This window comes from Diabrotica undecimpunctata, chromosome 1, assembly GCF_040954645.1.
Source record: "Diabrotica undecimpunctata isolate CICGRU chromosome 1, icDiaUnde3, whole genome shotgun sequence".
In the NCBI taxonomy this organism is placed as follows: Eukaryota; Metazoa; Arthropoda; class Insecta; order Coleoptera; family Chrysomelidae; genus Diabrotica; species Diabrotica undecimpunctata.
Genome location: NC_092803.1, coordinates 144,361,876 through 144,433,964, shown reverse-complemented (window position 1 = coordinate 144,433,964; position 72,089 = coordinate 144,361,876). Strand labels below are relative to the sequence as shown.

Here is a 72,089-nt window from a genome sequence, read left to right as displayed (position 1 = left end):
ACTTGAGGTGCCTAATTATACCTATTACAACCAGCTAGTTGTAACTAGAGATATAATTATTAAACATAAAAAACATATCTTTTCCAAATGGAAACTCAAAAAAAAGGGTTAGTTAAAAAAATAAACAAATGTTAAGAAACAAAATTTAACATTTATTTTTGTGTCACCACAAACAGTTACAAAACATCGAGAACACAAAAATGCTCAAAAAAGACAATACAAAAATATAATAATAGCTGCAAAATACAAAAATACAAAAAAAACTTAAATGGGTCATCTGTTTACAATTTCCAGGAGTTGGAGATACAACAAAAACTTACAAAATTTACATGTAAGTTAACCTTTCTTTTAAAGAAAACAAAACAAAACAATATCAAAAATAATAAAGCTAGCTGTCATATGTTAACATTAAATTTAAAACAAAACTGAACAAATAAAATGACATCTAAAAGTCAAACCATAAAATTTACTACTTTAAATATTACAATTTTTTTATATGAAAGCAATTATCACGTTTATTTAAAAAATGTCTATTTCACGATAGAAATTAAACACAAAAAAAATGTTACCTGGATTTCACAATAACACAAAAACAAGTTCCTGAGGTTGGAAACTGGAGTTGAATCCTGGACACGAACAAACGAACAAAAGGGACTGGATCTCACACTGTAAATTGGATCGACCATTTGAGGCCGAAGCCGGCACTGAGCACAAAACTTATGACTGCCTCTTAAACAACCGGAACAGGTAGAATGAGACGATTAACTGCTACTAAAATTGATTTCCATTACGTAAGACGAAGATTTCCCTGAAAAGGGACAAAAACAAAAAACTACAAATTCGACGTGAATTTGGACATGCCGCTGGAAATCACCGCTCTTCACCGCGGCTCCAACGAAAGTGACGAAATTATCTTTAAAAATTGCTCGCATAAGTTAGAACAAACAAAGCACTTAGGGTATAAACTAAACACAACGGAAATTAAGACGTAAATTAATTTGAAAATGCAATATCGGGCGGTTTGAACAAATTAATATCGAAGAATTTGCGCCTGTGACATAAACAAACAATAAAACGATTTATTATCGACGGCGGCGATCTAAAAAGAACGAAAAAGATTATTTGGGTTTTAAATTGAAGGATACGAACTAAGAAACATTGAAAAAATTCTTCCTTATTATAATGCATATATAAGGGGATTTCAATTAACACATATACGAGAGGACTTCAAAATAAAATGCTACAATACCTCCACGTAAGAGCGAAAACTGGACAAACAGGAAAAGTTTTCGATTAAGACAAACAACAATCAGGTTGGCACAACAGTAGCATTTTCCAACTATTGCAACAATACATCATGACCTCAGGGGATCAAACAAAACAAAAACAACAAACAAAAATCATAACAAAAGCTACTCATCATAACTGTTCATGGTACATGGTAAAAAAATAACACTCAAAATAAAACTGGATGCTCGATTTGATGAATCGGCACCAGGTACAGTTCGTTGGCTCTCAATCACAACGACACTGTTACAGGTTTAATATCGTCTTTGTTTATTTTCCTTATGTGGTCGATGAAACTAGAAATAGAATAGACAATAAATTGGCTTTAAATTTATTTTATAAAAACTTACTTAGTTATAGTTTCATAAAGGGCTTGATTTTTCTTCTGGTAGTATCTTCATGTTATCTTTCAAATTGTTCTCCTTTAGGTTATTGTTTTCTTATCAAATGTTTTCTTTATCAAAACTGTTACATGTTAGGTTAATGGCAGTGTATGCTTACTTTGAGTGACATGACATTTAGCCTCTTCTGGCAGGTTATTTGACATCAACCTCTAAAGGTCAATTTATTGGTTCATGGAACTAAAAGTTGTACTTTGAATTGTTGGTCGTAATAGGTTGGAGACAGGATATCTTGTCATCAGTTCGTTTAAAAGTTTGATTTGTGGTTTTTTTGAGTTGTTTTTTTTTTGGAGGCAAAAAGTTGACATTTTTGGGTTCACGTATGCCAAGGGTACTGAATATACAGGAAATTTCTGGATTTAAAACTCAATTTCACCTCAACAGGATCAGGAATAAATTCTATTTGTAAAATAGGCGCTTATAGCGGATTAAATTCTTGATTGAGAATTATTTTACATTAAGGTCACCTTACATCAACGGTAAGTCCTATCTAAGACCTATTATTCCATCAATCACAACTTAAACACTTTCTAAGACTCTTCTTTTACTTTCAGACTTTATACTTTTATTTTATATTTTTCTCTCCCCTCAAATCTTCTATTTGGTGTTTACTTTTTATTGGCTTCCATACAAGCTGTTCGTCGTTTGGATCTACAACTTCAAGAAGCTGATTGTAGGGTTATTGGATATAAAGAAGACCAAGCTATAGACCCTAAGAAGGAAAGTGGACAATAAACTTGGTGAGAGTTAACCATTTTACCTTCCCTGCAACCATCTTGTCTACATTTTCATATTTGGGATAATACTAGTCACATATTCAAATAGTTTATCTGTGGTTACATACAACTGATGTATTTATAATAACCTTCTCTTGCACCAGACGTTTAGATAATTGAAGCTATTAATATCTGAAATAAAAGTAACCTTAAATTATAATTAGTAGTTTAAGGTATAATTAGATTAAGTTAGATCACAAGTAAAGTTAGATATTTAGTTACTAATTAGGGGTATAGATTACAAGGTTTATTTAATTTAGTTAAGTTAGTGTTAGAAACTTAGTAGGAATAAATTACCATAAAATACAGACGGTGTGACATAATATTAAGTTAGAAACTTACCGTTGACAAAGTAGTGTGCACCTAAGGTATATATATTTATATATATATATATATATATATATATATATATATATATATATATATATATATATATACGCTGGGGGTATTCAAATTATTGTAATAATCCATATTATTTGCTCTAAGCATTCTTACAATTAACTTCACTATTGAATAAAAATTTAAACTAAAAACATAAATTGTAGTTCTTGACAGGTGACAACCACAGATAGGTGACAACAACACCTCCGCTGGGTTATGGCTAATGGTCTGATACGCGGCATTATTCGATAAAATTGGGCCATAACATTTTACCCACCCCACTCTCCGGGTATATATTGGATTTAAACCAAATCTTAAAGAGCTGGTCCGACTATACCACCTTTAAATTATTAAAATAGAATATTTTTGTAACAGTGGCGCCCTACGTGGTTTAAAGGCTTTTCTATTGTTTTTTTTTTTGTGGTTTACATTTTGTAGTTAGAAAACGGAAGGTTATTATAAATAAATAAAATAATAATACTAGTGCTATATTGTACTTAAACCTACCTACACCTTAATCGATAATAAACATATATACAAAACATCACCACAACAAAATTATGAAATTATAAAATAATGGTCTGATACGCGGCATTATTCGATAAAATTGGGCCATAACATTTTACCCATCCCACTCTCCGGGTATATATTGGATTTAAACCAAATCTTAAAGAGCTGGTCCGACTATACCACCTTTAATTTATAAAAATAGAATATTTTTGTAACAACACAATGGCAGATTTCTATGAAAATGGCTCTAGCCTAACCAAAAAAGTTGAACAGATTAGTGCTGAAGTTTCTGGGAGCGAAAAGAGAGGTGCTTGCAGCTCAGCAAAGGCGGGTGGCCAACAACATAGCTTACGCAAGCTTTGCTATGGTTATCCACTAGATAGATAACCAAAATAGGATCAAACAATAATAACACGGTTGACTATGACAGCCAACCAATGAATTTCCAAACACTGGCTGAAAATTAAACAAGAAAAACAGGATGGCCAATAGTTCCGTAGGAATATCCTCCGGGATCGATACAGCGAAAAATTTCCAAGTCAAGAAACTCCCAAAAGGACAAAAGGCGAAAATAATTCCAAAACGCTAATACACAATCTTAGAAAAGAAGAAGAAAAGGAGCACATGGCATACAAACCATAACCGATACACAAATAGTTCAGTCTCAAACTAATATTTCCAAAAGAACAAAAAAATCGTAACAGTTTTCCAAAGAAAACAAAAAAAGTTACGACAACACTTCAAAAGAAACGAAACGTCATTACAAATCTCCAAGGGGACATAAGAATCACTATAATCTTCCAAAAGAACAAAAAAATCATCATCTAAAAGTTAATCTATTTTCTATATAAAAATAAATTCTTCCAACAAACAGATGGATGTGCTATTTGTTCTAGCATATCCAGTGCCATCACTCAATTAGTTTTAGAGCATCTAGAGTAAATTTTTTTAAATAAAATGGATTTTTTTATACCTTTTTCTATCGCTATATAGATGACTGCTTGATTGCAGCACCAGAAGATAAAATGGATATTTAACTAAATGAATTCAATAACTTTCACCAAAAACTAAATTTCACATTACTTAGAAGTTAAAAAAAAATGCCAAATTAATTTTCTGGACCTGACTTTACATAGAGAAAACAGCACTATAACTACTTCATGGTACACCACAAACACCTGGTCGTCGAGATATCTGAATTTCAACTCTCATCATCCTTTGTCTCAAAAGAAATCTGTAGTTATCGGACTCGCCGATAGAGCTATCAGATTATCCGATCCAATCAATAGACCTGAGGCAATTAAAAAACAAAAACAGCACTAACACTTAATTTATACCCACACCACCTTATCGATAACACTTTCAAATCGCGAAAACAATAATAAAACCAACACGGTAAAGAAAAACTATATGTCCCTCCCCTATATAAAAGGTTTATCAGAACAACTTGCAAATCTTCTGTCTAAACATAACATTACGTTTTCTCATAAAGGGCACAATATTTTGAAAAAAAATTTTACAAGACTAAAAACAAAAACCCTCTAATAAAAAAATTGCATGTTGTGTATGAAATTCCCTGCTCAAATTGTGATGGAGTAAATATTGGACAAACCAGTCAGATACTTAACTCAAGAATACGTTTTCACAAAATATGACAAAAAAACTCAACCGTCATCACAAAACATAAAAACGGAAAGAAACATAAATCTGGTTTTGACAAAACCAAGATCCTAAAAAGTGAAAATAACAGGAAGTAAAGGGAGATTCTAGAGTCTATATATATCAAAAAGAATAATAATGAATAATAATGCAATATTTATATTTATTTTCAATATAAAATTGTCCATTTTTACCTCTTAGTTTTGTATGTTTCACTTGTTAACAAATACTTCCATGTTAGAATATAAAAATTCTGATGGTGAACACAAATGACCAAAAATATAACTAATATTATTAAATAGAAAATTTGTGTCTTTTATATAATGAAATATAATTCATTTATATGAAAAATGATTGTTTCGAAGTTTATTTGTATTCACTAATAATTAGTTACATGATAGAAATGTAATGTCATTACTTTTGTATTTATAAATCTTTTATGAAGTAATCATTAAAAACTCAACTAATATAAACATTAAAAAAACTGAAGGTAACGTAATAAGAAAAATAAGGAAAAAAACTATACATCATATAAAAATACTGAAATAACCCTTCCAGAAAAGTCTAAAATTGAAAATGCAGATTGGGTAATTTATCAAGGCATTATTAAAACTATACCTCACATAGGACCATTGGAAACTGATATTGACCATATCGAAGAAAAAATTTATTACAATGATAATAAAAGCTGCAGAAGAAACTTTAGATAAAACTAGCAAGCCACAATGTAACCAGACGGTTTCATAGTGAAATGACGAATACCAAAAAGTACTAAAATTTAGAAAACATAAATTTCTTCTTTTTATTGTGCCTTCTTCCAATGAAAGTTGCCGATCACTTCTTTAAACGATTCCCTACCTTTTGCAACGTGAAATATCCGTTCAACACTGAGGTTAGTCTAATCTCTGATATTCCTCAGACAAGATTTCTTTTTTCTTCACAAATCTTATCTTCCCTCTACTCTTGCTTGCATGATGACGTGTAGAAGAGAGTATTTATCGTTTCGAAGTATGTGGCCCTTAAATATATTATAGTATAGTTGCCATCAAATGCAACATATCTTTGGTATAGGCTTTGTAGCTAATAATAAGTTTTAACGCTTTATATCATAGAATCAATCATATCAATATATAGACATCAATAATATCCGCTACGCCGATGACACTGTGTTACTAGCAACCAGCCTAAACGATCTGCAGGCCTTACTAGACCGAGTGCGAACTGTGAGCGTAACATACGGACTGAACCTTAATATTAAGAAAACTAAATTCATGGTTGTCAGCCGTACAAATTTAGATCCCGGGGCACTAATGGCAGGTAGCGAAGAGATCCAGAGAGTCGACAGATTCACTTACCTCGGAACTACCCTCAACGTACAATGGGACTACGCTCAAGAGATTAGATCCAGAATTGAAATGGCACGGTCTACATTTATTAAGTTGAGATCCTTGCTGTGCTGCAGTGATCTCAGTTTGGGAACCAAGATGCGAATAGTGAGGTGCTACGTTCTTCCAGTGTTACTGTATGGAGTTGAAGCCTGGACACTGACGCAAGCCACTGAAAAACGAATCGAAGCCTTCGAGATGTGGATATACAGAAGGATACTAAAAATATCTTATGTGGACCATGTCACCAACGTTGAGGTCCTACAGCGCATGACAAAAGAAAAAGAAGTGCTTAATTTAATTAAACAACGCAAGCTTGAGTACCTCGGCCACGTGATGCGGAACGAAGAAAAATATCGAATTCTTCAACTTGTTATGCAGGGTAAAGTATTTGGCAGAAGAGGACCGGGACGCCGTCGTATCTCGTGGTTGAAAAATCTCCGACAATGGTTTGGGATGACCTCAGCGGAGCTGTTTCGCAGAGCAGTCAACAAAACCATGATAGCCTTGATGATCGCCAACATCCGGACCGGATAAGGCACTGAAGAAGAAGAATATCATAGAATATGTGTTTTAAGAATACGTGAAACATTCTTTAGCTACAGCCTGGTACATGCACATCACATGCTCCCACTAACGCAGAAAATAAAGAATTATATAAGAAATATAAGAAATTTGAACAAAATTATAGACAATGTCCCAATAACAACGCTAAATTGATTATTGGGGACATGAACGCTAAGGTAGGATAAGAAGAGATGTACAGACCAACAATAGGACCTCATAGCATACATAGACTACTACGGTCAGTAGTTCATACTTCCAAAATAAGCATATACACAAAGCAACGTGGACATCCCCAGATCAACAGACTTAAAATCAGATAAACCACGCACTGACTGATTTAAGACACGGATCAAATGTACCAGACTGCAGAAGTTATAGAGGCGCTAATATTGACTCCGATCACTATCTCATAGCTAAAAGTCTTAGATCACGTATATCAAATACCAGGAACGAAGACTAAGCCAAAAATATACAAATATAACGTTAATTAATTAGAGTGTACTGATGTCGTAAGAAATTTTCTAATATGCTTAGATGGTAAACTATCAGAACATTCCAGAAGTAATGTAGATCCCACTGAATTTAACACGAATTGAAAGTTTATAAAAACCAATCTGCAAAAGACCGCAGATAGACGAGTATCCAAAGAAAAGAATGGCGCATATCTAAAAAATGATCAACAGAAAGGCTAGGAGCTAGTAGGATATATTGACGAACACGATTATAGAGAAGAGAGAAAAAACAAAAGCGCAAACAGAAAAAACGGCAAAAAATCAATAAAGAGTTTGAAGTAATGGAAAAATTAAATAGAAATTTTACAAACAAAAAATGAAGAGTTCAAGCCACAAGCGAACCAGGTCAAGGCGCATAGTGTATTCCCTCTGAACGACAAACTAGAAGTACTGAAAAGGTGACAGGAACACTTTAGTATGCTACTTAATGAAGAAAGTAGAGCTGAAGGTAAAGTATAGAACTAGAACATGATGAAATGGAGCTACCAACGTTAGATATTATTAATAATCAGCCACTGAATTATTTTTCTTCTATTCTGGATTTGGATGTTACTTTTGATGAGAAGTTTACTTTCTGTAACCACGTAAACACTATTTCAATAAAGAAATAATTCTTGGTTTTTTCTAATAAACCTTACTAGGATTTTCAAGTATTTACCCATTTATTTAACAAGATCCGTGTATTGTTGCTTAGTTCAAACTATTTTGGAATACTGTTTAGTTATTTGGTCACCCTATTTTCAGAAAAATATTTATACCACAGCAGAGTCCAGCATAATTGTTTAAGATATTGTGCTTACCACGTCTACAGTACTATTGAAAATTTTATTATATATATCTTTAACTCAGTAAAAAGGATCTTTTTCTTTGTGATATGTATATTGGTATTGTTGAATTGTGTTCTTGTAATATTTTGTTTGTTTTTTTTAGTAAGTAAGATTTTTAGTCCCATTTTTTAAACTTTTGATATTGATTTTATATTTCAAGATTTACTGTGATATTGTATATTGTAATTAAGTGTAATTCTACCTAAAATTAGTTTATATTTAAAAGAAAGTTTCTAAGTATCAGCAACAAAGGATGGATACCGAAAACGTAGAGAATATTATCGAAAATATTAATAAATACGATATTCCATCTTCTTCAAACCTTTCTTCGGAATCCATAATTGACTATTTTGATGAGGGTTTCAGTTCAAATGGTTCAGATTATGATACTTTCGATTTTTATTATTTATTAACATCATGTTAAGTCCCTAGAATAATCTAAATGGGCTACTGGGACCACTATTCTGGTTTAGATCTTTTACAAAGCTCTTCTTTTAATTAAACAGAAGAAGGATCTAAACATGGTTGCATAGAGAATTCTGGAGAACCTTATCGAGATATTTTTAATTTTTCTAATGAATTATGCAACTGGACTTTTTCCTTAAAAATACCAGGTGATTTATTAAAAATTTATAAAGAAGTTCCTGATCTTTCTCATTTGCCATCAGATGCTAGAACCCTTTTTGCTTCACCCACAAAACTTAAATGTAAAGACGTTTTCCCTGGAAAATATTTCCACTTTAGTTTAAAAAAAAAATTCTCTGATCCATATAATTTAATTTTCAAAGGTTTTTCTATCTTCACAAAAAAAACAATTTCATAGAAATTTGTGTAAATTTTGCTGAAATCCCTCTAAAAAAGTGTTCGAGTAGTAAGTTTTATCCTACTTTGTGTAATTTGTTTATTTATCAAAAAATTTTATAGGTTTAACAGGCATTTACCATGGTTACGAGAAACCAAAAGATGTAAATGAATGTTTGATTTTGTAACAGAAGCTGTTTTTTTTAGATAGTTTAAGCTAAAATAATTAAGCTTGTATGATCAAGATTGTGGGGTAGTTAGATTACTGTTACATGTTGATTTATATTTTAGAATAATGAGCTTTTTAAAATTGGTAAGGAAACCATAAACAAATTTGTTGGGAAAAGCTTAAGAAGCTAATCAGCAATAAAATTCAAGGAAAATATAATTAGCTAGAGAAAAAGCAATCTAAAGCTTTTGGAGGCATACCTATAGTCATAATTTTAAAAGGTTTGTGACTTATAAACATAAAATCAATTTAAGGTGCATTTAAGAATTTACACTATAGCTTAAGTGGCCACATACAGATAAAGCATATCTATTAACTGTGTCTTATATGTAATTTAGATGGCAAAATTTACCAACTCTACAAATGTTCAGGTCTGTTTATGAGGTTGCTTTAAGAACTACAGGTAGAGAAATGAGATTAATATTTGTTGTATTAGATATGGCCGTATATTTTATTTATATACACTGTTGTTTTTGTTTTTTGAAGTGTCAAAGCGTAGTTACTGCTTATTTTGGATATTAGAAATAAATAACAATGGTTGGGTTGGTATTCTTCCAGTTCAGGCAAGATTCATTAAGACTACGGTACTTGAAATTCATGTGTTTAATTTTACGCTTTTAAATGATGATTTATTTACAACAAGTAAACTATAATTAACTAAATCTGAAATTAATTTGTTTCTCTGTATAAATGTACATTAATTTTGTTATCAGATGATGCTTGGAAAAACTCCAAAACCGGCCTTGCCATGGGGAAGGAGATTGAAACTTGATAATGAAATATCTGAAGATATCTAAAGAAAGGACAAACGCTGAAATAAAAATATAAATTATATTTAATTTGCATGCTGCATTAGTAAATATGAATAATTTTGTAATGCTTAAATTGTGTGGTTAGTGGACATAAAAAGACAGACAATTTTTGAGAAACATTTTGATTTATTAAAAATAGGTACCTACAAATTTATCTAATGCTGAAATAAAACAGGCAAATTTCCATATTAAGTATAGATCTTTTTCATACTTACGATTTCAACCTTAAAACTTAAAAATTAACTTGTTTGCTTTTGATTGCCGACCACATAATTGTAAGTAAAATCATTTTGATACTCTAAGTTGCATGAAGTTGAATAATTCTGTTTTTAGTGAGCCGCAGTCATTTTTAACGCTATTGGCAATTTCTTTGACACTATACACAATCCTTCTTGCTCCTGTCTAGACAAGTGGAGTCAAAGACCCTTTATTAGTTACAGCCATATTCACTCTTAAACTTTTAAAATTTGTGATATTCTAGTATGCTAGAGTGTCTTAATACCAATAAACGTTTTGGTCCAGATAGAATATCCCAACTTATTTTTAAGGAATTATGCATTCTCTTTACAAAATATTTTTAAAAAATCTCTGACTCTAATTATCACTCCATTACAATTCTTTCTGATAATCCTAAAATTTTCCAGGCTTTACTGACTGATTTTTTGACAGTTAATCTGAAGAATCAGCTTCATATTGGTTAGCATGGATTTTGGCCTGGTAGTTTAATTTCTACTTATCTACTATTAAAAAACATTTTTCAGGAAGATTCCATTTATACTGACTTATCTAAAGCACATTTGACAGGATAGATCATTGCATAAATTGAAATTTTTTTGAAGGTTCTAGCGAACTTTTTACTTTTTGGATAGTTAGCTGCCAGACCAATCTTTGTGTGTCAAACTGAAAAACTTCTTCAACTGAATACTTTCCTAGCCTATTGTACTCATTTTGAAACTATTCTCTTTACAATTTTTCTTGATGATGCTATCATTGCTACAGATCCTTGAATGACTGAAATCTTAACATATGCAGATGGCAAAAAATTTTTTTTTATATTATTTAAAACTATTCTGATAGTTTTGGGTTACAGAAATCATTGGAGAGTTTTGCGAAATGTTTGATAACCTAATGTAACGATATCTTGAGATATGGTGTTTAATTATAATTTGGATATTTTCATTGAGAGGGTCAATAATGTCACAGATCTAGGGGTGGTTTTTCAAAGAAATCTGTACTTTAATTTGCATATAGATCTATTCTGCAACAAGACTATGAAACAGATTAATTTTATTCAGAGGCATACTTGTACCAGATTTTCGTAGGATTGCATGTCTAAAAACTATAATTTTCTCTTGTCCTCTCTTAACTTGAAAATTCAACTATGATCTGATTTCCCTTTACTTAGGCATGTATCAAAAAGTAAAGAGAATATAAAGAAGATTTATGATCTGCTATTCTTTTAAATTGTGTAGACCATATTCTTATTCTGGTATGATCAATTTCTTGAATCTGGATTCTCTTCTTACCAGAAGAGTTAAATTGGCATTAATCTTTATTTTTAAGCTTATTAATGAAATAATCCATTCCACTGAATTGTTTTAGCTAATTTGTTTTCATATTTCTTTACGTTCACTGTGCCAGAATTCACATTTCCATGTTTCTTATCGTATTACTAATTGTGGTTAAAGATGCAAACAGCGCCGGAACCTGCCATACGATATTATTATTATTACCTCATGAGATAGATTTGTTTAACTTATGTATCAATAGCCTAAGGTAGTATTTGAAATACTGAAACGCAAAATGATACTTTGTCTATATAAAAGTCTACGTACTTATTTATTTTATTTATGTATATTTAATTTTGTCTGTAATTTTTAATATTGTCATTTCTATAATGTTGCATTTTTGTATAATTTTGACAGTGGATTTATTTATTTATGAAAATAAATGTATAATGTCTAATGTAATATTATGTAATAATAACTAAATTCCTTTAAACATTTATTTTTATTTCCCAAAATATATTCTTGATATGAACAGGATGACGCCCCTTTTTGTATTTCGTACGATGGCGCTAGACGTCTAATGTACATTCTTAGCGCTAAAATAGACATCTATGGGACATCATAAAAGTAGGTCTATTGGACATCTGATTAAGGTCCAGATAACGTCCGTGTACGTCCAACGAACGTATGCTCAAATGGAAGTCCATTGGAAGTTTGGCACAGCGTCATTCGGACCAATATAGGACGTAAAAAGGACGTCCGTGGGAGCAAAGCGGTCGTTTTGAGGGAAGTCCTTAAAGTCCGTAAAGGATGTATTATTGACGTCCACTGGACGTTCGTGCGCTATTAGGGTTGAGGGTTTTAGTATGATGTTAGGTGGTTAAAATTATAAGGGGAGGGATTAGGCATAAAAATCAAATGGAGATTATGAATAAAGACTAATCTTAACTTTAAACTAATTTATTCTAAGGCCGGATCTGGATTTTTGTAATAAAGTTATGAGGCTTTTATTTTAATATTTAATTTTTGTAGGCACTAATTACTTTCTTATCTGCCAAGAAACCAAAAAACGCGTAGGAATGCCTAAGCGGGTCGACCCCTCGGACTTAAAACATTCGCTAAAACCAGTTTTTTTTAATCTTTCACACAATTATTTATTTAGTCAAAACTTGTTAAAATTATTTAAAATGGTTATATCTTACTTATCTGATGATATTTCTTTTATTCACTACTATCACCTGTATGCACTTAACTTTTAACTCTTATTTTTGAACTTTGTTGAATTTTCTAACTTGTAATTCCCCAATTATTTGAAGTTTATTACGAAGCAAAAATCAACGAAACTACTGTGTCACTTGCAGGGGATTTGACATCTGAGTTCTAAATAATTTTTGAACCACGCAATGACTATACCTACTGCCTATACCATTTAGGTTTAGAAATCAATATTGTCTTGTCGATGGTCTCAAAAGATTTTTTTAAATCAAGAAATACACCGACTCATCATCATCATCATTTTGGCTTTACAACCCTGTGTGGGTCCTAGCCTCCTCAAGAATTTTTCTCCAGTCGTCCCTATCCATCGCCTTCCTCCGCCAAGCACGTATTTCCATATTTCTCATATCTTGGTCTATGTTATCTAGGAATCTTGTTCTGGGTCTTCCTCTTCTTCTTTGACCAATAGGTCTATCAAGGTCTACACCGACTACATACTTTAATATTTCTATCATGAATGTGTTGCTTGTGTGAGTCCATTTCAAAAGGTAAAAGAAATAATAAGTTAGACTTACTCACAATCAATTTAATTTAACTAATCGGACGACCGGTTTCGCTTTCTATAATATGCAAAGCATCTTCAGGTCACGATACAAAGTTAAAATGCTGAAAATATTAATCCCATATTAGGGTGTTGTCTAATAAAGATAAAACATAGGTAGGTGATATAAACTATATAAATTACAGTAATTATGCAAATATTACATGTCTGTGGTTTTATAAATGAATAAAATGTTTAAGCAGACAAGGTAAGACCCACAAATTGGTAACATAGTCTATTAAACTGTAATGAATTAATAAATAAACAAATAAATAAACATTACTTACATGCCGGTACTCTATTAATTGATGGTTGAAAAAACATGGTTCAAACTATCTTGTATTGTTGATTGGAGAACTCAGGTCAACTGTTGTAATTGTTTAACAGTAAACGGGGAAGTTCTTGAGGAGACAGATTTTATCCAATGAAGTAGAGATAGGTGAAATGTATTGTTTGTTTGATGGAAGTAATGTTCTATACCATTAAGTTCTTTAAAGTTATTTATATTTATTCTGGAGATATATTTATGAAATATAAATAACTAATAAATATAAATAACTTTAAAGAACTTAATGGTATAGAACATTACTTTCATCAAACAAACAATACATTTCACCTATCTCTACTTCATTGGATAAAATCTGTCTCCTCAAGAACTTCCCCGTTTACTGTTAAACAATTACAACAGTTGACCTGAGTTCTCCAATCAACAATACAAGATAGTTTGAACCATGTTTTTTCAACCATCAATTATTAGAGTACCGGCATGTAAGTAATGTTTATTTATTTGTTTATTTATTAATTCATTACAGTTTAATAGACTATGTTACCAATTTGTGGGTCTTACCTTGTCTGCTTAAACATTTTATTCATTTATAAAACCACAGACATGTAATATTGGCATAATTACTGTAATTTATATAGTTTATATCACCTACCTATGTTTTATCTTTATTAGACAACACCCTAATATGGGATTATTATTTTCAGCATTTTAACTTTGTATCGTGACCTGAAGATGCTTTGCATATTATAGAAAGCGAAACCGGTCGTCCGATTAGTTAAATTAAATTGATTGTGAGTAAGTCTAACTTATTATTTCTTTTACCTTTTTTTAATATTTCTATCTAGATTACTCTTTATGTGACATAATGTTACTTATAACGCTGATTCACAAGAGAAATGTTTTCGAAAACCTAGCTGATTATTAATTAAAATTTTGTTTTTTGTTATATGTTCCAGTAATATTATTGTTCACAAACAGCAATTTCTAATAGTTTTTCTATAGGAGGTAAATTGGTTGAAATTTATTAACTTTGATAGTATTGGGTATTTTTGTATAGAGGTGATAGAACGTATTTTTAATACGTTAGGAATTCTACGCGTAGTATGAGATGTATTAATTAAATTAAGCATAACGTGTTACGCTTAATGGTTTCAAAAATTTTCATTACTGTTCTAAAATTTAATGTTTTATATATTAAGAATTTATTATCTAAATTGCCAACAATTTACAACTGTTCAAATTCTTCAAAATTTAAATATAGATTGTTATTTACGTTGCTCCATGGTTCAGAATTCTTAATACTTTGAACAATACTTTCAATGCTTTCAACAAAATACTCATTAAGACTGCTACTAGTCATTTCTACGTTGTTTGTTAACCTTTTTGGGCTGTAGCAGTTTCAAAGATTACAGAGTTTGGCATCTTTCGGCTATAATCATTGAATAATTTTTTTAAGTTTTCCACATTTGTTTTGGATTGTTTCTATACCTATCAATGTTGTTAAAATAGAAGTGCTCTTTTTTAAATTACATACAGCTTTGCCACACTCTACGTATGATATTCACATATTCGATGTGTTTATCTTCAACTCTAATATTTGCTGTCTGATTCCAATAAAGATTTCTAATTATTTTTAGATGTTGGTCGTTAGTTCCTGCTTCTTTTAGTATTTGCATCATCTTGGCGTGCTGAACTCAATCAAACGCTTTCTCGTAATTAACCAGAAAAGCGTATACGTCGCAATTGACGTTTCTGCATCTCTGGAATAAGACTTGTATTGAGACCAAAGCCTCTCTCGTCCCAACAGCATTTATGAATCCAAACTTGGTCTTGTAAATTCTCTTATGGATTATCTTTAGGGACAAATTTAGGAGGTGATGAAATGAATAAATGAGATACAATGGGTAACATCACTTTATATTAGTAACAACAATGACTCAACAAATAGAAATCTACTGTAAAATTTATTATATTCATTAAAATGCTTACATTTAAATTTCCAAACTTACACTAATTAGGATTTGCCTTGATGCCAAAGAAAAAATTAGATCAAATGATCTGTTTTGTACTTATGTAAGCCTAATTAAAATATATTATTTATTATTGTGTATTTTTCTTACATCTTTCTTAAATTAGCTGCGGCAGTTACGAACCTGTAGACTTGCTTAAAGCCCTAAAATTTAGAAAAACAAAAAAAATTACACTTAATCAACACAAGGTCTAAAACTGGCTATATTTTATACAGGGAATGCTTTGAATATAATAAATAAACATGTTCATTTTGTTCCAAAATAAATAACTCTTACAATATTTTATATGTTTTATTTGTTTTGTTATTTATTACTTATCATGCCAATATCTATCACTGTCTAATTATTTCAAATAATTAATACTGGCAAATATCATTTATGTACCTTAAAAACAATAGCTTATAATCTACATTTAGCACCAGGGACATCCTCGAGAAGAACAGGATCCAGAGGATGTACAGAAGTACCCATAAACTGATCCACCATCTGATCAGGGTCTAGCCGGATGGTTGCCGAAGAACAACCAAACAGGGCAGTAGGTACGATGCCAAAATAAGTACCTACACAAGAAGACGACAGGAACACACCAACAGAAAACCAGGACCCGAAAGGAAAAACTACCAGAAGCAGGCGGTGCAAGAGCGGGACGTCGGAAAAGAAGAAATGAGATAATTAAATTTGAAATGTTAGATATTATTAGGGCAATAAACGTTTTTATTTTTATTTTTATTTTATTTTTATAATACTACATTTAGCGTTCGACTCGAGCAGCCGGACAGTGAGGACGTGCAGATGCGCTTTGAGAGAAGCAACCGCCAAGGTTAACAGTGCTTATTAGTACACGGCCGCGCGAACTTGGCGTTTTGTTTTCAACCAAAGAAAAGAGTTTATGTGAGGTTAGCTATTGTTAAACCGCAGAGAAGTTACCTTTATAGGCTTGTCTCGGAAACGTAGTTTAACTTTACTGAAGGAAGATTCGGGTTACTCGCATGGTGTCGGCAGGGATGACACTGTAAGGCCTTGTTTTACAACCAAGTTCGGATAGAAACGTCCCCTGTACCTGTGAGGAGAAAAACGTTAAGCGGATCCCTTCCTTAAAAATCAGAAAGTGAACAACCAAGAGGTACCTGGGACGGCACTCAGAAGCCGGTTGACAGCGGTCAACCTCCAGATTTTCAAAATTTTGTTTAAAACCCTTGTGCTTTACCGCCGTCAGGTATTATAAGTGGCATCCGTTCCCCTGTAGTAATAGCACGCAGGTGCTATTACCTAAAGATGAAGTACGCGACAACCCGTCGTCTCCTGTAGATCCCAACATTAATAAAATTAGCTCTGATAAACATTATAAAAAATTTTTTAGCGAAATTAATGACGGCAACAACGAAGCGTCAGAAGTTGAAAATAGCGAAAATGGCACGTACGAAGAATCCTCTGAAGAAGAGGAAACAATATTAGAGATCGAAGAAACAATAGAAAAGGAAATTGAAGAAGAAGAAGGCATAGAACTAATGAACGACGAAGAAGAAAACAAGAGAAAAAGGCAAAGGTCATTGAGAAATTCTTCACATGATGACGAAAAGGTTAATAAAATGCCAAAGAAATGGCTGAATCCGAAAAAAAACAATGAACTGTCTCGGTCTATCAATGTATTGACTGCGCAGATTATTGCCCTCCCAAAAGAAAATAAACTAACAAGAGAAGTAAGTAAACTCAGAGAAGAAAAGGTGAACAGACAAATTGAAGAACTCTGAGCTCAGATGATTGAGCTCAGAAACGTAAATAAGAAGACGAAGAAATAAAAAGGCTAGTAAGCCATATAATGGTGCTAACCTCACCGATTCCTTCCCCGGATGTCACGGAAAAACCACAAAATCATGAAGAAATGATTATCGAAACAGTCACGACCAAGTCATCTGAAAAACCCAAAGAAAAATCATCCGAAAAGAAGACAGCCAAAAACCGCGACACCAGCAACAGTCACATGCCAGAAAACCTAAAAAGTGCCCCAGAGTCTGAAGAAGGCTGAGAAAAAGCTAAATCAAAAAAGGGAAAAACCCATTGATAAAAACACATCAGAAAGCTCTTCAAAAAAAGCATTGCAGAAAAACAAACCGAAATAATTCAAAAAAGAAACGAGAAAGAGATGACAATAGCAGCCAAAAAACACAAAAAGGGCTCAAAGAAAGAAAAGACTAAGAGGCAAAAGAGGCCAGTATAAGTACAGCAGTGGCTTCTTAAAATATTGAAAACGAAATAGCTGAAAACCAACCAGCTAAAACAGTAAGAAAACCTCCGGCTTTCATCTTAAAATCAGTCGGAGAGCACCAGAAAATACTAACATTAGCCGCCAAAAAAAGGCAATATTTTAGTAAAATAATTTGCAAGATCAGGACGATCCATAGTTATTAATACTAAAACAAGAGAAGATTACCTAGGGATGGTTAACATCCTAGAAAACTACAGTCCCAAAATAGAATACATAGCGTATCCTATAGACAGCGACAGACTTAAAAGAGTAATCATGAAGGGCCTCTCAGCTAACACAAACACTGAGACAATAATGAACGAACTTAAACATAAAGGCATCGATGCAATAACGGTCATAAATATGATATCCACGAAAGCGGACAGAAAACATCTGGCGCATTTTATTATAACAATTAAAGAGGAAGATGACAGCAAAATTAAAAAAATATCTGATTTATGCTATATGAGATTTCATATAAAAGATAAATACAAGATCCAAAAAGACACCATACAATGTTTTAACTGTCGGGGGTACTTCCACAGCTCCAAAGCATATCACTGTGGCGCGAAGTGCGTCAAATGTGGAGAAAACCACAATAGTCAAGACTGTGAAAAAAGCAAGGAGACTGATCCGAAATGCGCAAACTGTGGGGAAGCGCATACTGCTAATTATGTGATGCCTGTGCATATGCACAGGCATCACAAAAACCAAAAGAGGATTCCCCTAAAAACACCCAAAACTAAGGAATCCAAGATGCGGCGGCCCTCATCGTCAACTTCCATACGGATTTCAATAATAAAATGTTTTAATTCGCAAGCATGATGGAAAGAGCTACAAAAGTAATGTCGGCTATAGGACAAGGCAACCAACAATGCCAGTAAACCAGACGGAGGATTTACGCATAGGGTCATGAAACTCCGGAGGGCTAAACCAAAAATCAACATACTGGATGAGATTGCCAACAGATTAGAGTTAGATATCGTAGCTCTCCAAGAAACAAAACTAACAGAAAAGAAAAAAAAAAGTTGCGATATATACAGAAAAGAGTACCGAGCAAACTTAGGAGGAACGGCCATCATGGTTAAAAAAGGGTTAAAACTCCAGCATATCCCAATGCCGGTCACGATGGAAGCCATGATTTTCTGGCTCATTGCAGGAAATAAATCGCTAAAAATATTACGTAAGAGTACGAAAGATCAAACGACCCTCTATTCGACGAAGATCTGAATCTAATCCTAACAAATGATCCCACAATAATAATAGGCGACCTGAATGCTAGATCTTCGAACTGGTTCGACAGGCTAACAAACCGAAACGGAAGACTGCTGTGTGGCTACATTGAACAAAAACCAAACACACTAATCGTAGGACCAACAGGCCCAACCTGTTTTCATGGACAATTTTCCACCCATATAGATATTGCAATCCTACACAACATAGGCATATAAAATAAATTCTATAAACGAGGGCGATTCAACCCACAATCTAATCGTCCTTACAATAGGCGCTATAGACATCAACCAAGTACAGCTCTATCAAAAAAAAAAAGATAAGTTGGCCTAATTATAAAAAAATAGTGAGCGAGAACATCGGTGTGATACGCACAATAAACAATATCACAGATCTCGAAGATTGTGTGGAAAATCTATAAAATACAATAAATAACGCCATCGATGCCAGCTCTAAAAGCAAAAACACCACAACCCAAAAAGGAAGATTCAGGGACATAAACACAGAACTTAAAGACCTAAACAAATAAAAAACAGGAGAAGGAGAAGAGCATAGATAGGGAAGTCAAAAAGCAACTACAAAACCACAGAAACGAAGGGTGGGATAACTACATACAAGAACTGAATCCAAATAAATTAGTATTCTGGAAGCTCATAAAAATTCTGCGAAAAGACAAAAAACCAATTCCACCTCTACACGGCGAAAACAGCATAGTATACACAGAAAACGATAAAGCACAAGTCATGAAAGATGAACTTAAAAAAGCGTGTAGAAATAACGAACATCCTGACAAAGATCTCGACTTTACAGAAGATATAGAAAGAACGGTCAGAAAGTTAAGAAAAAGAAAAGGTAGAATAGGTATAAATCACACCTCTCCTGGCGAAATTAATGAAATAACAAAAATGACAAATGCAAAGAAAGCTCCAGGACCTGACAACATAACCAACAGAGCTCTGAAAAATCTACCGGCTAAAGCGATAGTCCACATAATAAACAATATAAACAGCATACTTCGGCTGAGATACTTCCCAGACAGATGGAAAGAGGCACATGTCATAATGATAGCCAAGCCAGAAAAAAATGGCACGTTCCCACAAAATTACAGACCCATCAGCCTGCTCTCCTCTCTGAGCCAAATAGTAGAAAGGGTAATACTAAAAAGATTAAATAAAGAAACTCAAATCCTGGGAATAATACCAGAAGCTTAATTCGGGTTCAGAAGCGAACACTCATGCGAGTTACAAGTGCTCAGATTAACTGAATATACAACAAAAGGCTTCAACGATAAAATGTATACAACAGCCGCCTTTCTTGACGTCAGTAAAGCCTTCGACAGAGTATGGCACCAGGGACATAGGCAATGAGATTAATGCGTCATACCTAGCCAACAGTAGGTTCAGAGTTCGGATAGGGGCAACCCTGTCCGAAGTCGGAACCCTGGAGGCGGGGGTGCCTCAGGAGCTATATACGGCCGACACACCGAAAGAACCAGGAACCCTGCTAAGCCTCTATGCAGACGACACGGCCATAGCAGTCAGCAAAAGAAACCCGAACAACTGCAGATAACTATCTGCAAAAAGCACTAGATACATTCCAAAGCTGGTGTATAATGTGGAAAATTGCCCTCAACCCAGATAAGACACAGGTCGTCGTATACAGACATCGCAGTTTAAGCGAAAACGAATTACACCAACATTAGATGATATCCCCATTGAATGGGCAGACGAGGAAAAATATCTCGGAATAATACTTGACAAAAAACTAACATTCACCGAACATGTCAAGCAAACGGTAAATAAAGCCAAAGCACTAAAACAACAGATCTCCACACTAATAGGCAGAAGAAGCAAATTACGTTTCAAAACAAAAATAAAAATAGTAAACAGCGTAATATTACCAACGCTCACATACGCCTCCGCTGCTTGGGGACACACTAGCAAAAGCAACAGAAAAAAAATCCAAACGACCCAAAATCAAATGATTAGGGAAGCAATAGATCTACCAAGGTATGTGCCCCTAGGAAATCTATACAGAGATTCCGGGCAGGAAATAATATTAAGGAAAATGGATAAAAGAGCCTATGAAATATTTAACGAACTAAGAAACCACCCAAGCAGACTGCTAAGAGAGCTAATAGACTACGACGAAAATGTTAAAATGATACGCAGACGACCTAAGCAACAAATAGCTGGTTTCAGAGCAAACCAAGAATAGCCACACAGCAACGAATTTTTAGACAGTGAGCACAAAAAAAAAGTTGCTGCAGCCAATCAAGAGATGGTTGGTTGGATGAGTTTGGATGGCTGTAGCAACTCAGTCTCAATCTGGTGAGACTAAAACGATAGTACATAAGAACAATATACACCGGGGTGTGTGAGGGCAATATACACCTGGGAATGTACACCCCAACACACGCACACAGTAGTAGTTTAGATTTTTTTTTTTTGTAGTAGTAGTTTAGATGTAGTAAAAATATAAAACCCAAAAATATACACACGGAGTGTGTGAGAGCAGTATACACTTGGGAATGCACACTCCATAGTTGTTAGATAAGTAGTAGTAGTTAATGTAAAAAAAATCGCTCACTGTCTAAACAAAACCATGTCTTCTGCAAAACATCAAAAGTCATATGTTGATTGTCCAAAAACTAAATAAACCCAAATTAAAATGTATAAAAGGCCCGTCAGGCCTTTTATACCAGCCGTCAGGCATAGGCCCCTCAGGGATATCGTATGCTGATCTAAACGCAAATTCCGAGCACCGAGGTCATGTGCGGCATACATGGGCCCGGTAGCCGGACCCTACTTGGATGCTCGGCTGGCGAGGAGAACAAAATTTATTTTGCCAAATCGGCGGCTAAGTGTACGAGCGCACACTCTTTTCGGACAGAGAGTGATCAGCCCAGGCTGGTGGCTCTCTGTTCAGAATACACACTTTCTCTTTTAGGGACTAGTCCCGATGTCAAGGTAGAGTAAATTCTATAGTAAAGTAAATAGGGAGAAAAGCCGATATGTGTACTGCCCCTACAGTTAGGTGGCTTAACCACAGTCAATAAAAACAGAGGGTGTCATATTACCCAGGACACTCAAAGTAATTTTAAGATCATAAGCCTCCTCACCTCCTGAAGTCACACGCTGAGGAGGGGTGAAGGAAAAGCCTGGTGGTCAGATAGGTACCACTTTAATAACGAAGTGTTACCGGTTTGATCTTCGGATATGTGGATACCACTTTACAATGGTATACACATGTTCCTTAGGGGCAGGATTGATCACATGTGTGTGTGTGTGTGTGTGTGTGTGTGTATGTGTGTGTGTGTGGAATCTACATTTAACTCTTTGTCTTACTATTCTGTCTTGTTGTTGTTGTTGTCTACTATGTTGTTTGTTGTCTTCGCAGCTTTGGTTTGCCATATTTTAACTTCTTCTTCTACGGCACTACAGCCCAAAATGAGCCTTGGCCTCCTTTATTTTTTGCCTCCACCCTTGTCTGTCTGTGGCTGCTCTTCTCCATACACTGACTCCTAAAAGTGCTTGTGCGTCGCTGCTTACTGTGTCTTCCCAGCGCTTTCTTGGCTTTCCAACTGGCCTCTTTCCCTGCATTCTGGCGTTCAGTGCTCGTTTTGGTAGCCTATCCTCTCCCATTCGTATCACATGTCCGGCCCATTGCAATCTTTGTATTCTAATGAAGTCTGACAGGGGTGTTTCCTTATACAGTTGATAGAGCTCGTTGTTATATCGAATTCTGAAGATTCCGTTTTCCCTCACAGGTCCTAGTATTCTCCTCAGTACTTTTCTTTCTTTCATATTTTAACTTACTTTAGGCATATTATTTAGGTATTGACGGTATTGACGGTTGTAGCTATTATATAAAATGAATTGATATGAGGTTGAATGCTCGAATAAATGAACTTTGAAAATAAAGGCAGATATCGAGCACAGTTTTATTAATCAAATCTTCGAGCTATCCAACAATCCCAGAATGTCATAAACATAAAATTAACAATAAAGTTAAATATAACACTACACTAAACAAGGACCAACAGTTTAAAATTATTTAAAATAGTCGAAGCTACATTTTTGTCGGCAACAGGGGAGAGCTATTATATAAAAGCCAATAGTATTATTTAAAATACCAGACCTATTATTTTGTTTCAGTCATTCGACACTGAGGAGCAGGCAGATTGATACCTCAGTACCATTTGACGGTTTTTGTATTTATACAGAACACGATACTGGTACGTCACGAGTAAGGGGAGTAGGCAGATTGAGACTCCGAACTCGAAAGCAACGGTATCTCTCTTGATAATAGCTCCAAAATGGGTGCCAAAACGTCGAGTATTAAATTCTCACTACTAGATCAATCTTCTAAGATTAATGGACCTTTTTATAATCATAGAATCTGGTTTAATATTAGCCTTCATCAGAATCCATGAGGCAGCCAGGTTACCGGCATGGATTCTCAGATTATATCTCTACCCATCTCGGGTACCATTCCTCGAGTTTTTGTATTCAACCTCATAAGGGGATTGGTTTGACAGATACATTGCCTTGCTTATCAGGGGGGTTGGCGATAGGTGTGGGGTGGGAAGGAATTTGATGGGATAAAAGTCTAGTGCCTGTCCCTCCTGAAAAATGAAGTGTAGGAGACAAACAGTAGCTAACATAGAGCAGAGTTTTCAACACCTGAAGTAGTCTGTCCTTTACAAAAAAATTTACAACACAAGAATTATCAATCTTAAAATAAATCAGAAAATTAGAAATAACTTACTTGAGAAATAAATTTATTGTTTATTGAAAAAATATCATAGCACGTAACATTCCATTTCTTTTTTGAGCTAATCATAATGATTAATAACATTTTTCTATTTTTAGTATTCCAGTAAATCCATGGGCACTTGTAAATATTTTCTGTAAATTTAGAGGTCTGTAATAAAGAGAAATAATTGTTTATTTAATGTTTGTTTAACAATGCAGTTGCAATTTAAATCACTAGTTCTAATTTATTGAAGATGATTGTAGTACCTACATAATAGTTTACAAGCCCATGGGAGACTTGTAATGGGTCATTTGACCCAGCATGAGTCACATATAAAACTTTCTGTCTTTCTTTTTTTCTCCCGTTTCTTTTATCAGTGTGTCGGATTTAGGCTAGCTATTTTAATTTCCATTCACCCATCGCATTCATTCTTTTTTATTTCCTGCCATTATTTTTAATTCCTTGAGTGAATTTTGTTTAACTTTTTCTGTCTCTGCGACTCGCTGTATCCATTTTTTTCTCAGTCTTCCTGTTTTTCTTTTTAGGATGTTCTTTGGTTGATGGACTTTTCTCGCAATTCTAATGCTTTACAAAAATATTGGTACCAAGAGCAGGAAAAATTTTCTCGGAAAACTTTTTCCCCATTTTCGACAATTTAACACAGTACGGCATTTATACAGAAAGTTACGGATCGGAATAGACATTATTTTTTCTGCCACGCCGTACATTTCAGCTAGGACAGAGGTTAGAAATCTAAGGCGCAGCTCTTAATTTGAACGCCCATGCTTTGAGTACCAATAAGAATATTCGCGACATAGTTTGTTTCTAAAGTTATTAATACATATAGTAGTATTGATTTATATGAGATTCATGTTGGGTCGAATAAATACCTAAAATGTCCAATGGGCTTGTTAGCCCAGTCTGGTTAAAAAAAAGGTCGAAGTCGTTACTAGATGACAAATAGATGAAAAAGAACTCGTATTTTTACCTTGCTTTTTTTTAAACAATAATTTATGATCACAATTTAATTTTTTGTCTTATATTTTACATAAACAATATTATTTATATCATTTTATTGTCAATAATATCTTTGTTTTCCCGTTTTTTAAATTTAAATTGATAAATAATTTACGGAGATATTTGTAAAAAAGCAGTTTTTTTGCATTAATTTATGAATTTTATTAATTTTTTTATTAACAAAATAAAATGTTATTAATATATTTGAACATCGAGAAATTACCGACATTTAAATTTGTTCGAAATTTTCTTACGTTCGGTCAAATATTTTAAAAGTTATTTGGTTTATTTATCCCTGAGGCTAAATATTTAAACTATTGAACTTGCTCTACTAATGACACATTTAGCAAATTTCATAGGACTCTTTAAGACTTAAACTATCTCAAAATTTAAATGCCTATTGCATTTTCATCGAAATTATTTACAAAATAAACGTTTGAAAAAGGGGTATGTTTTTTACTTATAAACAGTTGTAATAACTTCTATATTTTTCAAGCAACAAACTTGTACTACAACCATTGGATAGCTGGTAAAAAAACTAAGATGAAAAAACCCTCCTATGACCAATAGGAACGAAGTTAGGGACTATTTTGACGAAATTTTGGAGCGTGGCAGCTGCTACTCATCCCGCCTTTTTTACGCATACTAAGATATATTACCGGCTTTCTATTATATAGATGACTTTTCTTCTCTTCACTTAAATACATACAAAACGTAGGGGCACGAGGATGGTATACTCTGTGATCTTTCGAAATATTTAGATCTAAAAACATAAATAAATGTGTTTACCGTCCTCGTATTGTACATATACATATACACATTAAATAAACATGTAGATGGTCAAAGTAGTAAATAATTATAATTAATATAAGGAATATAATAATATAATGTGTAAAAACTTACCTGAAATTTAATTTATAAAATATATAAGTATTATTACATCATTGATATAAAATGAAAAAAAATGTTGATTTTCCGTAATTTTCCGAGATTTCCGGGGAGGATAAAAATTATGTCATCATTATTAATACTGCGACAAACTATTCCAGCCAAATTTAAAAAAAAAGTACGTTTTTACGGTGAACACAAATGTACTCAATTTGTTCGAGGTTTCCCATATTTCCCGGCCAGTGAAAACTATGAAGTTATTCATATTTTGACGAGCTACCCTAGACTAAAAATAGAGGCTTATAGCTGCAGTGGAAGCAGAGATAATGTATATTTTTTCTAGGTTCCCGAAAAAAAAATGTTCCTGAACCAGTTATCCTAATAAAGTTTATATTTTCATTCAAAATTTGTGCAACTTTTACTTCTTAATGTTTATAAACAATGGAGATATGATTTTTTTAAAAAATAGTCCCTAACTTCGTTCCTATTGGTCATAGAAGTTTTTTGTTTTTCAAAATGTGAGTTTTTTTACCAGCTATCCAATGGTTGTACGTACAAGTCTGTAGCTTAAAAAATATAGAAGTTTTTACAAAATTATTTATAAGTACAAACATACCCCTTTTTCAAACGTTTATTTTGTAAATAATTTCGATGAAAACACAATATGCAATTAACTTCTAAGATAGTTTCTAAGTCTAAAAGAATCCTATGAAATTTGCTAAATATATCTAGCATAATTAATAGAGCAAGTTCAATAGTTTAAATATTTAGCCTCAGGGATAAATAAATTAAATAACTTTTAAACTATTTGACCGATCGGGGAAAATTTCGCACAAATTTAAAAGACGGTAATTCCTAGATGTTCAAATAATGTAATAATAACATTTTATTTTGTTAATAACAAAATTAGCAAAATTTATAAATTATTAGTGCAAAAAAATCTGCTTTTTTGTAAATATCTTCGTAAATTATTTATCAATTTTAATTTAAAAAACGGGAAAATAAAGATATTCTTGATATAAAAAATTATATAAATATTGTTTATGTAAAATATAAGGGAAAAAAACTTAGACAAAAAATCAAATTGTGACCATAAATTATTGTTAAAAAAAAAACGCAAGGTAAAAATACGAGTAATTTTTCATTTACTCGTCATCTAGTAACCCCCACCTATGTCTCAAAAGCTTCAGATATCTGCAAAAAATTATGCAGTGAAATCGATGATGTAGTTTATAATATTTCCCAGGACTTTTTTCTTTTACACACAAAGGTATTATCAATATATCGACTATCAATAACAACTATCAATATATCGACTATTAATATTGCAGCATCAGGAATTATCCTTTACGTATTAGTTAAGAAGTTTAGGTAAACAAATATTGCTTCTCTTCTAAGTAGGGATACCTCTTGGGCATAATTAATTTTACATATATAAAATACTGTATTTAAGTTTGTCTTACTAGAAAAAAAACTGTTATGAATTTATATTAACCCTAAAATACTAACCTTACTTTTTCCTTTATGAAAAAAAGGGTAGGTCGTGGCTCTTCGTAGCCACGGCCTATCCTTAAAAACGAAAATCCGTTTATTGAGATGCTACGTGTTTACAGTGCTGCTCTATGGGGTTGAATTATGGGCACTAACCGAGACATCCATGGGAAAACTCGATGTATTTAAGATGTGGTGTTATAGACGGATACTGAGGATGTCCTGGGTGGACCGAATAACACACAATAAGATTCTACGTCGGATGGATAAAACACGTGAAATTATATCCACAGTAAATCAGCGCAAGCTAGAATATTTTGGACATATAATGCGCAACGATCATAGATATAACCTGCTGCAACTTATATTACAGGGAAAGGTCTACGGAAAGAGGAAGAAGGATAATATCTTGGCTCCAGAACTTACGAAAATGATTTTATTTGACCACTTTAGGACTATTTCGAGCTGCGGTCAATAAAGTTTGAATTGTCATGCTAGTAGCCAACATCCGTAACGGATAGGCACCGTAAGAAGAAGATGAAAAAAGATGTCACTGAAAAGTATTTTATTTATCTTAATTTTACAAATTATTTAAAACAAAGAGATGTTTCTAAAACCTAAAAGTTATAAAAAAATCATAATATCTACATGTTAGAACTACACTGCTGACAACAAATGGCGCGATGTTCACTACAAAATGGATGTCGGCAGTGCTCGCAATGATGAGTTGTCATTGGACGATTTTCAGATGAACAAAATAAATGACACATGGTACGTTTTAAAACAATAGGGCATATTCGTTTTTGCTACGGCTCTAGATTTAAAATATTTTCAATAAGCAACTTTACCGATCGATTCAAAGTTGGTCAAATTACAGGATGCTGTAGCCAAGGTTTCGGCAGTTGTTCATACAAAATTACCATAACTTTTTTTCTGGTGATGGTATTTTTCTGCTGTCGTTGTTAGTCATGATTACAAATTATCTAAGAGTTTATGCAAGCTATATTTATCATGCCATAGAACAGGCAAAGAACAAGAAGATGGCCATCTTCTTGTTTTTCTTTTCATGTTTCCGCACATTTGATCAAATGTGTCTATTCCGTACTTGGTTGCATTATAAAATTTAATGATATCTGGCTTTTCAGTTAAATTACATTCTATTGGTCAGTTGTGGATTATCGACAGAACTTTTGTCTTATAGGATACCATCGTTTTTTCACCATCGGGACAAAATAAGGACTGAACAATTTCACAATTTATGAGATTTATCATCTCGGAAGGTATTTCTCTTTCATTTTGCCATAGAATACCAACTATAGTTAAATTGTAAGGTGGTTTTAAGACCTCTAATCATAGCGCTACTGACGTAAAACAATTCTGCAACTTTCCTAAATACAATTCTGCATCAAACATACACTTGGTTCCTACGTTACACAGCATTACTATTTTCAGTCCATATTTGGCTGGCTTGTTTGGGATATACTACATCCGGAAAGGACATCTTCCCCTAAAAGCCAACAGCTGCTCATCGATTGTTAGGTCTGATCAGGGCTTATAGTACGTTTTGCAGTTCTGTATAAGAAGATTCCAGATTTCACGAATGGCTGCTAATAGGTCTGTTTCTTTTCTGTCTGGTATAGACATTTTATTATCAAAACTTAAATATTCTATAAGAAATTTATATCTTTCATGTCCCATAGTTGCTTTATATATCGCACCAGAAATTTTGTCATCAAACATTTGTTTTGTCGCTAAATAATTTTCTTTCTGAGCAGCAGCAAAAATAAGCCGTCCTAGGAGTACATGCAATTGTTCAATATTCACTTTCGAGTTTGTAAGCTTTTCGAATTAATATTTATGTGTCCTAACAAAAATTTCAGCATTTGTATGTTTTACAATTTTTACCAGAGACTCTGGACTCATAAAACAATGAAAAGCATCTAGTGAAGGACGTGCTTCCTTAATTTTATTAGAGGGGCCTTGAACAAAATGTACGGAGTTACGTTTGTAGTTTTAGTAGCCGCCTTGGTTGAGAGGACCACCTATGTCCACTTTTACCTTTTAGATCTGGAGATTCTTCTACGTTTGATGGAGTTAGTAAGCAGGAAATTTCTTTTTTTTGTCGATTTTAGAGCCATTACTTTCTTGTCTTGAAAACACTTAAGTAAACTGTTTTTTCAACTCATTACTCTTGTTACAACTTCTTTTTCTTTCCTTACTACTCAACAGCAAGTCATGGTCGGAATTTAAGTTATTTTCGCTTGATGGTTCGAACTCTGATTCAGATGAACTGAATGCTTTTAAAACGGCATCTTCTCTTTCGGAGCCATTTTCTGATTTATCAGAACGGTTATCCGATTCATCTGGCCAAAGTTCTTTCAGGCACACTTGCAACTTAGATTTTAACTTGCGTTGCGTGAGAGGTCTGTGCATATTTCTATTTTTCGTATTCATGTTTTACACTAAAAAAAAAAACCAAAGCTGATAATATCGTTGTTTCTGAAATTATAACGTTATTACTTACCTTCGGTATATTTACGAAGCTGTGCACATTTACAGGCAGTTCACTAATAATGTAGACGTAACTGTACTTGTAAAACGTTTTGATATACACTAATGTAAGAATAGATGAGCGGGCGAAAGATACTGGTGTACAACTTCCACAATATCTTATAACAACGACATTGGCGTCGTAAAAACTATGATCGTTAGTATTCTGGGTTTAAATATTGTGTAAATTTGAGAAAAAGCAGTATTAGGTACTATAATAGTAACCTACAAATAATAATAAACCATATAATAACTACAAACAAACGGTAGCGAATAAAACTGAATATATGCACAATGGAGCATATTTTATATATTTTGTCATGTACTTGTCTATATTCAGTTACCAATAAGAACTCTTTTATATTATGTCTTTTTTGCTCTCTTATCTATGATCTCTTATATGTCTTTTATATTATGTCTTTGGTTCAACAACTCAACAATTTGTTGAACCAACTTCCAACCATCATTTATCAGCAATGACAGAATTCTCACCATCATGCCATCTAGGAAACACGTAACTCTTTATATTAACAGGGACCAAATATAGTCCGCTTGTATTCAGATCGTGGACCTAAGAAGCTTGCACTAACATCTAAGTTCATTAAATGTCATGTTTTTAGAAATACTTTATGCTGGTCCAGGTTGAAATATTGGAGCCTGCATTGATGAAAACATTAGAGGTAGTCGAATAAAAATTCATTATCGACAGCCGTGCCGCGATAGTGGCCATAAATAATCACTTATCAAATTAAAATTGATAATAAATTTCTCAAACAAAATAATATTAGATAGTGCGGTATTTTTAATATAGGTGTTGGGGTATATATATTGGTCCAAGAGCATACTCGCTAACCAAACAAGGCTTTAAACACCAAAAATAGTACCACAAACTGTACCGTTAGAAATAAAATTCGAAAGTGGCTGTAAAAGACTAAAAAAATGGTAGTATTAAGGATAAAATCATATGAAGAAATTCATACTTACTTAGTCCTAAGCCTTTCTACCGTTAGGTGTAAGGCTGGTGGGGTTAAGATTTGCACTGTTGTCTCCATGCTATCCGGTCTTGTGTTAGATTTCGTGCACTTTCCCATGTCAATCCTTTCTTCTCAACTTCTTTTCTGATTTCGTCTACCCACCTAACTCTTGGTCTTCCTCGTTTGTTTTTCCCTTGCATTCTCGTTTCAAACACTCGTTTTGTTAATCTTTCATTCGACATTCTACACACGTGTCCGAACCATCTTAGTTGCCCCTCTACTATTTTTTCGTTTATTGGTTCTAGTTTTAGGTTTTGTCTGATTGTTTCGTTTCGTATTTTGTCTGTCCTCTTTCTGTTTGCTATTTTCCTCAGGAACCTCATTTCCATAGCATTGACTCGAGATTTTTGTCTCCCAGTCAATGTCCATGACTCGCTATTATACATGATTGTAGGTCTAACTACTGATTTAACGACTGCCGTTTTTACCTTCTCCGGTATTTCTTTTTTTCCCAAAAATGTTGTTTTCATAGTGTTAAATAAGCTTCCTGTTCGTCCCATTCTCTCATTTATTTCCATGTCTTGTTTACCGTTTGATTCAATTATTGCTCCTAGGTATTTAAAATGTTCCACTTGTTCTAGTTGTTTTTTGTTTAATTGTATTGCGTGTGTCTTTCTCTTATTTGAAATTATCATTGTTTTTGTTTTCTCTGTATTTATTTTCATATTTATGTTTGACAGTTCTTCTTCTAGGATTTCAAGGTTGTTCTGAAGGTCTTCTCTGTTTTCTGCTATCAAAACCATGTCGTCTGCGAATAGAAGCTCTGATAGTTGAGTCTGTTTCATTTGCCAGTATCCTAATATTAGTTTTCTCATTCTTCTCTTGGCTTTCTTTATTGCTGTATCCAGTACCACTGAGAACAGCAGGGCTCAACACGCATCCCTGTTTGAGGCCTTGACTTGTAGTAAATTCTTCGGATTCCTCGTTGTTGGTTCTCACCGTATTTGTATTATTATTGTACATATCCTTTATTACATCAATTGTTATCCTGTCAACTCCTCTTTCCTTTAATGTCCTCCATACGTCCTTTCTTTGTATTCTGTCAAACGCCTTTTCCAGATCAATAAAGCATATATGTATTTCTCTATTTTTATTGATTACTTTCTCACTTATTTGTCTTATTGTGAATATGTGGTCTTGCGTGCTTCTGTCCTTCCTGAACCCACATTGTGTATCTTCCATAGTTGGTTCTATTTGGGTTTTTATTCTTGTTTCTATTATTCTTGCGAATACCTTCCCAGGAATACTTGATATAGTAATACCTCGGTAATTATTACAGTTTCTCTTGTCGCCCTTTTTGTGTATTGGTAGTATTATGTCTTTCTTCCAGTCCTGTGGTATTTCTGCTCTTTTTATGATATCATTCATTAGTTCTTTCATGCTATCCACTCCCTCTATTCCCATGAATTTTATCATTTCCGGGGTGATATCATCCTTGCCTGGTGCTTTGCCTAATTTAACTCTTTCAATTGCCTTTTCTAGTTCCTCTGTTGTTATGGGTTCTACTTTTTGTTCTTCATTAATTTCTTGTATCTCCACTATGTTGTCTACGTCTGTATGAAATTCATAATGATTTACAAAGATTGAACGTGGACATTGTCAACTGATGGAACATCTATAAAGCATAGATAAGATCAATGATACATGGTGCATAATATGTCAAATGGAGGCGAAAATTGCCATATATGTCCTCTGTAAATATAAAATACATGGTGACATGGAACGGAAAAATTCTTTTCAACTCTCCAAGAATATTGTTCTTTTTTACGAAAGTCACAGGACTTCTTGGTCGAGTTTAATGAAAGGAAATGATTTTGTACAAAAGTTCCACGACCAACTTCTAAAGACAAGTAATATTACACAGGATTTACAATAAAAAATAAGTTCGTAACGAAAGTTACTATTCAATGGCTGCGTGACTACATTCTTACTCCGCTCTCTAAGTGCAAATAGTTAGATAGTTATATAGCATTGATCCCTGAATGCTTAGATGCAAAATTTCTTATTGTTCAGAGTGTCTCATAATGTGATTAAAGTATTCCAGCTTGCGTTTTTTATTATATTCTCAAGTTGTGCTGTTTAGTTCAGCTGACTAAGGACCTCATTTGTAACTCCGTCGACAGCTTATTCCTAGTATTCGAGTATACTCACATCTCAAAGGCCTCCAAGCGTTTAAGCAGAGTCCACACTTCCACTCCAGACAGTAGCACTGGAGATATGTCTCTATTTTTCGTATGATGCGTTATTCCAATTTGTTTGTAGAATTCTTTTACGTTCTCTTCACTTCTATTTGCTGTTGGAGTATAAAATTGTATAAGCTTAACGTTAAAGGGATGACATTTTAACTGCAAGACTATGAAACTATGTGTCTTCTTAATTATAAGTAATACATCACTACTCCCTAGGTTTTGGTTATTATCTTTGCCGGCAATCTAATTTTACTAATGCATAAGACGCTGCTATTAAATCTTTTCATTTCTTTGATCGCGTTTCTTAATTTTTCTACCTGATATAGTGTTCGTTCATTCCATCGACAGTTTAATAATTTTATCCTTTTTGAAACAGTCATATAGTTTTCGAGCCAGGCCTGGATCTCAGCCCTACGTAGCCAGTCGCGTAGTTCTCTCTATCAAGCCAAGATACATAAGGGTGACGATAGCACAGCATCTGAGAATTATTTACCATGACAATTTTCTCAAGAATAGTAATGTAGTGAATTATCGTGACCTTCTGCATCGCAATATAATACACAGTTAATCTGTTGTTGTGGCTCTGGCTTATAATGTCAATAATGACATGGTCTAGGATTGATTTTTATACGTCCTAATTTGTACTAAAACGCTGCTACCTGTTTTCAGAAATTATTATTGACCTACCAGTCTAGATCCGTAATTTTTTGTACCAACAAAGATGTGGTTCTTTACCAGTCATTAAGGTCTTGACCATTGATAGGTAAAAACTCTACTTAAAAGAGCTGTATGCGCATCAACAAGTCTTGAGAGACTGTCAGGATCTCCAGTCAAACCAGTTCAAAGTACTAACTATCCCTGCAATCTCTCTGAACCCCACAAAACAATATAAACACTAATATGGATATGATTTATATTTTTATTGTTTTTACTTACCGTGTCTGTTACATATTGACAACTTGTGGTTAAAAGTAAGAACATTAAAAGTTCGTGTGTCATAGCCACCCACGCTCGAATTTTATTTCCTGAACTAGTATCCTACAAAAAGTTTAAGTAGTAAGAATAGTAATCAGAAACCTTTATTTTTTGTTATTATTTTTTTTTGGAAAGGCATTTTCTCATGATAACGTTACTATAACGTTATATAACGTACTATAGCGTTATTATTATAGTAGGTAATGCAATTAGGTATACCTCTGAATATACAAAAGGCTTATATACAGGGTGGTTCTTAAGTAGTTTGAATTTTGGAATATTTCTCGGAAACAGTCTTTCGTAAAGGTATAGAATGGTATAAAACAGTACAGAGAGTCAAGCTTGTGCAGTATATCTTTTGCTTACCCAACAGGCGTAGTACAGACACCAACTAGCCTTAAACACGCCTTAAGGGAGAGCAGAAGTGATTGCTGAAGCGTGGAAAATAGACCACTAATAAATATTCTGAATATATATATATATATATATATATATATATATATATATATATATATACAAAATGAGTTTTTCTTGAGTTTAGGTTCAATAAATTATATTACATGTGGAACTAGATTTTATTTTCCATAGAAATCAACGTTTCGGCTGGAAACCCTTGCCTTTGTCAAGATTCTAAAATGTACAAGATTAAGAACAAACAGTTATTGTAAAAGATGTATATATATATATATATATATATATATATATATATATATATATATATATATATATATATATATATGTATATATAACTTACCAAAACGTAAAACGGGACACTGACATTAATGAAGTGACAAATAAAAGTTGATATCTGATATCTCATGGTTTACTGTCATTAGTGTATAATTATTTTTATATGGGCGTATCATTGATGTTTTCGAAAAAGGTAAAGTGGTGATTTGTTATGACTTTAAGAGCTTTTTATGGTGTTTAAATCAGATTAAAATATATTTTATTTAGGTTTTGTGTATCTTTTTTGTCATTTATTGCGTTATAATTTCTTTTTATTTCTATTGATTCGTGTATCTCTCTCTTCTTTTTGTTTTGGTCGATTTTTAAAATTTTGATGTTTTCAAAGTCAAATTTATGTTTCTTCTCATTTTCGTGTTTTGTGAGCGCAGTAACATTGTTCTTTGTCATATTTGTTAGAACGAATTCTGGATTGAAGCAGTTGACTGGTTTGCCCGATATAGACACCTTTACTGTTAATACATGGTATCTGGTAAACAACATGTAATTTTTTGAGTTTTGGAGTTTGTGATTGTTTTTAGTAGGGTGAAATATTTATTTAAAAGGTTGTTGCCTTTGTGGGCCACTGTTATGTTATATTTGGCTAAAAGATTTGTCAATTGTTCGGATAAACCTTTTATATATGGAAGAGTTGTATAAGTAGTTTTGATACTGTTGGGTTTATTGTTATTTATATTGTTGTAAAATTTATTAAGTCTTGGTTTGAAAATAGTTTCGATTAGATGTTTGGAATATGCATTCTTTAGAAGGGCATTTTTTTGCTTTTTGAGGTTATACTTCTATACGAGCGTTTGACGTTGGAAATTTGCAGGGGATTCAATCGGTGAAATCAGTACATATGTAAGATATAAGTAAGAGAGAGACAGAACATATATTTTCTCTCTTTCTCTCTCAAGAATAAAAATGTTCCTTTTGTATATATAATTAATATTATATATATATATATATATATATATATATATATATATATATATATATATATATATATATATATATATTTATAATATTATATATATTAATATTATTATTAATGTGATAAGTTTTGTATTATTTATTAAATGTTCATAATTACTTTATTATTAGATTTTAAAATAATATTAACAATTAATTACTATATCAACGAGAACTGTCAATTTTGACATACGTTAGTATCATTGGCAACTTTTTTAAGTATTTGGTTCATACGCTGGTATATGTGAGTTCGAATCCCAATATGAATTTCCTTTTTTATTTTTGAAATATTTAAAAACCTTACGTTAATCTTATTAAATATATGTAATATACTCAAAAATGCTAAATTTTAAAATAAAATGAAAATTTACAACATAATCCGAGTTGTTGGTTTTTAATTTTTATCTTCCACAAACATTTTTTGAAGTTATACTTCTATATATATAGAGTTTACTATATATATATATATATATATATATATATATATATATATATATATATATATATATATATATATATATATATATATATAGTAAACTCTTAAATATTGTGGAAATCTGCAAGAAAGACTCTAATGAGTATCAATAGTTTCACAGAACGTTTTCGCCAAAGAGAATTAATTTGGCTTCTTCAGGGCTGAAAGAGAATAAATTATAATTAGCTACCATATATTATCTATTAAAAACATTATTGATCTTACCGTAAGAGTTAGAATATTAAAAAACTTTGCTAGTAACATAATGGTGTTTTTTGTTACTATGTGAAAAAAAACCTTCCTTCGCTACTAAAAATGCTGATCCTGATGTCTTAAGTGGGAACCCAGTCTCGGATACTAGTATCAACAAATATTTTTCATTACCATATTTCAGAGATATCACTCGGGTTAACAACTGAAAAGTGTTGAAAATAGCTTTGGCAATAATAATAACAACATTAAACTTAATGTGGCTTGTAGATCAGCCTTAACAATTAATAATCTTTATTCTAAGATAAAAGATAAGACTCCCATAGATAGGCTTAGTAACATTGTCTACAATATTCCATGCCTCTCTTGCAACAATTTCTACATCGGCCAAACATCTCAATTATTGAAATCACGTATTACACTACACAAAAGTGATTCTCGATTTCACCCTGACCGTTGTGCATTAGCCAAACATGTCCATTCCACTGGTCATCTCATGGACTGTACTAACACTACAATTCTCCACCGTGAGAATAATAAATCTAAAAGAGAGTTCATTGAAATGTCTTATATTTTCCTTAACGATTTCTCCATTAATGTTAAGAGTGACATTAAGAATCTAAGCGATATATACCACTTCTTACTTAAATCAGGTACCAAGAACAATACAACATCACAGATAACTAACATGACTGATATATCCAATGATAACTAACCTACCTTTATAATTAATTTTTATTAACTAAAAAAGATAACATTCCCATGCTTTACTTAGCTTATATTATATCTTATTTCAATAAGATATAATAATACATGAACAATAGAATATAATTAAAAAAGAAAATCAAAATAATATTTCCCTATACTGGGTTTTAATTTCATTCGTTTTTACCAATAAATCTTAATGACAGAAAGATTCATAAGAACTACTTGAATTTGTCAGCGCATGCGTTCTGGCTAAAACAGAACCTCACTTTTAAACTTTCTAACAATAAAAAATTTAGCTATTGCCGACAATTCAATGAATTACCTCCTTTTAAAAGTAGTTACATTGGGTTTTTCCATTAACCTTGGGCAAACCTTTGCGTTTTAAGTTCAAAGCTACGATACATTTCAAACTTTAAAAAAAACTTTTTTTGCACATATTAACAAAAAACACCATTATGTTACTAGCAAAGTTTTTTAATATTTTTAACTCTACAATTCTAAGTTACGGTAAGATCAATAGTGTTTTTAATAGATAATATATGGTAGCTAATTATAATTTATTCTCTTTCAGCCCTGAAGAAGCCAAATTAATTCTCTTTGCCAATATTTAAGAGTTTACTTATTTAACTTATCTGCAAAGATTAAATTTCTTTTGTATATGTATATATATATATATATATATATATATATATATATATATATATATGTTACATTGCTTAACCAAAATTTAAAAATATACTTACAAATACTAAGTAGCAGATTGTAGGTACTGCCATTATTAGACCACTGGCTGATAATAAACAAATTAATTTTTGATTCATTTTAACCAAAATATCAAAACATCTAAAATTTAAACATAGTTATTATAGTCATGCTTTAACAAATATTTCTAATAGAATTTAATATATTTTTATATATAGTAATATAAATGTATAATTTAATTTTAAAAATAAATTGTTAGTAATCTCTTAAATACATAAAAATAGTGCCAATGAAATAAAATAACAGTAAGAAAAAGTTCAATGTAAAGTGATTAAATACAAGGTTAACACACGCTTTAGAAGAATTAGATAAATGATAATGGAATGCCTTTGTCTCTGTTTTTGCTGTTATCTGCTTTCTAATGATATGTTTTCTTTTCTTGATCTATAGAGGCCTCTGCCTTCCTGGAGCTTTCTCAATTAAATTGTTTGTTTGGGAGTGGCAAATACCTTTGACTTTTAGAATAGAAAAAGTACAGATTTAGTCATCTTGTAAGGTAAATATTTTAGATATAGTGAAATGCACCATATAATAAATTTTTATCATCCACTTGTTAGCAAATTGTATTCTTGCATGGTGTACTGCAAAAAACTTTCAGTTGTCAAAATTTAAATTTTCCAAACAGTATATGGTGGAGAACAAATGGATAATTAAAGTTTCCTAAATTGTACACTTTCTGAAAGTTTTTGTTTACGAATTATGCATTTTTTACGACTTTGCCCCAAACTATTGGCAACATTGTAATGAAATTTTATAAGAATATGTTTTGAAAGCTGATACATCCCATGAATTTGTTTTTATATCTGATTCTCATAGAGGACGCTACTTACACGGATCGTACTAAGTATTAGTCAATATAACTTTTTTAAGAGTATAATTATTATTAATCAAAATTTTAAGTAAACTTAAACATCATTCAATTTTACACGAAAAAGGTACTCTTGGTAAAACTCTACTGTGTACCATTTTCGGAATATTTTGATTTGAAAATTATGACTTAATAATTGATGCTGGTATAAAATAGTTAGTAATTAAACAAAATTTACAAGAAGAAAATTAAATTAATGACTAAGAACATAAAATAAAATTCAATTACAGTAAGTGTTCAAAATACCCTCCGTTTTCGCGAATACACAAGTCTATTCTTTTTTCTAAAGATTCCATTAACCTTCTAAACTGTAGGGGATCAGCTATGATGTCATTAAATTGACGTTGAATTCTTTCTTTCAATTCTTGGCGTGAATCTACCTCTGTAGCATATACTTTTTCCTTAATATAAAACTAAACTGCGTAGTCCAAAGGGTTAAAATCGCATGACCGAGGAGGGGAAATGAATCGGAGCTTCTGCACCTCTACCAACCCATCGATTCGGAAAATGATTACTCAACCAATTACGACACCTTCTATCAAAGTGTGGTGGAGCTCCATCGTGCATAAAAAATAAAGATCTTCGCTCGTTTAGCGTTAAATCTTTTAATATCTCGAATAAGGAATTGTTTAAAAAATCAAGATACATAATCACCATTTAAATTTCCAGGTAGAATATGTTAACCTATTAATTTGTTACCTAAAGTTGCTGCCCAAACATTAACTTTAAATGAGTGTTGGTAATGTGATACCCTTTTAACTCGTGGATTCTCATCACACCAGTAGTGTGCATTATGGGAGTTAAACATAATTGTCGCGTAAAGGTGGCCTCGTCCGTAAAAAGAATGCATTTTAAAAAAATTGGATTGTGGGCTGTCCTTTGTTGCAATGTTTCACAAAAATCCACTTTAACCGGTAGATCATCTGGCAAGAACTCTTGGACTTGTCTGTAATGATAAGGATGTAATTGCCGTTCTTTCAGTATATGCCAAGTACTTGAAGAAGAAGTATTTGTTTGTCTTGCTATATTCCTTACGCTAACTGTTGGCTCTTGATCAATTAAATTTAAAATATTATTTTCTTTATTAATTGTTCCTGTTGTCCTTGGTCTACCACAATTTATTTTATTTGGTCTCACATTCCCAGTTTCTCGACAACGTCGTTCAACGGCTCTAAGTGTTTTTTTACTTGGTAAGTTTCTTCTAGGAAACTTTTCTGCATAACGTTAACACGTAAAATATATAAAAATACTTTGTTACTTGTGCCTTAATGAACTGTACTTTCTTAATTATTGTTCCACTGAACAGTAAGGTCTTTCAGATAGAAAGGCTTTTGTCAATTTACGGAACTTAAGGAAAGAAGTTGAAGATTTAAGTTGTAAAGGGAGATGGTTGTATAATTTTTTTGCCGAATAGAATATAGATTTCTTTACTAACTCAGTGGATGGGATCGATAAATACACATCAAAGCTTAAATTTCTAGTGAAGTAGTCATGCTTTCGATGCTCCAAATAATTATGGCTAGATATAATTCAGATATAATTTGTCTTCAGAAAACTAATTTCGAAAATGAAAAAATGCAAGCTTTAAAACAATTTAAAAGTTACTGCAAAAATCGAACTAACCAAGAAAAAGCCAGCGGCGGAGTAGCTATCTTTGTGAAAAAGTCAATTGAAACCACTGTAATTTCTCTCCAAACTAATCTAGAAGCAATTTGCATAAAACTTAACTCAAGTCCAAATATCTACGTTTGTAACTTATACCTACCTTCATCAACGCAAGTCGACTCAGAACCATCAACTGAACTGTTACAACAAATTCCCCAACCCAGACTTATTTTGGGCGATTTTAATGCCCACGACTTTTTATGGGGCTCTTCTACTATAAATACTAGGGAAAGACTGTTAGAAGAGATATTTGAACAGTCTCACCTTTCAGTCTTAAACGACGGCACGCCCACTAGATTTAATATACAGAACAGCAAATCTTCATGTATAGACCGTGTTTTTTATTCGTAATAACAAAAATCTTTTTTCCAATTTAATCGAAAGCAGTATGGCCACATTTAAAAGTATGTACCTCAAATACAGAAGAGACACTAAAGAACCTTGTTGCCATTATCACAAAAGCAGCAAAAAAAGCAATAGGAAACACCACATACATAAAACAACGCAACCCTGTCCCATGGTGGAATCACGAATGCAACACAGCAGTTGAATCTAGCAAAAGAGCTTTTAACCAATACAAGCTCTACAAAACTGTTAAGAATAAAATTGAATACAGAAAACGCAAAGTGTATTAAAACATTTACGTGTGCGGACGTAAAAGCGGCGGTTAAATAAAAAGTGCGATATATGTGGGAAGAAAAGTGGAAAGTGTCATCGGCCAAGCTACGCGATGTTAAAAAATCGATTAAACCCTGGCCCACATTACCAACAAGTCGGAAAGACCAGGTAATATTAACGCGACTCCGACTGGATCATACGCGATTAACTAATAGCTACGTGTTCTCCAACAAACAAGAACCAAGATGTGACAACTGTGATGAAAAACTAACAATCAAACATATATTAGAGAAATGTCCAGCATTAACGCCAAAGCGCATGTTGTACAATATACCAAACAAACTTATACAGTACAATATTTCAAACATTAAAAGTTTCTTAACGTCAATTAACGACTTAAATGCTATCTAAACTAACATTATAAATGTAATACAAATTAGTGTTCGCTATCATTGTTTAGCTAATAGCCAATTTGGCTGATGCGATTTTATTAATAAAAAAAAATATAACTGAACACAACGGTCGAAGACTAACTGATATATATTTTATATTTTATATTTTATAATATATATTTTAAATTTTTTGACTTGTTTATGCTTTCATGTAAAGTTACATATTGAAGTAACCTGGGTAAATCCTGTTTTAATCTTTTGTTAAAAAAATACTGGCACGTTGGCTTACCTACTAGGGTTGTTAACTTACCTTTTAAATTTTATATGATATTTTGCTACTTCTTTTAGAGTAGAGCTAATATTGGCTTGGTAATTTTTATCTAAAAAATAGGCCTTACTTGTAGGTTTCTTTAAATTTAGTTTTATGTACCTAAATAACCAATTCATGTGCAATGGTACATGAAACGTCATATACATGACATAAGATATTATGAACTGAAATCCATATGCTCCTAAAATAAATGTAATTATAAAAGGTATATAATATAATTCAGCGTTTTTGACGAGATTCATCGTTCTATATGTCTGTAATATTCTTTTAATCAAACTATCTATTTAGCCATCAGTTGTATTAGAAATCACACAATTTAATTGTTATTAAACGATTTATTGTTAATTACGCATACTGTTTATCTTAATTAATCAATTATCTTTTCAATAACAATCAAACACAGTTTGATTGTTATTGAACGATTTATTGTTCAGAACATATGACGAATTCCACAGAAATTATTTTGAAATTTGAGAGCAGAATCTTGGGTTCAAAACCAGGGGGTGGGGGTAAGACTTCATCTTCTGGGAAACACATTATTTAAGTATTGCCCCTCCACACGAGCGTATAGTGAAGTGGAGCACCATCTTGTTGCAGCCAAATTTTGCCGTTTGGGATGTTGCTTATGTCTGAAATTTTTACTCAAGTGAGGAACGTCTTCTAACAAAAAACAAACATATAAAGATTTGTTTTCATTTAATGCTGTTTTTCTGTGCCCTGATTTCGATAAATATTTTAGTGAACCAGGTTCGTTTAGCTGTTTTATTGTTATGGGATTTCGGTTAGGATATAAAATAATTAAAGATATACTTTTTTGTTGACTTTTACGCATATCACCACATCCTAATATAATTAAAATTTCAATTTATATAACACTACTAATTTATTGAAACGTGTAAGTTGTTTTTTTTTATTTAGAAATTACAGCCGCATCCACCATAATGGTTATTATGGGGGAAGCAGAGGTGTAAGCTATTGATCCATAATCAATTTTTGATCTAATTAGATATCTATAAATTGTAAGTAAGGTAGAGAGCTCAGAGCCCCAAAATCTATTTGACAGTCTTCTCATTAGGTTAAGTTTGTTACTACTAGTCAATACTAATTGCCTAATGTGTTCTTTCCAAGTCAGTTTATTATCAAACCACATACCTAAGAATTTTATACATGATTTGAAGGATAGTAAAGTATTGAAAAATTTGAGATTGGGGTCATTTGAGAAGTTCTTTGATGTTGACCACCAAGTCATCTTCATATAAACGTGCTTTTAAAGGTTTTTTGAGTTTTTAATTATGTCATTGATAGCGATTAAGAAAAGAGTAGGACTAATAATTGAGCCTTGATTAATACCGTTTTCTTCCTCCTGCTTTTAAGAATGGTAGTTGTTAACTCTTACGCGAAAAGATGTGTTTTCTAGAATGTTCTTAATTAAATGAAAGCAATTTCCATGAATATTCCATGACTGTAACTTTTTTAAAATGTTAAATCTCCAACATGTATTAAATGCTTTTCTTAAGTCAAAAAGTACTGCGATACAATGCTGTTTTGTTGCCAGAGATTCATGAATATCACTTTTGAGGTCCAATAATGTTGTCTATCCCGGATCGGTTTTGTCAAAAACCATGTTGTTCGTTTATAAGTAAGTTCGAAATTTCTAGATCCCAAGTCAGCCTTTTTGTCTTTTGAGAAATGAGAGAATGATAGATTTTGACCAAACAGATGGGTACTGGTTAATATAAAGAGGTGCTACACTTTTCCAGTGTTACTATATGGAGTTGAAGCCTGGACACTGACGTAAACCACAAAAAAACAGATTGAAGCCTGCGAGATGTGGATCTACAGGAGGATACTAAAAATATCCTATGTGGTCCATGTCACCAACGTTGAGCGCTTGACCTACAGTCCTACAGCGCATGACGAAAGAAAAAGAAGTGCTTAATTTAGTGAAACAACGTAAGTTTGAGTACCTCAACCACGTGGTATCGTGGTTGAGGTACTCAAGGTACAATATCGAATGATTCAACTCATTATGCAGAGTAAAGTATTTGGCAGGAGAGAACCGGAACGCCATCGTATCTCGTGATTGAAAAACCTTTGACAATGATTTGGGATGACCTTCGCGGAGCTGTTACGCAGAGCAGTCAACAAAACCATGATAGCCTTTATGATGGCTAACATTACGACCGGATAAGGCACTGAAGAAAAAGTAGAATGAGATATTGTTGAAATCTCACAAAAAATGCACGATTACTCCTGTTTTGGGTGGCGACCATATTTTTTTCTTTAGTTTTGAGTACTAAAAAATAAAAAAATAGTCCCAAGAGTGTGCCTTTAAAATTTCAAAATCAATGTGTTTGACTGCAAAAAAGTGGGTATTTTCTGTGGAGTTCGTCAGATACGATTCATACTAATGATTCAATCATTATAATAAGATCATCGAAAGCTTGGAACCCTGCAATAAAAGCTGAATAGACTTATTCAGCAGACTATATTCATTTAAATAAGCTTATATTAAATATGTATCTCTACGGACAAATATTTTTTGGCTCTTATAAAATTGTCTCATAAAAGTTATACCTTGTCTTAGAAAGCCAACCGTATTTTAATAATGTTATTATTGGCTTATACAATAAAAAAAACTTAATACGCTTATGTTATGACACGTGTCTCTACAGATAATAATCTTAATTTAGAATACTATTTTCTCCAAATAATAATTAACTTCAAATGTATTTTTTCAAAATTAAAAAAGCAATTCATAAGTTATTCGTTTATAATAAATATGTAGATATAAAAGAAGAATACTTAATAATATTATCCCCATAACTTACTGCATTAGGGTAACGATTACTAACGTGATGCGTCTAAATTGTTTAAACTCTAAAGACTTTTTATCGCAAAAGACTTAACCTTACAATAAAGTAAATTTAGTTTTTACCTATAAGTAGACAAATATCTGCCAATATAAACATCACATTTCTTAAAGGTTCAATATAACAATGATTAAAAAACGAATGAATAATGTCAATTCTATCGTCCTTAGCCCAAAATTGTACAAAAATAGCGTGAGCTATGAAGTTTGCAATCATGACTATATAGGCAAGATTCATTCTTCTTCGAGATTGATTACGGATTTTTTCTTCAAAAGTATCATCTTGTAAATCCAGCTTAGTTGATATGTTACGTAGTAACTCTAAATTGCTTAATATTGTATGCATATGAAAAGTCAGCAAATACAGACCGACGCAGCCCTTAAATAAAATAAAATATTAAAAAATTATTAAACATTATTTCAAGCTATTGGAGAAAATTTTATTGTCTTCATTTAATGCAAGTTTGATTAAAAAATAAAACTTGTGATTTTACTTACTTTTAAATTACCATTTCAAATTTTTTTAGTAGATAATAGATTATACTCATTTAAGTAACATTGCAGAATAGAATGTAAAAGCAGAGGAAAGTGTGATTGCTTTCTAAAGGGTTAAAAAGAATGGTCACATTTACCATTTGCCATTTATATTAAGAACATAATGATAAAAAATAAATATAAGGTTCAATGCTCGAATAAATGAACTTTGATCAAATAAAAGGCATATATCGAGCACAGTTTAATTTAATCTTGTCCAAGTACTTTCGATCCCTAGATCATCTTCAGCGGCATTTTCGTCAATTGCGGCCTATCCGACAAGAACAAAATGTCATAAACATATAATTGTACATCACACTACACTACAAAAGACAAACAAACACTTTAAAATTATTGTAGAATAGCTACATTGCGTGCAGAAGCCGGAGACAGAATGTCTCCGACATTCTGTCGCTACATTGCATTGACCACTATTCCATTATCAGTAGCATTAACATTATTGCCGCTGATCAATTGATGAAGACATTCCTTATACCATCGTTGCCAGAAGTGCTGCTTCAACTGCTGAGCGTGCTGCCAAGCTGATAGTTTATAGGCTGACATATCAAAAAAGTCAGTCTCAGGATAGCTTGTCATCAGACTACCAATTAAAAAATGTCGAGGAGTAACGGGAAGAAGGTCGTTTGGGTTAAACGACATAGGAGAAATAGGACGAGAATTTAATATTGCTTCTATTTTAATAATATAGGTTTCTAATTGTTCATATGTTGACAAAGTATCACCTATAGTACGAATTAAATGATTCTTAAAGAACTTAACCGCGGCTTCCCAAATTTCTCCAAAGTGGGGAGATTTGGGTGGTATAAATGCGAACCTTTCAACATCCGAATATTTTCTAATGGCATTTTGATAATCTGACAAGTTAAATAATTTATACAGCTCGCGACTTGCTCCCACGAAATTGGTAGCGTTATCCGAATATACTGCTGTACATTTTCCTCGTCTAGCCCCAAAACGGCAAAAACTAGCTAAAAATGCTTCAGTGGTTAAGTCGCTTGCTAGTTCTAAATAAACTGGTCGTGTAGACATGCATACATACACTGCGTCGTATACCTTTTTCTCCTTTATAACCAAAGGACCGCAATAATCGACACCAGTTTTAAGAAAAGGTCGAGAAGGAGTTACTCGGTATTCGGAAAGGATACCCATTTTATGATTAGCCGGACGAGGTTTTACGCGAAAACAAGGGATGCATCGATGTAAAATTTTTCGAGTTACATTACGTCCGTCTAAAGGCCAATAAATTTGGCGCACAAAGTATAAGGTGTTTTGGGAACCAGCATGTATTAATTTTACGTGTTCTTTACATGTAATTAATCGAGTAATGTAATGATTAGCTGGCAGCAAGATTGGATTTTTTGCGACTCAAATCACGAAATATGAGATATTAAGGCTTATAATGCAAGGTAAAATCAAGGGTAAAAGATCCAAAGGAAGGCGAAGAATTTCCTGGCTGAGAAACCTAAGAGAGTGGTATAGTTGCAGCTCAGTAGATCTTTTTAGAGCAGCCGCCAATAAGGTACAAATAGCTGTGATGATAGCCAACCTCCGAAAGGAGATGGAACTACAAGAAGATGAAGAAGCGACTCAGATAAGGAGGATCGAATAAGTCTGCCACCAACCCTTAACATGCCGTTGTTATCTAGAAATGTATTCAAAGGCACCAATTTACCTTTTCCAATAACGAAATCCTTGTTTTTTAAAAAATTAAAAAATTGCGTCATCTTAATTATTAATGATTGCGAATCGACCAACTCTTGAGCAATTAGCTCATTTAAATTGCGCTTATCTTTTCCCTTCAACTTTGCCTTAAAAATAAATCGACGAACATAGGCAATCACGAGAATTAATTTATGCATCGAGCTGTATTTTTCTAAAATATTATTGTTGTTCAACAAAACCTGCACTTTATAATTTAAGGCCTTACCATCTTTAGTTCGGGAATTTTAGATCGATCAAATACAAAACTCTTTCGGCCATGAAAACTGGGTTCGCCATTACCAAGACGGACCGATTTGCCAAATATTATTTTCTAAAAATTCGAAGGGAAGTTGACCGTCCGATAAAAAATCTGCCGGGTTGTCTAACGAGGAAATGTGCTGCCAATGACACCTACTAGTTAGTCTTTGTATTTCTGCAACCCGGTTGGCGACAAATGTGCGAAGAAGATACGGCTGGGTATTTATCCAGTGAAGAGTGATTGTCGAGTCCGATTAAAAGTAAGTAACGCTGACTTCCAGTAAAAGAGAATGCTGAAGCCGAGCTAGAAGTAAAGCGCCACATAACTCCAATCCCGGTAACGATATTGAGCTGAGGGGGGCCACGCGAGATTTTGCGCAAATCAATCGCACAAAAATATTTTGACAATAAAGACAAGCGCCGTAAGCTTTATCGCTGGCTTCACAAAATCCATGAATTTGGATATCGACGGGATTTGGTATTGTAATACAACGAGAAAAATTTTAATGTTTGATAAGTTTTAAATGAGCCTGAAATGACAACCATAAATCATGAATTTCGAGCGGAAATGATTCATCCCAGGTTACTCCCGATTTCCAGCACATTTGCATAATTATTTTTGCATATACGATGGCATCAGGATCTAGAGACATATGAGTACTCTCATCGTGTTTATTTTGATCAACTATTAAATACCTATGATTTGATGCCAATTTTGGAAGAAGAAAACCGCCTTTTTTAACAATGAGATAAGATCTTTTAGCAAAGCGGACGCTTCTGTGCGAGTCTTTGCACCAGTGAGAAAATTATCGGCGTAAAAGTCTTTGTTTAATGCGATAGCTACGAGAGAATGCGCAAAACCCTCATTTTAAGCCAATTGCTTAAAAAGCCGAGTTGATAAATATGATTCTGAAGCGGTACAGTACGTGACAGTATTAAGAATGTACGTTTTGATTGGCCCTTCTGGATTTTTCCGAAATAAAATTTTTTGATAAACTGCGTCATCGAGATGTACAAGAATTTGGCGATACATTTTCTCTGCGGCGGCTGCCAATACGAATATATGTTAAGGATAACGAGGAAGAATGACAAATAAGTCATCCTGCAGCTTAGGACCGACCATTAAGGTATCATTGAGCGATTTTGCCGTTGACGTTTTTGCCGAGCCGTCAAAATCTACGTGTGTTTTAGTTGTGAGACTATCTTGTTTTAATACTAAGTGATGAGGAATATAAAATCCAATTTCTTGGCCATTTACATTATTTGTGTAAGACATGTGTGTTAATTTCTCATACTCAGTCAAAAAAGCAGAATAGTCCAGCTGCAGAACAGGATCATTATAATAATGTTCTAGCGGATAAAAGCGTTTTAACGAGCTATTGTATGAATTATCTAATTAAGATTTTATTGTCATTAAATGGCAACCTTACGATGTATCTACCATTAACATCTCGAGAAGTGTGACACTGGTAATGGTCTTCGCATGTCTTTTTTTCCGGTGATAACATTTTGATGCATGCTTGGAATTTCTTCCATTTTCCAGAAGCGATTTAAATGGAAATCCGACATGGAACTGTTTAATGTAAGATGAATAACACAAAATATGGTGCAATCGAGACGAATTATTTATTTCACCTGCAACAATCCAACTCAGTTGAGTTTTTTAGAGAACAGCATTAGGCTGATTTTTCAACGATATTTGACCTATACGGAGCAGTTTGTAAAATAATTTGACTCCCAAAAGAGCGTCTACTTTTGGAGGTTTGCAAAATTCAGGATCAGCTAACATGATATTTTTTGGTATTTCAGGCTGAGTAGGATTTATTTGAATCGACCGCATTGTTTTGCTGATTTGTGGTAAAATTAAGAATTCAACAGTTTTTTGATATTTCCTAAAACGCGATTGGATTGTAGCATGAGCAGAATTTGTTATTTTAGTCGATAAACCCCGAAAACTGTGATATTAACGGGTTTTTGATCTAGATTCAAAAATTGTGCCACGGATCCGGTAATAAAATGTGCTTGAGAACCAGCGTCCAAAAACACTCGACAAGTTTTAGCTTTTCCGCGACCGTTTACGATATCGACCACTGCGGTAGCTAATAGTACTTCAGTGGATACATGAGCGTGCAAATTTACGCTAGTACTAGGTGTATCCGTGTTTGTATTTTTATTGTTATTCGAAGCTTTATTTTGGTTTATCGAAATGTAACAAAATATTGTGTTTTTAATGAAAAATGCGACAGTTGAAACGGTGCATTGTAAGACGCGATGATCTTTGCGTAAGCAATTAATACACCATCCACCTTTTTTAGCAACGTCGTAACGTTAAACAGGCCATAACTATGTGAATTCAAGACAGTTACTTACACAATGCTGACCTCCACAAAAAATACAACTATTTTGATGATTTCGCAAATGCAGAGTCATGTTCGACGATTTTAATTTATTTTGATAGTAGCTTGCTGAAATCTCGAGTTGAGCTTTTTTATTTAAAAACGACATCATTTGTTTCATTGTTGGATTACGAGATTCATTAGTACTAGCCTTCCATCGTTCGCGGAGACTAAAGGTGAATTTGTCTTTGAATAAAATGACGAGAAACGAATTCCACGAGTCGATGGATTTACCAAAATTTTTTAATGTTCTTAAATATTTTTGAATATGATTAAAAATGCGCGAGTTGAAAATTATTTTGACATGCACGGTGTGTCAATTAGCGATGTGATGTAACTATCTCGAATGAATTTTCGATCATCATAGCGATTTTTGTAACAAATTCCATGCGACATCATAATTTTGAGCAGACGATTCGATAGAAGATATTATGTCAGCAGCTTCTCCTTCTAAACAGCTTTTCAAATAAAATAGTTTTCTCACGGAAGAAATGCTATTATCTTTATGAACAAATGAGTTAAATAAATCAAAGAAGCCTAACCACCTCTCTATAGCCCTAGTAAACCTAGGTAGAGGAATACTTGAAAGGGATGCTGCCGGGAAGTTTGTTGCAAAATTATTTGCTACAGAAGCAGTCAATGCAATGCTGTTTGCGGATTGAATTTCAGTCGATGACGACAATGAAGAAAAGCTAGAAAATGTTGGTTCTGGTGGTGTATCATCCACCGTTGACGATTTTCATTTTCTAGTAATTCGACCCGACAACAACTTTGTGGCGACTACGTATGTTTTATAGTATTGTTCTTCAAATTGTATACAATAATTAGTAAGTTCATCCGATTCCTTAAGCAATATTTCTAATTCCGTTTGAACGATTTCAAAATTTTCACGAACCTTTTCTATGTCCTGATAACGTTTTTCTAGGCTTCAAAAATCTGTTTTAGGATTATATTTATTTAAAAAATTTTCATATGTTGTTAAAGATCGTTTGGTATTACCGCGTTTAAAATTAAGGGATTTAGCTTGGTCTTCAGTCATTTTAAATCTTTATAATATATAATTAAAAATAAAAATAAAAACAAGCAACCAAAATCTAAAATTTGTCACAACAAAACTGTAAAAACCAATTTAAATTATGCGATCAGTTTGTCAAATTCCTACTAATTACATTTGAGCAAACTCGAAATAGAGAGCATATTAATTTTTATGAGTAGTAAAAGAAATACAGCAAAAATAATGGATTAATTAAGTGGTGATCAATTTGAACTGGTGACTTTCGATACTTCTGGTGTTGACAACTACGATTTGATTTGATGCTATGATGATCGTTGTTGTTAATGGTACAGGAATACGATGACGATAATATGATGAATCCTTGCGAATTCCCACGAAAATGCGATGATTTTTTCTTGATACATCTCACTCACGGCCACTTTACTTTGATTTAAAGCGATAAATTACAATATAATAAAAAGTTCTATTTTTTCGATAACAACTAATCTAGTTCTTTAATTACGACCCGAAGACCACAGACCACTAGTTATATTCGGCTCGAATGAAGGACCGTGTTTGGCTCACGATTAGTATACCGTGAGATATAGTTGATATAAAATACTATTTTATTAAATTAAAATAATATACGAAGACAATTTTGATAGAACTTTAATTGACTAAGCTAACCGTGTGTATAGAACTGAGTCTCGAATAATACTCTCCAAAAATACACTACAAAACGTCTAACAGAAGTCCCTAGTGGAGGGGAGGTCGTTTCTAAAAACTGTAAATTTTTACCTTGGGAAAGCACGTATTGTCCTTCTCAGAAATACATAAATACGTAGCGGGCACGAGAACAATGAACCGCTTGGTTCGACTAACTGTAAATGTTAAAACTACCTAATTTCTAAACACAGGGATTATTATCTATAAATTTTCCCCAGAAATATGTAAAACTGATAAACATTTTATTCTTTTAATAGATTTCTGGAAGCTAATTTACCCAAACTTTAAGAATTAACGATATCAATCTAAAATAATAAAGTAAAATAGACAAACAACATAAAGTAAATTATAATGGGACGGAACAGGTACAATTATTAAATATCAAATTCTAAACTACGTTTCTTCTTCTAAAGTTCCTGGTAAAGTTTGGTTTCATAGAAGAAATTAGTAAGGATTTGGAAAATATCTGGCGAGCTGAGAATATTTTGTTGGTTTCGACTCAAAAGATTCTTTTTCTTTTGTTGTTAAAATGGGAACAGTCTACGAGAATATGTTTAATATATACAGATAGTATATTACAACAGTGTGTACATGTATGTGGATCTTTGCAAGTTATTAAATAATTATGAGTTATTCTTGTATGGCCGATTCTAAGTCAGCGACTTAAGATTTTGTTTTTTCTTGACATTAAAGGAAATTCAAGGTTTTTAACGCTGGGATGGATATCACCAAGCTTGGAAGGGATTTTATTCCAGTGATCTTGCCAAGACATTTGGATGATATTTTAAAAATACGAATATAATTCTGTATGTAGTGGTATGTTTTCAGTCTCCATATTAGAAGACGAGGCTGACTTTGCAAAGAGGTCGGCTGTTCGTTACCAGGGATTCCTACATGAGACGGAATTCAGATCATGGTTATGCATACTCCCATTGAGATTAAACTGTCCAAAGGGTTATGAATAGGTCGAACCAAGGGATGCACTACGTGCATACGTTTAAGAAAATAGATAGACGCTAAAGAGTCTGTAAATATTGCTACTTTGTTATATTCTGGAGATGGTAAGTGTGTAGCTTGGAGAATAGAGAATAATTCAGCAGTATGTATGCAGCAGAAGAATGGAAGATTACTTTGAACTTACAGCACATCCAACAGCTATAGGACTCTTAGAAGCACCTGTGTATAAAATTTGGTCAAATCTGTTGTTAGAAATTAATTCTTTAAAGGTTTGTCTTAGAAATTGTGGATTTGTCTGATACTTGTCATAATTACTTAACGAGTGATTAAAATCTGCTATCAATTTATTTTAGGGAGGTTTAGGGGATATTAATATTGGAGTTGTAGCTGAAAGATCGATATTATTCAGATGTGGTGAGACATATTGTGACATAGATTGAAGATTAATAGGAGAAGGAGAGTTTAAAAGATCATTACTTAATAATTTATAAGCTCGGTATTCGGTATTAGCTGAGATTTGAGACGAATATTTCAAAAGGAGTTGCCGACGACGTAGCCAGAGAGGAAGTTCATTAGCTTCTCTGTATAAACTCTTTGCAGTGCTCGACCTGAAGGCTTCAAAACATATTCGAAGTGCAGTGTTTTAAATCTGATGGACTAGCTGACAAATAAATGAAACTGCAGTAGTCTATTATATAACGAATAAGACATCTATAAATCTGAAGCAAGGAGTCTTTGTCTGCACCCCAATGATGATTAGATAGAGTTTTTAATATGTTAAGATTTATCATGCACTTAGTTTTGAGATCTTTTAAATGGCACTTCCAAGTAAGTTCACTGTCGAATGTGAGTCCTAAAATCCGTATACTCTTTACTGCAGGTAGACATGTACCATGTATGGTAATTTCAGGATTTATAGCACTGGTTGTTCTGCGAGAAAACTTAATGATTTTTGCCTTTTCAACAGAAAAGTTAAATTTACTTTCTGAAGTCCGTTCAAGCAATTGGTTAGTTTGTGGCATTCTGAAGCAATTTGCAAATGTCTTTGCTTCGGCAGAAAATTATTAAATCATCTGCGTAGAGTGCAAACTTGACTGAAACCTTAATTTTTTTACATATATCGTTTAAAACAAGAATAAAGAGTGTAGGACTCAATACCGACCTTTGGGGAACGCCATCAGTTTCCTTGAAAGTCCTAAAGATTTTGCCATTTTCTCGTACGTTAACGGGTCTATTTGTTAGAAATTGAATAATAAAAGAAGATAGAAACAGCTTTTACATCTTGTTTGCACTAAAAGGCGTTAATAATTGATGTTTGGAGGATTTCTAGATTGTCAGCTGTGATTCGACGTGATCTTAAACCTGATTGTGCCAAATTTATTATTTTACATTTTTTTAGGAACCACAGAAGTCTTCTATTGATCATTATCTCCCATGTACAAGTTTACACATTGTACATGTGGGAGAAATTGGTCTGTAGGAATTTGGATCGGTTGAGAGTTTGCCTTGTTTTTTAATAAGAATTATTATGGATTTTTGCCACAAATTTGGAAACGATTTTTTAATCCATATTAAATTGTAAATTTCAAGCAGTTTAGCTGGACTAGGCCTTGAAGATTTTTAATAAAGATAAAGGGAATGTTATCTGGACCTGCAGCTGAATTTTTGCAACAGTACAATGTGTCTGATAATTCTTGTAATGTAAACGGCATATTTAGAGAAACTAGAACGGATATTCTGCTATCATATAAACTGGAGTTTAGATTAGTAGACATGGGAAGCTGCCAATTTAAAGAAGGTCTATTTGTTACTTCCTTATGAAAAGTTTCACCCAGGATATAAACAATTTGTTGACTACAAGTAACTCCAGTTTTAAGTAAGTATAGCAGAAATTTTTGAATAAGTTTTTTTTTCTGTCATGTGTTTCATTTTTTTTCCAAATTTTGCTGGAAGGATTCTCAGTGTTTATAGATTAGACGCGTTTTTCCAAAAGTCTTTTTGCTTTGTTTAAATATTACATACTTAGATTTGGCTCTCAGGTTTTTTAAATTAATTATATTTGCTTTAGTACTGTCTCTGCGGTATTTGTTTAATGCTGCCTTACTTTGTTGTATAGCCAGAGAGCATCTTTCGTTCCATCAATGTGTTATTTTATAAGACGAAGAAATTTTGGTATTTGTCCAATATTTACTTTAGCAGAGTAGATTATACAGTCATTCAAAGCGCCAATATTTTCATTTCCATCTTCTGATAACTGGAGCTGATTTAGTTTGCTTTCACTTATAATCGAAAGCCATCCCAGTTGGCATTAGAAATATTCCATTTTCTAAAGGAGTCGAAATGTTTTGCAGATTTTTCAGATATTAAAATAGAAAATAATTACTGTCATAAAGATAGTCAACTGGTTTTTATGTGAGGTTAGGATATATTCTTGGGTGGCACAAATTTAAATCTATTTAGGAGAATGTACCAGTAGCAATATTAAAATGAGTTTTGAAATGATTATTCATCATACAAGTATCGGTAATATTCAATACATTTTTGACAGTCTTTCCTCGGCCGGAGGTTCTTTCAGAACCTTACAATGTATTGTGGGCATTAAAATCTCTAACAAGAAGGAAAGGTGAAGGAAGTTGGTATATGAGGTCCATTAAATCGGCTTCGGATAAACTAGAATTTGGAGGAATATAAATACTACAAACTGAAATTTTATTTGTAAATCAAATGTTAACGATTTTGATTAAAGTTTATTACAATGAGGATTTATGAGAATGTTGGGAGGTATCTGAAAAATATTCCTCATATTGAGGTTCCACTGATAACAGGGAATTTATGCTCACTGTGTCTGCAGTGTCTGAAAATCTTGTGTTTCTGACACGTTGATTATGTTGAAATCTACTGACTTCGAAAAGGCTCTCTTTATTCCAGAGACAGGTGAGGATGTTATTTCTTCAGTTGTTGATGGATTCTCTGTAGAAACTGAAGGGACATTTTTATTTGGGCAATTGTTAGCTACATGTCCAGATTGTCCATAAAAAACAGATCATTTCATCGGTAGACAAAAATACGCGATGTGCGTTACCTTCAAATAGAATGACCAATGAAGTTTGGATCTCGTAGTTATCATTCGGTGGGACTATGTTGACCTGTCGACAGAAGGAAAAAATATGGTTATATTCGTCGTCTGGAATTCCTGCCCTTAGAAACGAGATGAGTGAAGCTGTAGGCCATAATCTTTAACTGCTGACTCGATAAGCTCATGTGGAATGGATGTACATATATTTGATAAAACGAGACTTTTGCTGATGTAACTAGTCTTCTAATACTATGGTCTGCGTCTTCTATGCGAACAACGTTGCGTCTATGCATAATAGGTTCACGCATTCTATATTGTTTAAGTAAATGCACATTCGGTTGTTCGAGATTCTGGCCGCGAAGCTCATGTTTTTCGGCCCAATAATATTTCCAATTGATTTGACGTAATCAAATAATTCAAGAATGTTATTAGTTATATAAAACACTATAGCCTGCTCTTTCTTTGGGTACGTAGTTTTAGGTATAGATCTGGCAGCAGCAACATATGAAACTGGAGGGTTCTTACTTTCAGTCGTATTACTGTTATTTGCAATTCGGGAACTTATATTTGATTTCATCTCGCCCCTGTAGTCAGAAGCAATAATGGCTTGATCGTTAATATTTATGAGTTGAGTTTGTTATAGGCAAATTTAAATACGGCATACCGTAAAACTGGTTGCCTATCCGAACCAGGAAATTAGCAACTACTCTGTTATGCTCGTATCACAGAACAATATTTATTAAAATTAACAGAACTAGTGTCTTTGATGGTTACGTATTCAAGATATTATTATAAAGTTAATTAACTAATGTACAACTCACTTTGAGGCAGTTATAACATAATTTCATAATTTACTTTATTCCTTCAACTATATGGTTAAAATTTTAGATATAACAGTTTTGTCTATATCCGAAAATTTTAACAAAATTCCGGCACTTCCCACACAGAACTTAACTCGTTCAGTTTCCATTGACCGGAATGATATTATTTATTAGTAGAATAACTGTTGAATAATTGTTGAATATTGCAATAGATAAATAATAATATAAAGTAATTTGATCTTGTACGGATTAAATATTGGATCTTGTAAATTATTGAAATTACTGCAACAATAAACTTGGAAATAGTGGTCGTAGAAAATTCTAGGAAGAGTAGCATTGCATTGTATTTTAATTGGAAACATAGATTGCATCCACATTTAGTTGTTTGGTGTTTGTTAATATGTGCTTACCTAAAAATTATCATGAATTATAGTGATAATACGTCTAATGTACCGAAATAGCGACAAATGAGGTTAGTAGTAGATTTATTTTCTTTCACAATTAATGGTAAATGATGAAAAAGGTTATTAATATAATTTTACGTTTTTTTACAAATTAACGTCCACTGAACTATCAAAATTTGTTGAAGAATCCGATTCAGAAGAAGAAGTGTTTATTGCATCTGGTGATAAAATATCCCACAAGTAGGTGCGAAGGAGTACGACACGGAAGAAGAATTTATTATAGGGCAGGCAGATGAGTACGGCTCAGAAGAGCACGTATAATATGAACGTAGAGTCTTCAGGCAACATTTTGATATACAAAGATGAAACTGAATGGAGTAGTGATTCACTATGTAGCGCTCAAACAAAATCTCGTAATATCCTACAACAAAAAGGTGGGCATGCAACTTATAGCAATTTATTTACGCCTAAACAAATATTTAAGTCAATTATGAGTCCAGAAATTTGTGACATAATTTTGCGTAAAACATACAGAAAAGCCAAAAGAGTATGTGAGGCTTTTAACAAAAAATTGCCGCAAAGATTATCAAATGCTTTAAGACGGCTTCCACAAAAAAAATTTGAACCATTTACTGAATGTGAACTAGATGCATTTTTTGGATTTCTAACTGTTGAGGATGAATTTAGAAACAACAAAGAAAACTTGTGTCAGGTGTGGAATATGGATTCTCTGCCACTAATACGTGCAGCAATGCCTCGTGATCGTTTTAAGACCATGCCTATATTTATAAGATTTGACAACGAAAATACCAGCGAAAAACGCAAAACAAAAACGTGCTATCTGGACAATGCTAAATAAAAATTTGCAACAAGGCTAGAAACCATCCTAATGCATAACCATCGACGAACAATGGTTTCCATTTACAAGCCGTACAAATTTTACACAATATATACCTTCCAAACCCGCTAAATATGAAATCAAGGTATTTTTTCTAATGCATCCCGTGCAAGGTCACTTTTATATTGTGCAAGAAATAAAAACAGTAGATGATTCCTGAGATCCCAAGTTAACATTGACAAAGGAACAGTTTTGGAATTGGTCACGTCTTCTAAAGTGTTTTTGGGTGAAATGTTACCACATATAAATTTTTTCCATTTTTGAACTAGTTAAAGTCTTAAATTTATGGCACATCGCATTAGTGGGCAAAGTTAAAAAAATGAGAGATTTCTACCAATATGCAAGCAAACAAGAAAAGAGCTATTTTTTCCACTAATTTTGCATATAATTATGATGCTACTAAAGGAAAACAAAACAGTAGCGTTACTCTTGACCATGCATATGACAGGCAAGTAGAAAAGAGTGAAGTAGCGAGGCCGGAAATAATTAAGTATTAGAATACAACCATAAGAAGGGGTTGATACCATAAATAAAATGCTGGGTGGGTATATGGTCAAGCGTCGAACATTGCGTTAGCACTTGTCCTTTTTTATAATATACGTCACTGACTTAGCATCCTACATTATATATCGAGCGCAAAATGAGTTACAAAAAGCAAAGTACCAATGCAGGATATGATGCCAAAGTCAGAGATGGAAGATGGAACAAGAGAATTTTAGAATGGAGACCTAGACGCGATGCTTATCGTAATCGAGGAAGTCCTCCAACAAGGTTATCGGACGACATTAACCGCATACAGCACAACTGGATTCAAGGTGCTCAAGATTGGATGCAATGGAATAATTTACGGGAGATCTGTGATCAGCAGTGGACTCAAAACGGCAAATGTTAGAAGCTTAATTAAGGTTTAAGGCCGACGAAGCGTTAGTCATTCATACTTTTTGACAAATCGCGAATATGACTAAAAAAACTTAATCTGATTATTATATCCCAGGTTTTAGATTATTCAAAACTATTTTTATAAAGGATAATCTTTATCATAAACCTAAAAATTAAACAGTTTGCCATATGGTGCTGACTTAATTGAATACACTGTATTATATGTATATATATATATATATATATATATATATATATATATATATATATATATATATATATATGTATATGTGTGTGTATGTGTGTGTGTGTGCGTGCGTGTATAACCTATATATATATAATTGTATAGTCTTTACGAGTATTTACCTGTTGTAACATACTAATAGTTATTAGTTGAAACCAACTTTTCCATCTGTGTGTAACAATTACAGTAATCAAAGTGCCTATTACCTGTGATTCAAGGAATATAAAAGAGCTTCCTACTATAATTCTAAGCATCCATAATTTTTCTTTTGGTATCCGACACGTAATGCCTGTCAACAATGCAGACACACTGTCTTCTAAAAAAAAAAGATATACTTATATAGTATATAGGCAGAAGTACACAAGGTGTACTTCTGCCAAGGTGTGTACACAAACACAAGTTATTTTCTATATAAAAATAAATTCTTCCAACAAACAGATGAATGTGCTATGGGTGTTAGCATATCCAGTGCCATCGCTCAATAAGTGTTAGAGCATCTAGAGGAAACTGTTTCAAATAAAAAAGATTTTTATATACCTTTTTTCTATCGCTATATAGATGACTGCTTGATTGCAGCATCAGAGGGCAAAATGGATATTTTACTAAATAAATTCAATAACTTTCACCAAAAACTAAATTTCACATTACTTAGAAGTTGAAAAAAAATGTCAAATTAATTTTCTGGACCTGACTTTACGTAGATAAAACAGCACTATAACTAGTTCATAGTACACCAGAAAAGCCTGGTCGTCGAGATATTTGAATTTGAACTCTCATCATCCCTTGCCTCAAAAGAAATCTGTAGTTATCGGACTCGCCGATAGAGCTATCAGATTATCCGATCCAATCAATGGACCTGAGGCAATTAAAAAAGCAAAAACAGCACTAACACTTAATTCATACCCACACCACCTTATCGACAATACTTTTTACAACTGACGTGGCCTGAGCGGTGTGGGCGGGAGGGCGCTGAAGCAGGGGTCGCCATGTTGTCAGCAATCGTTTCGCGTCATCGCGCGTGTTCAAGCTGTTAGGCCATTTTTCGATTTCGATAGCTTCACGAATGATTCTCGCTTTTAATGAGCGGATGGGAGCGATGGTTTTTGCTTTTTCGAAATCTATTTTGTGGCCTGTCTGAATATGATGTTGGGCTAGTGCTGAAGTGGTATCGGAATGTTTGACTGATAGACAATGTTCGTAAATACGGTTATGTATTCGTCGGTTTGTCTGTCCTACGTATGTACGTGGGCAACTGGAACAAGGTATCTCGTAGACACCATGGTCTTCATTGGGGATTTGGTCTTTTACGGATCTGACGAGATTGGACAATTTGGAGTGAGTGGTGAAGATGGTTTTGATATTAAGAGGGATAAGAGTTCTACTGATCTTGTCAGTGACACCTTTAATGAAAGGTAGAAAGATTTTGGGTTGATCCGGCGGCAAGGTTTCTTTTTTGGATGGAATGGGGTTTAGAAGTTTTTGAATGCTTCTATTGATTTGGGTTTTGTGGTAGCCGTTTTGTAGGAGTGTTTGTCTTATTGAATTGATTTCGGATAACCTGTGATTGTTGTCGCTAAGTCTTATGGAACAGGAAATAAGAGTTTTGATGACTGAATTAAGTTGGGCGGGGTGATGATGTGACTGGGCATTGAGATAGCGGTTTGTATGAGTGGGTTTCCGGTACACGGAATAGGAAAAACTGTAAGGTGGATTTTTCTGAATAAGAACATCAAGGAATGGCAAAGACGCTTCAGACTCAACTTCCATCGTGAATTGAATGCTGGGATGTATTCCATTCAGGTGGGAGAGGAAGAGATCTAATGTGTCTTTACCATGGGGCCAAATGACAAAGGTGTCATCACATACATATTTATATACATTTACTTTCAATATAAAATTGTTCATTTTTACCTCTTAGTTTTTTATGTTTCTTAACAAATACTTCTTCCATGTTAAAATATAAAAATTCAGATGGTGTACACAAATGACCAAAAATATACTAATATTATTAAATAGAAAATTTTTGTCTTTTATATAATGAAATGTAATTAATTTATATAAGAAATGATAATTACGAAGTATAAGGTTTATTTGTTTTCACTAATAATTAGTTAGATGATAGAAATGTAATGTCATTACTTTTGCATTTATAAATCTTTTATGAAGTAATCATTAAAAACTCACCTTATACAGTGTGTAAAAGCCAAATGGAATAAATTCATTATTTAGGTTACTGTACATATTTATAAAAAATCCCGAAACACGTCAAATTTAAATTATAACTTGACATTCTTTAACTTGAAAATGCAACCCCTACCTTCAACCCCCTTAGAATGACGGGTACCACCCCCAATTTTTAAAATAGGAAGTATAAGCTTGTGATATATCGTTTGAAAGGTCTTTTCATTCTCCATTTAAAAATGTTGTCGCTTTCAAGTTTATTAAGATTAATTAGGATAAAATAAATTAAAATCATGTGGTTTTGAGAAGAATGAGAAAGTGAACAAAAACTATAGCAATGTGGTTTTTAGATGGTAACCATTAAAAAACTTTAAAGAATTTTCGTGGAAACGTTATTTTAACACGCATTAGTAAATTGTTATATTTAAGTTGTCAGTATTTTAATTTAAGTAAAAAGTTCGTTCAATTCAATTCTGAAAAATGGTTAGATTAACGGAAATGCATAAAATAACAGTTATAACTCGCCTATTTCATGAGAAATTTCCTAATTTACCGCCTATATCCCAGGGAACAATAAGTAAAATATTGAAGCAGTTTCGCGAGTCTGGTCATGTAAGGCAGATAAAAAAAGCAGCTGCCAATGCACTGAGTGATGAACTCAAATTAGATGTGTTGCTTGAGTTTCAGGAAAATCTATATACATCGAGTAGACAGGCATCCACTACATTTAATTTTAGCCATACATCGATAGTAAACATATTAAAAGAAAATAAATTGCATCCCTATAAGATGATACCTACTCAGGAGCTCATGGAAGACGATTTTGATAGGAGAACTTTTTTTGTGAGCAAATGATGGACATGTTGGATAACAATATTATCCAATTAGAAGACGTTATGTTTTCTGATGAGTGTACTTTTTCACTTAACGGTCATGCTAATCGGCAAAATTGCCGCTACTGGGCCACGGAAAATCCTCACTGGATGAGAGAAGAACACACTCAATACCTTCAAAAGGTTAATGTTTGGGCAGGAATTGTAGGAAACAATATCATTGGTCCCTTTTTCATTGACGGCAACTTGAATGGCAACAATTATTTGGCACCACTTTAAAATGATGTCATCCCAACGTTGGCAAATTTATATCCTGATCCAGTAAACCCTTAAGTTTCAGCAAATACGATATGGTTTCAGCAGGATGAAGCACCACTACATTACCAACTTAATGTTCGGCAGTACCTCGATACAATATTTCCTATTCGGTGGATAGGGAGGCGGGGATCGATTGAATGGCCAGCGCGATCACCTGATCTTACATTATTAGATTTCTTTTTATGGGGATATGTGAAGAGCCATGTGTACAAAACTAAACCTTCTGATTTAAATGACTTAAAAGAACGAATAACGCTTGCGATTAGGTCGATCACGCCTGTTATGTTAAATAATGTTAGAAGACAGTTTTATTTGAGATTAGGATGTTGCCAAGACGTACGCGGTAAACATTTTGAACATCTACTTCATTAACATTCATAGTTCTTTTTCGTGTTCTACATTTTATTACGTTTTGCATTACATTTTAGTTTTTGATTGTATTGTAGCGAATTTCGGTAACCACATGATTTTAATTTATTTTATCTTAATTAATCTTAATAAACTTGAAAGCGACAACATTTTCGAATGGAGAATGAAAAGACATTTCAAACGATATATCACCTATACTTCCTATTTTAAAAATTGGGGGTTGTACCTGTCATTCTAAGGGGGTTGAAGGTAGGGGTTGCATTTTCACGTTAAAGAATGTCAAGTTATAATTTAAATTTGACGTGTTTCGGGATTCTTTATAAATATGTACAGTAACCTAAATAATGAATTTATTCTATTTGGCTTTTACACACTGTATAAACATTAACCAAACTGAAGTTAACGTGATAAGAAAAATAAAAAAAAACTATACTTCATATAAAAATATTGAAAACAACCTTTCCAGAAAAGTCTAAAATTGAAAATGCAGATTGGATAATTTATCAAGGCATTATTAAAACTATACCTCACATAGGACCATTGGAAACTGATATTGACCGGATATAAGAAAAAATTTACTACAATGATAATAAAAGCTGCAGAAGAAACTTTAGATAAAACTAGCAAGCCACAATGTAAACAAACGGTGTCATAGTGAAATGACGAATACCAAAAAGTACTAAAATTTAGAAAACATAAATTTCTTCTTTTTATTGTGCCGTCTTCCAAAAAGAGTTGGCAATCACTCCTTTAAACGATTCCCTATCTTTTGCAATGTGAAATATCCGTTCAACACTGAGGTTAGTCCAAAATCTGATATTCCTTAGACAAGATTTCTTTTTTCTTCACAAACCTTAGCTTCCCTCTACTCTTGCTGGAATGATGGCGGGTAGAAGAGAGTATTTATGGTTTTGAAGTATGTGGCCCTTGAATAAAATATAGTATAGTTGCCATCAAATGGAACATATCTTTGGTATAGGCTTTGTAGCTAATAATTTTAACGCTATAGATCATAGAATATGTGGTTTAAGAATACGTGAAACATTCTTTACCTACAGCCTGGTACATGCTCCCACCAACACAGAAAACAAAGAATTCTATGAGAAAACACAGAAAATTTCACAAACAAGTGATTTATTAAAAATTCATAAAGAAGTTTCTTTATCTTCTTTATCTTTAAATCTTTCTCATTTGCCATCAGATGCTAGAACCCTTCTTGCTTCATCCACAGAGCTTAAATTTAAAGACGTTTGCCCTGGAAAATATTTCCACTTCAAGTTTAAAATAAATACTCTGATCCATATAATTTAAATTTCAAAGGTTTTTCTATTTTCGCAAAAAAACAATGTCATAGTTTGTATAAATTGTAGATAGAATCTCACCGAAAAAGTGTTCTAGTAGTAAGTTTTATCCTATTTTGTGTAATTTGTTTATATATCCAAAATTGTAGGTTTAATAGACATTCACCATGATTATGAGGAACCAAACGATGCAAATGAATGTTTGATTGATTTTGTTACAGAAGCTGTTTTTTTTAGATAGTTTAAGCTAAAATAATTAAGCATGTATGATCAAAATTGTGGGGTAGTTAGATTACTGTTACATATTGATTTATATTTTAGAATGATGAGGTTTCCGAAATTGGTGAGGAAACCATAAATAAATTTGTTAAATAGCAATAAAATTCAAGAAAAATATAGTTGGCTAGGGAAAAAGCAATATAAAGCTTTTGAAGGCATACCTATAGCCATAATTTTAAAAGGTTTGTAATTTGTAAACATAAATCAATTTAAGGTGCATTTAACAATTTACACTACGGCTTAAGAGGTCACATACAGCCGATAAAGCATATCTGTTAACTGTGTCTTATATTATGTAATTTAGATGGCAAAATTTACCAACTCTACAAGTGTTCAGGTCTGTTTATGAGGTTGCTTTAAGAACTACAGCTAGGGATATGAGATTAATATTTGTTGTATTAGACATGGCCGTATATTTTATTTATACACTGTTGTTTTTGTTTTTTAAGTGTCAAAGTACATTGATTTCTAATTATCGTTCCATTACAATTCTTTCTGCTAATCCAAAAATTTTCCAGGCTTTACTGACTCATTTTTTGACAGTAAATCTGAAGAATCAGCTTCATATTGGTTAGCATGGATTTTGGCCTGGAAGTTTAATTTCTACTTATCTACTATTAAAAAATATTTTTCAGGTAGATTTCATTTATACTGACTTGTCTAAAGCACATTTAACAGTATAGATCATAGCGTAAACTGGAATTTTTTTGGAGTTTCTAGCGAACTTTTTACTATTTGAATAGTTATATGCCAGGCCGATCTTTGTGTTAATCCAGTAAAATAAGGCAAAAAAGGGAGCAAACCTCGGAATGAAAGATAATAAGCTGAAAATTTGCATACGTCTTTATTTTGATGGTATAAAACTTACCTCAAAAGTCTCATATAATCACGTGTCCGCGACTTAAGATATTAAAGGTCAAAGGTCACGAAAATGAGTTTTCTGCAAATATCTCGTTTCCCTTACACTTTATGACAATTAAGGTGGTAAGAAAAATTGTAGAATGGAATATTCTCTTCAATTTTTGGCTTAAGTACTTTTATGTACCTTCAACCCTTCTTAAGATAGAGCGCAAAGAGTGGGGGACCGCTTACCTGTGTATACGGTAACGCGAAGTCAGCCAGTAGGATTCAATAAATAATAAGTTATATAGTTAATTATTCACTTAAAATACTATTATTATCATTAAATTTTTATTATTTATTATTTAATAAACTATATTTATAGATATTAATTATAAAATATAATATAATATTTATTTTATTTTTAACAAACATACAATATTAAATAAAATACTTTTCGTCCATATTACTACGAATAATATATCTCGAAATACAAATCTCTTGTACGGCGGTTGCTGTTTCTGCGAAGCTGTAGCAGATGCTCCTTTGTTATATATGACCTAACCGGTTTTTTTTAATATGACTTTCTACACACCGTGGCGAATGAGTTTGGGACTTCTATGTATATACGCACAATGATGGTGGAGGGATATTTCACTTGATGATGGGAATGGTAGGGTAGAACTATTTCTCTGCGTTAGTATTTCTTTACCGAAAAAAATTTTAAAATACCGAAAAGTTTTGATAAATACCCTCATTCTAAGAAATACATCTTATTTTTACACGCGTTTAGTGGATGTGATACGACTTCTGCTATTTATAGGAAAGGTAAAATATCGTTTATTAAAATGTTCGAAAAAAATCACCATTTACATCAGTCACCTCAACTATTTCAACAAAAAAACTGCTCTGTACAAGAATTATTTGAAAATGGAGTACGTATTTTCTTAGCAGCGTATAATGCTCCAACATCAGAAGACGATATAGACTCTTTTCAATACACCCAGTTCATCAAATCAACAAGACTCAATAAACCAGTGCAGTTATCAAGTCTTCCACCTTCAAGTGCAGCAGCTCGTCAGCATATCATTCGTGTCTATTATCAGACCCAAATTTGGTTGGGAAATGATTTAGAACCCCAAGAATTCGGCTGGGTAATGCAAAATGAATTTCTGGAACCAATAACAACATTATTACAGCCAGCACCAGAAGAACTGCTGAATAAAATATTTTGCAATTGCAAGAAAGTTTGTGGTTCTAATTGCGGATGCAGGACATCAGGATTGCAATGTACTTTAATTTGTGGGCAGTGTAATGGACAATCATGTCTAAACGCTTCATCAACTTCAGATGATTTCAATGAAGAAAGTGAATATGCACCTGATATTCTTGAATATTTTTATTCTGATACTTTAATAAACGAGAATGATGATGATGAATCCGATATTGAGCAGTCAGAGGAAGAAGAAGAAAAAGAAGAAGAAGACGATGAAGAAGAAAATTAATACAAAAATATTAACCATACCATACCATAACCAATAAAAGAATATATATTATATTTGTAACTTTAATAAATCGATTATTGGATTAATAAATAAATATATAATTTAAAAAAATAATAAATACGATTTTTTCAGTATTTAATTAAATATAAAAATGATTATTGTTGAATTCTGCACTTGATCTTAATTTATCGTATATACAGCTGTTAAAAATATCATTAAAGTTCATTTGAAATATTTCATTTAATATTGTATGTTGTTAAAAATAAAATAAATATTATATAAAAAATATATATTTTATAATTAATATCTATAAATATAGTTTATTAAATAATAAATAATAAAAATGTAATGATAATAATAGTATTTTAAGTGAATAATTAACTATATAACTTATTATTTATTGAATCCTACTGGCTGACTTCGCGTTACCGTTTACACAGGTAAGCGGTCCCCCACTCTTTGCGCTCTACAAGACAAAAATTAAAGAGGATTTTCCATTCTACAATTTTTCTTACCACCTTAAATGTCATAAAGTGTAAGGGAAACGAGATATTTGCAGAAAACTCATTTTCGTGACCTTTGACCTTAAATATCTTAAGTCGCGCACACGTGATTATTTGAGACTTTTGAGGTAAGTTTTATACCATCAAAATAAAGACGTGTGCAAATTTTCAGCTTATTATCTTTCATTCCGAGGTTGCACCCTTATTTTACCGGACTATGTGTCAAACTGAAAAATTTCTTTAACTGAATACTTTCCTAGCCTGTTGTACTCATTTTGGACCTATTGTTTTTACAATTTTTCTTGATGATGCTCTCCTTGTTGCAGATCCTTGAGCGACTGTGAAATCCTAACATATGCAGACGACAAAAAATTTTGTTTTTCATATTATTCAAAACTATTCCGATAGTTTTGGGTTACAGAAATCATTGGACAGTTTTGCGATATGTTTGATGAGTTAATTTAATGATCTCTTGAGATATGGTATTTAATTATAATTCGGATATTTTAATTGAGAGGGTCAATAATGTCACAGATCTAGGGGTGGTTTTTCAAAGAAATCTGTGCTTTAATTTGCATATAAATCTATACTGCAACTACGAAATAGCTTAATTTTATTAACAGGCATACCAGAGATTTTCGTAGGATTGCATGTCTAAAAACTATAATTTTCTCTTGTCCGCTCCCACCTTGAAAATTTAACTATGATCTGATTTCCCTTTACCTAAGCATGTATCGAAAAGTAAAGAGAATTTAAACAAGATTTATGATATACTATTCTTTTAAATTGTGTAGACCATATTCTTATTCTGTTATGATCAATTTTTTGAATCTGGATTCTCTTCTTACCAGAAGTGTTAAATTGGCATTAATCTATATTTTTAAGCTTGTTAATGACATAATCCATTTTATTGAATTGCTTTAGCTAATTTGTTTTCATATTTCACGTTCACGTTCACGTTCACTGTGTCAGAATTCACATTTCCATGTTTCTTATCGTATAACTAATTGTGGTTAAAGATACAAACAGCGCCGGAACCTGCCATACGATATTATTATTTTTACCTCATGAGATAGATTTGTTCAACTTATGTATCAATAGCTTAAAGTAGTATTTGAAATACTGAAACGCAAAATGCAAAATGATACTTTGCCTAAATAAATGTCTACTTAATTATTTTATTTATGTATATTTTATTTTTATCTGTAATTTTATACATTGTCGTTCCTATAATGTTGTATTTTTGTATAATTTTGACAATGGATTTATTTATTTGTGGAAATAAATGTATAATGTCTAATATAATATGTAATAATAACTAAATTCCTTTAACCATTTATTTTTATTTCCCAAAATACATTCTTGATATGAACAGCTTTTTTTAGTTCTTGATATGAACGATACTTTTAGAATTTCGTACGATTGCGTCAGCTAATGTAGATCTACATCCTCAGCGATAAAATAGACATCTATGGGACATCATAAAAATAGATCTACCGGTCTGATCTCTGGACGTTCGTGTGCTATTAACGGTTTTAGTATAATATTATGTGGTTAAAATTGTAAAGGGAGGGGTTAGGGGTAAAAATCAAAATTAGGTTATGGAGATTATGAATAAAGATTTAATATTATCCTTATCTTAACAACTTACTTTTGGTCTTTATGCCCAAATCACTTTACGCACTCCCCGTCAGTTAATTCTTTAGAAATTTATCCACATCTAATATCAATACTCGCCTCACATTGACCACATAACATCATACTACAACCTTTTCTTATACCTTTTCTCTAGTAACACCCTTTTCTCACACACAACCAATAAAATATTTTTCCGGGTACCAAATATTGTCTTTTGGCATAAAGGGCCTTACTATTAACCAATAATTCTACTTTTAATCAACTCTTAAAACTGTAATATTTTAATGGTGATATACATTTATACATTATACTATAACAAACAAGGTATGCTCACTTGCCGTTCTAATTTTAATCAACTTTGCGCATGACGTCATAGCGGGACAAAGCCAGGGGACTTGTGTGGATCTTATTTTAACGATGCATCATATGGCAACGTTGTTCCATTACTGTAATGAACAACTTCGAAACTTAAACTGTTAACGGTAAGTATACCTCGATGCCATATCTTGCACTAAGAAGTCATAACTAGTTACTTTCTGTGAAAACGTGGTTTGAAAATTATTAAGTAATTTTTAAAATTAATTAAAGAAATATATGAATCTTTAAATTGATTTTGTGTATTGCAAACGAAATAGATTTTGCTACAAAACATAAATTAAATATAAAAGGCCGGTAAAATGTAAAGATTTTGAAACATGAGGAGAAGCAGGTCATACTTCAAACTTTATGAATATCATTTAGACATTTATTTTACAATCTTCGTGATTTTTCTCTTGCGGATATTGTAATTATTTTTAATATTTTTAAATAGAATTAGTATTTTAAAATACATTTTACATATAAAAAAAGTAATTTTATATCTTCGCTAACATTTACATATTTTGCAGCTTCTGTTAGGTTTTTTAAAGAATTTTTAGTTATTTTTAATTTGTTGCCATTATAACTACGAAAAATATGTTCCAGTTCACTACATTTAGTTACAAATTCCAGTGTTGGTTTGAGTAAACCACCCTCAGAAACGTGGTTTACCTAAGTAAACGATTTATCGTTAGCGTCCGGAATATATTCAAGTATTTCTTTTTTCTGTAACTTAAATGCAATGAAATCGGCTAAATTTTCAAATCCATCCCATTCCAGTTTTTTTATATTCGAATTAATAAAATCTCGATGACTGTCAATTAAATCTTCAGGGTTAATTTTTGTATCACCACTAGGAAGGTATAGCGAGGAAAAGATTTCTTTAGTGACAATTTTATAATTGATTATACTATTAGTAGTAATATTCCACTATAGTTTTACTTTTAAACAATAGTCAGCTTCTGTAAAATGTTTTGATCATATTCTCGCGGTTTCTACCCTAAATTTGTCTCGCTGAAAACACTTGAAGACCCATACTTTACGCATTTGTTAGTTTCTACGAAACACATTTCGAAAAAGATTTACTTTTTTTATTTTTATTGTTTAAACAACCCACCACTGCACAATACATTATGGCAACCAAATAATTCATCATCATAAGTGGCTCGACAATCTGTTGTGGATCTTGGCCTGCTCACAAAGAAGTCGCCACTCCTGTCGATTCCTGACAACTTCCCTCCATCTTCTAACCCCTAGAATCTGTAGGTCTTCTTCCACATCATCAATCTATCTTATTCGTGGTCGTCCTCTGCTTCTTGTGCCCTCTAGTTTTGAAAATGTTAATCTCTTTGTGTATTCGTGATCTGACATCCTAGCAATGTGTCCAGCCCATCTAAGTCTCTGCACTTTAACGAATTTCACAATATCTGGATCGGTGTATAACTGATACAGTTCAAAGTTGTATCTTCGACGCCATAGCCCATTTTCATTTACGGCCCCAAAAATCTTTCTAAGAATTTTTCGCTCAAAAATACCAAGAAGTCTTTTATCATTTTGAGATAAGATCCACGTTTCAGCCCCATATATCAAAACTGGTCTTATTAAGGTTCTGTATATATTAAGCTTTAGTGCACGTTTTATATTTTTATTTTTTAAACGTCTCTGGAGGCGGTGAACAGTTCTGTTTGCTATTGCTATGCGTCTTTTTATTTCGTCGATTGTCGTATTTGTTGCGTTTACTAGCGATCCAAGATATGTAAATTCTTTGACTTGCACAAAGGTATTGTTGTTAATTTGAATTCTTTGTTGGACATTTCGAGGGTTTTTAGAAACCAACATATATTTGGTTTTTTCCTCGTTTACCACAAGTCCTAATTCACTTGCTGCGTCCGCAAGCCTGGTAAAACACTGCACCATGTCTCTCATACTTCTGCCCACTATAACTATATCGTCAGCGAATGCGAGAATTTGCGTCGATCTGTTAAAAATAGTTCCATTCATTCTAATATTTAATTGTCTGATTGCCTTTTCCAAGGCAATATTAAAGAGCAGACACGCCAACGCATCCCCCTGTCTTAGACCATTATTAATGTCAAATAACGTAGAGCTTTCTCCTTCAATTCTAACGCATGAGCTTACGTTTTGCATTGTTAGGTGGGTCAACTTATCTAACTTAGGTGGGATCCCAAAGTCTATCATTGCATTATATAATGCAGTTCTTTTCATAATGTCATAGGCTGCTTTGAAGTCAAAGAAGAGGTGGTGTGTTTTTATGTTATATTCTAGTGACTTTTCTAGAATCTGCCTATGTGCTTGAATTTGATGTGTAGTTGACTTTCCAGCAGTAAATCCGCATTGATATTGACCAACAATATCCTTTGTAAAATGTTTAAGTCTTTCAAATAATACATTGCCGAAGATTTTATACGCAGATGCTAACAGAGTAATGCCTCTATAGTTCTTAAACTCCAGTTGATCCCCCTTTTTATGCAATGGACATATTATTCCCTTCAGCCACTCTTCTGGTACCCATTCATTGTGCCATATAAGTACTATTAGTTTATGGATTGCTGCAAAAAGTTGATCACCACCTTTTTTATACATTTCCTAACAGATGTCATCGATTCCTGGGGCTTTATTGCCTTTGAGTTTTAGGATCGCATTTGACACTTCTTTTCTTGTTGGGTCTTCACTGTGTAGTTGACGTTGTCAACCAAATAATTAGTCTTCTTTATAAAGTAGCTACAGGTAGTCGAGAGGAAGTTGCCTACGATAAATAAATTAGGTGATATTAACACAGTAAACTGAATGTTTTCACCACAAAATTTATATAACAATATAATATACAAAGTCTTTACTACATCAATGAATAAAATAAAAATCTCATTCACTACGTTTTGCAGCACACAGGATAGCAACAGATAGAGCATTTAACTTGGCATCATTAAAGTTGTCTCGGGTTTACGTCACAGGTGTGCGAGAGAGATGCAAGAACATGCGCGTTGACTTATCTTGTTATGTTATAGTATCATGACATTTATAAACATACTCTAAATTATAAACAGATTTAATTATAACTTGTCACACATTCTTCTGTGATCTGTAGTTGCATATCTGAAGATCTTGGTTTTCTTTTCGGTTACTTACATTACTAATATTTATTTACAAATTGTTTTTTAGCTTCATTATGTTCTTTTTCAGACATCTATTTTGTGTTTTTTTTGTCATAACGCAATGAGCCTTACATGAATCAGTTAACAATTAATTCCATAACATTCAACTGCAAAACA

At 32.8% G+C, this 72,089-nt stretch overlaps 1 protein-coding gene across 3 annotated transcripts; it reads right to left on the bottom strand.

Moving 5' to 3' along the window:
* Window positions 1-15,801: 15,801 nt before the first annotated feature.
* On the bottom strand, window positions 15,802-68,745 carry LOC140440580 (uncharacterized). 3 transcript variants are annotated; one of them, XR_011950876.1, is made up of 4 exons: window positions 68,456-68,745; window positions 34,129-34,230; window positions 24,036-24,191; window positions 15,802-15,930 (listed from the first exon to the last, which is right to left on the bottom strand). XR_011950876.1 is itself a non-coding variant. In XM_072530960.1 (4 exons), the coding sequence occupies exons 1-4, from the start codon at window positions 38,032-38,034 to the stop codon at window positions 15,874-15,876; spliced, it is 348 nt and encodes a 115-aa protein (XP_072387061.1). In that variant the 5' UTR covers window positions 38,035-38,039; the 3' UTR covers window positions 15,802-15,873. The 3 variants fall into 3 exon arrangements, 1 of the variants encoding a protein (XP_072387061.1); XM_072530960.1 differs by lacking the exon at window positions 68,456-68,745 and adding an exon at window positions 38,002-38,039; XR_011950877.1 differs by lacking the exons at window positions 34,129-34,230; window positions 68,456-68,745 and adding an exon at window positions 41,874-42,048.
* Window positions 68,746-72,089: the final 3,344 nt, after the last annotated feature.

Bases quoted from the DNA above. Each gene is read 5' to 3' on its own strand.
- LOC140440580 (XM_072530960.1), bottom strand. From the start codon at position 38,034: ATGGCAGTACCTACAATCTGCTACTTAGTATTT. The intron at 34,231-38,001 runs GTAAGTATATTT...AACTTTTTGTAG, and splicing joins CAATCTGCTACTTAGTATTT to GATACTAGTTCAGGAAATAA. The intron at 24,192-34,128 runs GTAAGTAAAAAC...TCTTTATTACAG, and splicing joins GTCAATATGTAACAGACACG to ACCTCTAAATTTACAGAAAA.